This window comes from Medicago sativa, chromosome 7 (genome assembly GCF_051527215.1).
Source record: "Medicago sativa cultivar Bolivia chromosome 7, Bolivia_mono, whole genome shotgun sequence".
Classification (NCBI taxonomy): Eukaryota; Viridiplantae; Streptophyta; class Magnoliopsida; order Fabales; family Fabaceae; genus Medicago; species Medicago sativa.
The window spans coordinates 85,005,742-85,077,830 of NC_140755.1; the positions used below are offsets into that span (position 1 = coordinate 85,005,742).

At 32.3% G+C, this 72,089-nt stretch overlaps 2 protein-coding genes and 3 pseudogenes across 5 annotated transcripts in view; 1 reads left to right on the forward strand and 4 right to left on the reverse strand.

The window, feature by feature from the left end:
• Positions 1-5,476: 5,476 nt before the first annotated feature.
• On the reverse strand, positions 5,477-16,486 carry LOC146909537 (uncharacterized; annotated as a pseudogene). The gene is made up of 7 exons (XR_015018268.1): positions 16,281-16,486; positions 10,673-13,287; positions 9,843-10,592; positions 9,226-9,695; positions 8,096-9,027; positions 7,232-7,998; positions 5,477-5,683 (listed from the first exon to the last, which is right to left on the reverse strand). The product of XR_015018268.1 is annotated as an uncharacterized LOC146909537 (transcript).
• A 1,342-nt stretch (positions 16,487-17,828) lies between these two features.
• On the reverse strand, positions 17,829-34,208 carry LOC146909538 (uncharacterized; annotated as a pseudogene). The gene is made up of 10 exons (XR_015018269.1): positions 34,087-34,208; positions 27,097-29,708; positions 25,896-26,684; positions 25,194-25,760; positions 24,127-25,016; positions 23,283-24,029; positions 21,625-21,732; positions 18,616-18,785; positions 18,111-18,209; positions 17,829-17,992 (listed from the first exon to the last, which is right to left on the reverse strand). The product of XR_015018269.1 is annotated as an uncharacterized LOC146909538 (transcript).
• Positions 34,209-34,905: 697 nt separating this feature from the next.
• Positions 34,906-37,129, reverse strand: LOC146909539 (Nascent polypeptide-associated complex (NAC), alpha subunit family protein). The gene is made up of 4 exons (XM_085724951.1): positions 37,004-37,129; positions 36,346-36,433; positions 35,571-35,701; positions 34,906-35,472 (listed from the first exon to the last, which is right to left on the reverse strand). Exons 1-4 carry the CDS (start codon positions 37,061-37,063, stop codon positions 35,140-35,142), a joined length of 612 nt encoding a protein of 203 aa, XP_085581077.1. The 5' UTR covers positions 37,064-37,129; the 3' UTR covers positions 34,906-35,139.
• A 6,946-nt stretch (positions 37,130-44,075) lies between these two features.
• On the reverse strand, positions 44,076-54,565 carry LOC146909540 (transcription elongation factor SPT6 homolog; annotated as a pseudogene). Its single transcript, XR_015018270.1, has 17 exons — positions 54,445-54,565; positions 54,236-54,346; positions 52,391-52,538; positions 51,893-51,965; positions 51,633-51,783; positions 51,063-51,198; positions 50,740-50,980; positions 50,443-50,649; positions 50,234-50,359; positions 49,753-50,139; positions 49,572-49,676; positions 48,720-49,498; positions 48,110-48,254; positions 46,859-48,033; positions 45,595-45,804; positions 45,026-45,518; positions 44,076-44,776 (listed from the first exon to the last, which is right to left on the reverse strand). The product of XR_015018270.1 is annotated as a transcription elongation factor SPT6 homolog (transcript).
• A 17,111-nt stretch (positions 54,566-71,676) lies between these two features.
• LOC146909541 (uncharacterized) overlaps positions 71,677-72,089 on the forward strand; it is a 5,211-nt gene continuing 4,798 nt past the window's right edge. The window contains exon 1 of the mRNA XM_085724952.1: positions 71,677-72,089. This exon is cut by the window's right edge and continues 38 nt beyond it. Within this exon, the coding sequence (XP_085581078.1) occupies positions 71,899-72,089 (191 nt within the window). The 5' untranslated portion in view covers positions 71,677-71,898.

The window sequence follows — 72,089 nt, forward strand, 5'->3', positions numbered from 1 at the left end:
AATTTCAAGCACGAAAATTAACACACATAATCATCAATTTCATAAGTTGAGCAAATCAAACATGACCCAAAAGCTAAAAAAGTGATTATAGCTTATTATGAGAATCAAACCTATCCTCCTTACCTCAATTTCCTAAAACTTAAGCTAGAACTTCAATCTTCTCTTCTATCATTCCTCCTAGCTTTGCTCCTCTTCTTCCTCTTCTAAGATCTTCTTCTTTCTTCCTCTTTTCATTATCTCTCTATTCTATCTCTTTAGCCACCTCTTGTGAAATTTGTAAAATGAATGCTCAACCCTAATTTCTTACTAGAGTTATCCTTATGTACTCTCACTAATGGGTTAGGTTTCCCTCTCTCTTAATGGGCCAGTTTGTTTTGGGTGATAGGATAAGGAAAGATTGATGAAAGGATAGAAAGTAGATGGATTGATAATCTTTCCATCCTTTAGTTGCATTTTGAGCAAGGAAAGAAAGTTGTTATTTGGTGGGTCCCGCATCCAAAACCTTTCCTCCCCGATCCGCGAAGAAAGTCTCGGGGTGCATATTCACTTCCTCAAAATTACAAAATAACCCTCATCTTTGAAGACTATTTTTATTGCATGTGTACCTTACATCATTTCAAGTGCTTCCCACGTGACATGGCTTCAAGCTCTCATATATATATATATATATATATATATATATATATATATATATATATATATATATATATATATATATATATATATATATATAAAGGGATCACACTATTGTCAATTTTTTTTTTAAATGACATAATTTTATTTTTTTATTCTACGTTTTTATACTAATTTTTAATATAAGGGCCTTTATGTCATTTAATAAAACCATAACTTTCTTTCCTCTCATTTTCTTTTCACTTTCACTAATACCAAACAACTAAAAAATTATCACACTTTCCACTCACTTTCTACTCACTTTCATTCCTCCATCAATCTTTCCTCATACAATCTATCCTTCCTCTTTCTTCTCTCATCCAAACAAAGCCTTAATGAGCCTAGTAACTTTTCTCCACTCATTACAATGTTACTACAAAATTCACTTCATTAAAACCTCCCATTAAATACTCATACACCACCATCTAAAATAATTACCCCAAGTTACTACTAATTCTACTAAAATACTCACCACACCAAAATTATTAAAATATCCTTTACTTTAAAATGACCAAAATATCATTAGTCCTAAAATGACTAAAATACCCTTCTCGTCTAAAAATTCACTAATCATAAATCAAACACACAAACAAACAATTAAAACTATTTCAAGTCATTCAAATGTATGTCAAAATCTAATCTCACCCCAAGATGAACTTGATTTTGATGTAGAATTTTTCTCTTCCTTTGATGACCTATTTATTGAAAGAAAATACTCATTAACAATTTTCATTAGATAAATCTAAGACTGCTCTGGAAAATTTTAAAAAGAAAAAACCTTAAATAAAACAAATTAAATGACCATGACACACACATAAAATGTCATTGAATTTTAATAGAACTTCTACGTTTAGATTTTGAAAATAAGCTGAAATAATTTCTCATGATTACCATGATCAATTTTTCAACCTTTCTGATGTATTTCAAAACTTGATTGCATCCACATATTAACATTGAGTTTTAGCTTTTAAGGTCTTTATTTTTTTGGGTAGTAAATTACTTAACACAAAAGAGACAAACTCAAACATATTGATCATTAAAACTGGACTGAGTTTCTAACTATTTTTGAAGAATTATTAGACACGACAATATTTTTTTGAAAAGCATGAGTGGTTACTGTTAATAGATAAGATTTCTATTTATAAATAGATTATTTGCAATTCAAATTTTCTATTTATAGAATGAAATATTAATCTTTTGACTAAGTGATCTTTGTTCATCCATAGTTTAAAAACAAGGGAAACTAAGATTGAGAAAAAAAAATCTCAAAAACAACTCAAACCACATTACATGAACTTTTTCACAATACCATTTAAACTAGGATTTTTGACGGTGCAAGCAAGGGTGTGAATTGGATTACAGTAATAGTTCCCGTTTATGAATCTTGAGTAGAAATAACTAGTGAATGAGTGAGTGAAAAAAAGAATATAATATGAGAGGTTGGTGAGGTGGTATGGTACCGTACTGAGTGTTGACTATTGAGATTGTTTCAACTTTGACAGTCAAGGGCGTCCTCCTCCTTCACGCGTTAACTCTCTTCCCAATTTCCCTTTTCTTATTTACTTCTTTACTATTTCAAGTTCAAGAACTAACATCGTATATATAAGTATTACTTTTTGACTATATGATTTTTTAATAGGCAACTTTTTTTTTTTTTAATATCTTATAAACTGTTTTAGATTGGGCTAATGCTCATTAGTTTTATGGGTTGGATCACTTCTCATCACTAACGCATACACGGATTATATCATAAACACTCCCTAAATCCACTAAATCAAGACCGTATAAACATGACAACAAAACCCGTCTCTCGTCCACACCGGGCTGCCCCTGCCCCGAATTTAACGGGTAAAAGCCGATTTAACCGAGTGTGTGTGGGGGAGATTAGGGTTTTTAGTACGGGGGCGTCGGATGCCTATACCCGCACCGCACCACCCACGCTCCGCACCCGCATTTTTAAATTTACTTTACTAAATTTTATAATTTTATTTCCATAAACACCAACCTATTTTAATATATTATTACTCTTTAGAAACATGTTTATTATAATTATTTTGCTCTTTTGAAAAAGTTTATTAGATCTTTAATTATTAATATAATTATTGTTTTTTGTTGCTATTAAAAAAATGAAAAATTATACATTTTTTTTAAATATTTAATAAAAAATAGAGTTTTCACGAGGTGGGGACGGGGCCGGAAAACCCGTTCCCATTAGAGGTCAAGTTAAGTGTCCAATTTCTACCCCCAATATAGTTTGGGATAGGGGCGGGTGCGGAAGCGGGGGCGGGGTCGGGGATGCTTAAACCTCGCCCGACCCGCCACGTTGCCATGTCTAGATGACCACATAAGCTAATATGAATCATTTAAATTGGATCCAAGACTAGCTAGTCATGATTTTCTCACAGTGTCCTTTAAGGACAACTACTCCATAAGAGTTTGATAATTAGTAGTAACCCTAATCCTTGACTATAAAGACTAACTCATAGTCTCTTTACACACAATTCGATAGCCTTCTCTAAAGGAAAAAACAAATAAAAATTCTATGCGGTATCAATAGAGAATTCATCTCTTTCACTCGACCTCTCGTTTTTTTAAGGCTAAAGTGCAACTTTGGCCCCCTAAGTATGAAAACTACAATTTTGGCCCCTAAGTTTTAGCCCCATTGCAAATTTGGTCCTTTTGGTCAATTTTGACCGGTCAATGCCCATGTGGCATGCCATGTGGGTAATTATTAAATTAAAAAAAAAATAAAAAAAGCCACTTAATCATTTTTTTAATTAAATAAATAAAAAATCTAATTAAAAATATTTAAAAAATCAGGAAAATTTAAAAAAATGATTTAAAAGAAATAAAATAAAAATAATGAAAAATTCTGAAAAAAATTAAAAAGATTAAAAAATTCTGAAAAAAATAAAATTTCAAATTTTTCTGAAAAAATTAAAATTTTGGAAAAATTCTAATTAAAATTTTAATGAAAAATAAAAATCCTGGAAAATATTTAAAAAAATTTCAAAATTTTCATTGTAATATGCATATTTCGAAATTTTCATTGTAAAATTCCCGGTTTATAAATACACAAAAATTCCCGGAAAAAATACTAATAAAAATTTCAAAATTTTGAAAAATACACAAAAAACCTAAGCTCGGTTTATAAATACACATATTTTTTTCCCTTATTCTCGGTTTATAAATACACAAAAATTTCCGGTTTATAGATACACAAAAATTCCCGTAAATTTTTTTTTGAAATAAATACACCGAAAAACCTAAGCTCGACATATATACTAATGAAAATTTCGAAATTAATTTCAAAAATTTCATTTTTTTAAAAATGATTAATCTTTTTAATTTTTTCGAAAATTTTTAATATTTTTTTCAATTTTTTTATTAATTTTTCATTTTTCCAGAATTTTTTAATCTTTTTTATCTTTTTGTCATAATTTTTCACTTTATTAGATTATTTTATTTTTTTAAATTTTCAAGAATTATTTTATTTTATGTTTCAATTTTGTTTATTAATTTTTCATTTTTCCAGAATTTTTTAATATTTTCAGAATTTTTTAATCTTTTTAATATTTTTCAGAATTTTTCATTATTTTTATTTTATTTCTTTTAAATCATTTTTTTCAATTTTTTTATTAAGTTTTCAATTTTCCTGATTTTTTAAATATTTTTAATTAGATTTTTTATTTATTTAATTAAAAAATGATTAAGTGGCTTTTTTTATTTTTTCAATTAAATAATTACCCATGTGGCATGCCACATGATCATTGACCGGTCAAAATTGACCAAAAGGACCAAATTTGCAATGGGGCTAAAACTTAGGGGGCCAAAATTGTAGTTTTCATACTTAGGGGGCCAAAATCGCAACTTTTTGAAAGATAGGGGGCCAAAGTTGCACTTTAGCTTTTTTTAACTAATCTATCCCTCTTCATGGCACACAAGAGAGAATTCGGATTATTCTAACTCATCTAACCTTTAACTCAAATCAATTGAGTTACTCAATTCTAAGAAGCTAATTATTTGATTAATACAACATTCATAAATTGACAAAAATCATACAAGATTTATGTGGGTCACGCATTGACATGGCGACCAACGAACAGATTAACAAAGAAATTAAATAAACCGATATAAACACGACATTAAAATTAAAATATTTCTACACTTTTGGGGAGCACTAGTTTTGGAGCCACGTATACTCTGATGATGTCTATTTTATTTTTTGGACGTTACCAATCTTGTCATCTTCATTATAAATATTGATTAAGATATGATAAGATGTATTTCACATCCTTAATATCAATTCATTCTAGCTAGCTATTTGTTTTAACGTGGATATGCCTTTGGCTTGACCTATTGATGTATATATGTCTTATTCTTACCAAAGATTGGAATTACTCAACTACACAAGAAAGGGTTGGTTTTAATTTCTTAATTGGATTTGAATCAATACTATCAAGTAAGTACTTTTTCTTAACCTTATCTGTGTGTTGTGTTTGATTGGAAAAAAGTATATCAACCTTTTCATCAGTACTTGGTTTGGTTTATTCAGATAGAGTAATGATATTTTGACAACCATTTGATGACAACTTTTGTGACAACCTTACTTTCCTTTCTTCTCATTAGTCAAAAACAATAGAGAGAAAAAAGAAGAGAGAGGATAAGTACATCATGTGAGTATGGGAGAGAAAGTTGTACAAAAGTTATCATAAAATGGTTGTACAAATATCATTTCTCATTCAGATATATCAATGTTGAATTGTAATCTTATCAATTTACTATATACTACATCAATATATACTTCAGCAATGATTCTTCCTTATTTAAACATATATAGTCAGAAACAATTCTCTATATAAAAAAAAAAAACATCCTTGAATTTGTCAATAACCTCTACTTAAGAGTCACAAACATTCTTTGAATGGATAAAAGTTTTCCAGATTCAATGTCTCAACATATTGCTTATGGCTGAAGCTAGTTCTTGTTCTCTGAGATTTTCATTTTCCATCTACAAGACAGTAATGATAGAGGAAGTTAGAATCAAATTAAAGACACCTTTTATGAAAATCATAATATAGGGATAATGCAATGCAACCTTGCACATGAAAAGATCAAGTATCTAAGATAACTATTTCACAGAAAAATGAGTTTGTAGTCCTGTAATTTATGCAGAAGAGATATCATTCATAGTGCTTAAAGTTTGAGTATATTTTTCAAATTGATCAATACCGTCTCATAGAAGAAAAGTTAACTAACCTCAATGTTTACGCCTATGGCCATTAGTTTATGTAGTAAATGTAATTTCACTTATAACTACTCCTTGAATCCAAAGGTTTTCCATACGTTCCCCCATCCTAAATTTTCATTAATAAGAAAAATGAATAAGGTAAATTAACTAATGATTTAGAAAAGAAAAAATGATGACCTTGCCAAACTTCATTAGTTGTTAGTTACAATAACTATCTTAGAAATATAGTAGTGCACAAATCACTTACACTTTTAAAGCAAAAAGTGTAAAAGATAAGCATAAACTATAAATTATCTTTCTTTCTCTAGTTTGTCATTAAAATTATTAATTTGTATGTCTCACAATTTGTAAATGACTAGTTTGGATACACACTAGAAGAAAAAAAGAAAGATGTGGATTAAGGGGATGGAATTGTGTGAACTCAGTTCGATTGTCACATACTAAAATTTACTAGTATATATGAAAATTGCTAGTATCAAATTTGTCACTACTTTGGTCACAAAATAAAGCCAAATCAATGCCATGTACCTTGATATGTTGTCTTCAGAAGAAAAGGTTTTGTTTGTTGCATCTCCTTTCAAATTCTTAAATGGCATCTTACTTTTAGAATCCCTATCAAGCTAAAATAACCTAAAAACAAATGAAAGACAAACGAAAAAGCCTTACTTCCAGATAGATGTTCAGATAAGTATATGGTTTGATTGACTGCAAAAAGAAGATAGAAATGCAGTCATAACAATCTATATATGTGATTTCAAGATAACAAACTATATGACAATTAAGTTTCATTAGAATTAGAATATTGAAAAGTAAAAAAGAAGAGTATAATGTCTCCTAGGTCCATGAGTAGAATGTTGTGTTTACGATGATTGATTTTGTCGTCCAAAAAGCCTAACGGTGCAGCTTGTTGTCCGCTTGCCTTTTTTCAAGTGTAAATAATAGTTTATATAATATAAATAAATATAAAAAAAAATTATTAATTTTTTAAATGCTTTATATGTTTGATCTTTTATTAATCGAATATGAAATGATCTTGATATCTAATGTCAAATTATAACTTAAACAATAAATTCACGCATTTATGACATCTTAATTAAGGAAGATGGGTTCTCTTCATTGAAAATTCTCTCAAGTTTTCTCCATTTTAAATCTCCACCATTAAAGTACAACAACCACTTTTCTTTATAATTTAATTTTCACTTTATCTCTCATGCTTAATGGTGAGAATTCACCTCAGAAAACTTGAGAGAATTTTTCAATAGAGAGAATCCAAATAAAAAAGAAGGAGAAAGTTGTAGTAATTCATACCTCACACCAACACACAATCATTTATGGTGTTGTTGTATTACCTCGTTAACACCTTCGTCTTTGTCCACTACCACTGGTATATTTTGTACAAAAATTTCATAATAAAGAAGACTTGGAGTGTATAAGATTCCTTCGTACCAAAAGGTCTTCATCTCTGGGCAGTCTGCAATTATTATCATTACACAGTTTGGCATTTCAACATAGCAAGGGAAAGAGCTTTGACTGAAACATTTGAGGCTAGGAAGCTTCTCTAGTCCAATTTGCCACAATTTTGGGAATATGATCTTGTTAGCCTTGTGTTGTTGTGGTTCAACATGATTACAATAATTATTCCCAATTATCTCCTCTATCTTCTCGCATTTAGACACTTCAATCTTCCACAAATTTGGAAGGCTTGTGGCTATTGAAACATCCGGAAACACATATTTCAAATCATTGCACTGCTTTATGATTATATTTTTCAAATTCTGAAAGCCAAGTATTTGACCAGGACTCTTCCAAATGTGTTTCAGTTTTGGCAAAGAGTATAAACCTAAGTCGGATAATCGACACTCCAACATGCTATCATTTGATGCAAATATCTCTTCTAAACACTCACATTCTCCCACTGTGAGATTCTTCAAATGTGAGAATAATTGCATCATGTTGGATGGGATGCAATTTAATAGCTTATGACAGTTTACAATGCCAAGCCTTGTTACTCTTTTGATGTAGCCAAGAAGCTCTTCATCCATATCTCTAAATGTCTCTAATTTTTGCAACTCCACCTACACAAGATACAACATATATAAAATTGACGTAATCTAAATTTTAAAATTAATTGAGTATTTCGAGGTGGAAGACCTCATGTGTATTTGTTTGTACCTTGTATTTCTCTGAATTACGAAGATAATATATTGTCAAATTTAGGTCTCCAAGTGTTTGCATATAATTCCAATCCCACAGAAATTGATCACCTACTGTGGGGCACAGTAGATGATCAAGGTTGGGTGTGTCTACCATAACATTTCCATGGGGAAAGGTTGTCATATTTGGACGCTCATTAGTTGACGACACCATGATATTGTAGTCGTACACTCCTGAATAAAAACACCTGAGCTCTGGTACTTCACGAAGCCTTAATTCCTTTAATTGTGGAAATGAAATCTGCACCTTATCATTATTATTGAATTCCTTGTCCACTTCAACAGTGCATAAAGGGATATCATAGTCATAATCTCCTGAACAAACACATTTCAGCTTAGGAAGAAATTGAAGTGTCAATTCCTCCAACTTAGGAAATAAAGTCTTGACTTTGTTGCCTCCTTTTATAGATTCCCCTTCCATTGTTATTATCTCCTCCATCATTCTACATCTCTTAACTACTATTCTTTGAAGTTTCTCAAGGTTTCTAGCAATAGAGTGGGGGAGCAAACTCTTCAAATTGTGGCACTTAGAGACTTTAATTTCTGTTAGATTATGAAAGCTTACAACCTCTGTGATATTGTGCTTCCATATGCGAGTCAATCTTGGCAAATGTTCCAATGTCAGCTTTTGTAGATGATAATGTGTAGTGACATCCCTTTTTTTATAACTTCTTCAACTGATTCAAACACCTCAACCAATGAATCACAATAACTTACATCGAGTTCCCTCACATGTTGAAGTATTTGTATCTCACTGAATGGTACAAGCATTGATAATCTATGAAATCTTGTGATGTTGATTGTCCCTTCTTCGAAAAAGTATCCAAACATGTCTTTATCACGTAGCTCCGTCCAGTTCAACTTCTCAATCTCGGATCTTTGCAATTCCACCTTCAAAATATTCATTTAATTATTTCCATTATCCCTAACTGTATCGACTAACTTGTATTCCAAAAATAACAAATTAATGGCTTGCTCCTAATCAACTATTAAAATTATTATGTTGAAACTATTTAAGTGTACTGGATATATCTTAAAATTTATGAATATACAATATATGTAATTTAGATACATTAAGACGAGGCTTACAAATGCTTTAAATCTTTGTATATTGGCATTCATGTCATTCTTATGTATGTAGCTGCTCCTCATTGATTTAATTTCCATGCTGATATCCTTAAGCTGAGGTGTACTACAAAATCCTCGTGAAAAAGTTCCATATTGGGACAATCTTGGATGTCCACTTTTTGTAGTGATGGAAAATCAAGATTATAGGGTCCTTTGAAGAAAGCATTAAGGTTTGGAAGGTTTTCAAGAAGCAGATCTTGCAATGCAGGGAACACAATCTTTTCTTCACTTGAATCTGATTCTTCTTGAGATACTATCTCATTTAAGTTTTTGCAATTCAGTATGTGTAGCTTCTCTAGACGCTCAAGATATCTCATAGACGAAAAAGATAACAAGACACTTATTTTGTCACAACTCTTTACATAAAGTTCTTCAAGAAGAGGTGCACCGCCCAATTCTATCTTGGGTTTCCTTTCAGAAACAGAAGGAGCCTAATCATGAAATAAAAGTTGTGTACAATCTAGTTAAAACATATTAAGAAATAATAATCAACAAGTGAACATATGGATAAGTAAATTATACCTAGGAAATATAAAAATAAATGGATAATTAAAAATATATGTGTGACGAACTCGTACCTTGTTGATTTTGTTATTTTTGTTGCTTTGTCGGATCAATTTAGAACACAGCAGCTTACAACCAAAATGAAAATTAGAAGATCTTGGGTTGTTTTCTTCAAAATCGCTAACACCAGTGCCATCGAGATTTGAGTATGATGCAACAAAATGATTGTTTTGCTTTGTATATGCACTTGGCAAAAACAATGTATCTAGCTTTGGACACTCAACAATTACCATCTTTCTTAAGGATGGAAATTCTATCTCGTAAGAATTTGCAGAAAAACATGTTATGCTTGGGAGTTTTGAAAGTGTTAAGGAATCTAATTTTTCAAACGAGATAATCTTTACTTCCTCTTTATTAATATGGCCACCTTCATCATCATCTTCATCATTCGTCACTAAATACTCCATCAACTTACAAGAATTTATCTCCAATTTCTCAATATTGGTGATTGCTCCAATAATAGCTGGAGTAAATACTTGTCTCAGAGAGTCACAATTTGATATTGTCAAAGTTTTCAAATTTTGAAAACCTTGAACACAATGCAGAACTTTACTCCAGACATGTGTTAGTTGATTAAGGCGAGATATCTTGAGTTCTTTCAATTGATGAAATACATGGCCATCTGAATATGAATATCTTTGAGTGTCAAAGACCACATTAATGGAAGAACACTTTTCTAGCAAGATTGTTTCCAATTTTGGGAATTGTTGCATCCAATCAGATGAAAACAACTTCCCATTCATTGATAGTTCACCTTCCTCTACCTGTGCAAAACAATTGACTAGATGATGATGATGATAATAATAATAATAATAATAAAACATAAAAAACATAAATTACTTACTTGATTGAGTTCTTTCAAATTGATAGCATTGTTAAATCCAATAAATATTGGGAGGTCTATTAATTCCAACTTCACCAAATATGAGAAGTCATTCATCAATCCCTTGACTTCATGGTAATTAGGTGTATAACAAATCTCTTTCAAATTCTGAAGATTTTTCAAAGACAATGACCGAATTTGTGGAAAGCCATTGCAATGGACAGTATAATCTATCAGATACTCGAGATCAGAACAAGAGTCAACCCTTAAATCTTTCAAGTATGGAATTGGACAATCAGGTGACATTTGTGGCATAACATTTTTCAAGCCTTTCACCTTTCTTATTGCAAGGATTTCACATTTCTTAATCAATTGTGAGATCATGCTATTAATAGATTGATAATCTATAGCACTGACTTGCAATAAATTTGACTCTAAAGATGCAGAGCGCTGAAAATCACTATAAAGATCCACATAAATCCAAAACTTTTGTAGGTTGTATAAGTTCAAATCCTTGACTGAAATTTCAGTCCCTCTAACTTTCATCTCAACAACCTTTAGCTGATGAGATATCTCTTTTAACTCGTTGATCGCAACTTCATTTACTTTCCAAGGAAAATTGTCCATCCTTAAATAAAGTTCTTCCAACCGAGACAATCTTATCAAGACATTAGTAGAAATGACATTAAGATCATTGCAATTTGTCAAATCCAATAATCTTAGAATGCTTAGGTTTCCTATTTCAATTGGAAGTTCTTTAATATTAGAGTGTGCAAAGCTTAGGACTTCTAGGTGTGTAAGTTCCTTACCAATAATAGATGCATCACCAACATCACAATACTCTACTTGTAGTGTATGGAGGCTAACTGAGGCTTGAGATAGAGATGGAAGTTTTGGAATGTAAACATTTTGCATAGACAAAACTTTGAGTGATTTCATACCTTGGAAGAAATGCTCAGGCCAATGAATTTGTCTCCCTTCTTTTGATCTAACTTGTAGAAGCTGAAGTGTAGGACACTCTAAGTTGTCTTCTAACCATATTGTCTCATCCAAGATAAGTGATAATGCATTGATCTCATTCATTTTCTCTTCTTTTAACCTCTTCATGTCATATTTCACCATAAACCCATGCTCTGTTTTAAATGCAACTAAGATGACAACATCACGTACAATATCGTGCATCTTCACACACCCTGGAACATTGCTATCCAACAACAAGTAGCATCTCTTTAGATCGTCCACCAAACTATGCATTCGATTTCTTGCTTTCCATTGTTCACCAACAACTTTGAACAATCCCATGCCCATTGCAAGACGTAATAAACTCTCAATAGGTATATCAAAGTCTTCTGGAAACAAGCCACAAAGCATAAGGAACTTCTTGTGTTCTGTGCTACCCAAAAATTTGAAACTAAGCTCGATGCGTGAGTAAACGAATTTGTGAACATCTTGGAAAAAAGATGATTGGGAATTTTTTAATTGTTCAAATGCATCCTCCCATGTGCTAAGCTTTTTCTCATTCTTGAGTGCCTTTCCAACAATTACAATAGCAAGAGGCAAGCCTCCACATTCCCTTGATACTTGTTTTGCTATTGGATAAATATCAGGTTCGTATACTACATCACCTGTCATTGCTTGAAATAGATACCAGGCTTCATCATCGAGCAAAATAGAAACATGAAAGTTCTTTTGGCTTCCCATCTTTTGACACTCCTTTTCATATCGTGACGTGAAGATTATTTTACTAAATTTTTGATTATCTTGTGATGGAAGTCCCACCCAATCAAAATTAAGCTCACTCCACACATCATCGAGCACAACTAGGACTTTAATCTTTCCATCATCATCGATTTCCTTCAACCTATGAATTAATTCCCTGCCTCTTCCTTCCACACTTTCACTTTTCAAACTCAAGCCTAAACAATCAGCAATTTGACTTTGGATATACTTGTAATCAGGATTTTGGGATATCACTGCCATCACAACTTTATCAAATAACTTATTTTCTACAGATTTGATGAGTTCTTTTACCAGAGTGGTTTTTCCCACTCCACCCATTCCACATATGCTTATTCTTTTGAACTTATCATCCTTCAGTTTCTCTATGACTCTTTTTATGATTATCTTCCTAGACTCCAAGCTCTTAATATCTTCAGTGAAGGTGGATCCAAGAGTTGGTGGAGCTTTATGGTAGGATATGAGTTGGAATTCATTTTTTTCCTCCTTCAACCTTGTAATATATTCAATGCTTTTAGTGGCTTGCTTTCCCAATGAGTAATTATATGTCAAATTTGGACACTTTCCACCAAAACATTTCTTGTTCATCTTAACTTTGTCTTCGTAGAAACTTTGTAACACATTTTCAAATGTTGCAACGTCGTTGAGCCAGTTTTCTATGTTAGGTTCAATTCCTTCTCTATTCATTCTTTTTGTGTCCACCCATGCTTGTAGTGCTTCTTTGACGCCCTTCAACTTATTGTGTTCTTCCTTCAAGTTGGCAATAATTTTTTTGTGCTGGATCACATATTCAAACTGCTTCACTGTAGACTGCACTGCCAATTCTCCAAGTTTTGAGACAGCTTCTTTTGATAGTTCAGTAAGAAACTCCATCTTTCTTTGCTTTAAGTGGAAGTTCTCTGAATTATGATAGGCAAAACAAACAAGGTACAGAAAAATGTGTTAGATCTACTATATTTTTAGATAATTACAAAGATAAAATTAGTACTATTATAAATAGGCAATTTGCTTGCTAGCAAAATAATAATAAATAAATATATAGGATAAGAAATACAATAATTATAAGTCACCATACTAATTATGTGTAAGAAAATCTTAGTACATACTAATTCTTGTTCTTCTATTATCATCTCAACTCTACGTTGTTGGGTTATAAACAGTTAATTGAACGTTATATAAGAGAGAAGTAAACTCAAAAAAATTCATGATATATCCATAGTTGTTTATTGACAGGATTAGAGTGGTCCATTAATCCTAATCCTAATAAAATGAGTTGGTTGTCACCATTTTATACGTCTGGTGGCTCCACCGGTGGGGGCAGAACCATTCTGTTATTACCATAAAACCCCTTTCGGCAACCGTAACATCGAAAAAACGAAACTGGTGAATTGACTGAAGGACTTGATGTTTGTTTCATAGGGATCAAGTTCTTTGAACCCTATAGGGTAATTTCATAGGTAACTTCCTAAGTGGCTTAGTAGGTAATTCCCTACTGCCGTGGGCTACCATACAACCCTTGACTGTGTCTAACTCTTACGTGAGCATCTTATTGTGTTCCTTGACATGTATTACGATTTATATGTTAATTTCCCTTTGACTTTTGAAATGTTTATGTGTATTCTTGGTGTGTTTTTGATTTTCCTAATTACTAGTATTGATCTCAAAATATGGATGAAAAATGTTTCAATACATGATCATTTTGATTGTACGGTATTTATTTTAGCATTTGAATGAAACATATTTTTATGTCAAAAAAATCATTAATTGACGAAATAAGTTGATTAGCGGTTTATATTTAATCGTGGTTCAACACAACTTTTTGAGACTCGATATTCACTCCATAGACCGATCAAACCTAGAGCCGTTAAAATGGGCCGAGCCCACCGGGCCGCCCCTTGACCCACTATTTTAGTACGGGTCGGACCGTAAAAAAGCATGAAAACAAATGAACCTATCTTTTTGGGCCAGCCCACCGGCCTATATTTTTCAAGGGCCGGGTTGGGCCGGCCAACAAAGCTTGCGGGTTGGCCCATTAAAAATACTAAAAAAATTAGAAAATAATTTTGGTTGACTTCGGTAATGTATATATCTCGAAGTAGAAGATATACTATTGTTTGCAGTACCAAATGTTCAAGAGACTTAGCTCCAAAAGTTGTCAATTTTATAATTTATTTTGTCTTCTATTTTGAGTTGTTGGATTGGTAATTATTTTGTTATGTAAGACCTAACTTGTTATTTTCAATTCCAACATTGCACTTTGTGAGTTGTGATAAATATTATCTTCTTTTGCATGGATGTATTTTGTGGTATTTATCTTTTATGAATATTGATTTAATAGATGTTTTGTGGTATTTATACTCCATGGATGTTTTTGTGGTATTTATCTATTATGGATATTGATTTAATAGGTGTTTTATGTGTCACTTTACTAAGTTTATGAATACATGTAATTTGTGATGTTTCTAAAAAAAAAAAAATAATAATAATACATTTTAAAATAAGGGCTAGGCCGGATCATCGGGCCGTGTAGCCCACTACTAATTGGATTGGGTTCAATTTTGACAGCCCATGAATAAAGTGGGCCGACCCCCTTCAACTCATTTATATGTGCCGGTCCATCGGATCAAGACGGATTGGGTCGGATCGGGCCATTTGACAGTTCTAATCAAACCCGGCGTCCACTAGATTTAGGAAATTTTACCATACACCCTTACATTTATACTTTCACCCCGCAAAACTATCAAAATTCCAATTTTACCCCTGCTTCACCCCCACAAAGTAAAAGTTTTCCAGAGAACTTAAAATTGAGATTTGAATTCATCATCTAATGGATCTAAACTTTATCAAAAAATTGCATCTAAACTTAATAATCAAGTGAACTTGACTAACGTGAGCCATCATATCCATAGATTTTCATTCTCCCACCTCTATTAGATCATTTTTTTTTAATTCAGTTTCTATATTTTAATCCAGATTTTTTTTTATTTTGATTTTTTCCTCTCTACATCTTCCTTCTTCCTATCTTGATTTTTGTAGATCTTGTTTTTGTGTTTATTTTCTGAAAATCTATTTCTCTTTGGTTTCTTTGTTTAAAAATGTGTTTTGGAGATGAAAGAGAATTGAAAAGAGAATAGCCAAAGGGTTGATGAGATGATTTATGTGTTTTCAATGTTTGAAATTTTGGAATTTGAGGTTGTTATTGTTGGAGTTGTTAGATTCGAAGAAGAAGAAGAAAATAATAAAGATGACATAGATTGTGATTTGATAATGAAAGAAAAAACAATGTGAATTGGTTGCAATTGGGAGAACAATTGTTGCAGGAACAAAATGACAATTGCAGAGAGAAAGAGAACAAGATTGATTGAAAAAAAAAAATCAAAATACTAAAATTTGGATTAATGAATCTTTCGCACTGTACACGGTTTTTCGGTTTGCATTTTATCTCCAAGAAATCCAGTTACAATTCTTCTTACCAAAAAACTTATTGTGGGGGTGAAGTCAAATGACAAAAGGATAAAATTGTATTTTTCTAATGGTTTGTAGGGGTAAAGGTACAAGTGCAGGGGTATAGGGTAAAACTTCCCTAGATTTAACACAGTTAAAAAAATTATAGTTATTTATGTATCGATAAAAAATTTCAACTCAAATTAGTTTATGTTTGATAACTGCTTTATTGCATGGCCACCTTAAAACCATAAATATGATCATAACATGTAAATTTATTTATGTATTTTTAAAATTACTACACACATTTAAATATAAACCAAAAAAAATTTAAAGTAAATATAAACACTATAAAAGACATGGAGAGATGGTAACACACAAAAAATTAAAATAAAAAGAAATAAAAAACAGAGAAAAACAAATAGCAAAAATATTTGGAAATACTTACCAGATACTGTCGTATGTCGTAACTTTTGATTGAATAAGAGATGTTGATAAGCGTTCCCAAGAGAAAAATAATATAGTTTAGAATGAAACTAAAACGATTTTTTTTGTTTTTTTTTTTGTGCTTCAGGTCCTCAACAAATTGGGTATGTTTACAAGGAAGACTATTTGAATAGTTTGGAGGTAAATAATGAAATGGAAAAGTGAGGTGAAGGCTAAGAAATTGGAATGTAATTATTATATAAAGAAGGAACAACTTATGGTAGAAGAAAGAATTTGACTTTAACAAAGAGAAGCAACAAAAAATAAAGAAAGGAATTTGTTTTCCTCACATCTGAGGGGAAGAAAGATTCTTAATTCTCAGAATGAATTATCAGTTTCTACAAATATAAGGTATATCTTAATGTCAAGAAAAGTATGTATAAAAAAAAGTAGGCAAATTTATAGATTCTCTATAGCCATTAAAAATGGTATATGCATGAGGAAAGAAAAGAATGAGGCAATTATACTTTATCTACCTTCGATATGATTAAAAATATCACTTGGTTTTTTATGTCGACTCATTGATGTCAACACCATATGCAAGGCTGGTAGAACAAACCATGTCATGAAAACATGTTAACTTAAACATAATCAATATAGATATTTGATGGTTGACAATTATGACTTTCATTATTGGCCTTGCCATTAAATATGAAATGTTAAGGGATTAGTTAGCTCCTTAATGGCATTAACAATGTCTCCATAGAGCTCCATATTGACATATAAGTTAAAGGATTCTCTCACTTTATGTGGGACTCTCCTTTTAGTTGGGCTCTCCCTTTAAGCTTCTAATAGCAGTGTTTTTATGAGAGGACAGATTTCTGGTAAGTAAAGGGCTACCGATGAAAGATTTTGACTGGAAGAAGATTCTGACCAAAGATAAAGTTGAGTGAAGTGTCAGAGGGAATTGTTGTGGCCGAGGATGTCGGCTCTAGAATGGTGGTGCATTGTTAGGAGTCTCACCTAAAAACTACCTTCCCCAGATATAATATAAACTTCACTGCTACATCATGTTTTGAGATGACAAACAAGATTTGAACCGACTAAAAACCAAAAATTCAATTTTCATTTAGCCAAACTCATTGACTAGTATTGTTCAGGGATGATTTTGCAAAGGCTGAATTTTCTGTAAATGTCAATGCTAAACAGGTTATTTATAATCATGTACACGGTGACTTTTCACAAAGTTAATTGATATTACAACGATTGGTATGCTTCTAATAATGTAAATTAATATAATTTACATTGAAATAAATAAGTTCAATAGAATGTTTTATTTTCTCCACATTACTTAATCACAAAAATTTTATCTATTCTCATTAATAACTTAGATCAACAGTTCGAAGCCCTCAAACTTCTACAATTTGATTAGGTCAGTATGTATAGTTCAAAGGTTAATGAAGTTATGATACAACAGTTGGGAACATAGAGTACAATAATTTGTTTGTGCTCTCTGATTGTACAATAACATGTATACAAAAAGTAGCCTTTTATATAAACTATTACAGCCTTGGTATAAAGGATAACTCTTGTGCATTATAAGTTATTACATATTCGTAATAAATAATCAAACTGTTTGTGCTCTCTGATTAGAGGAGTAGTCTAGCATATAAATCTCAAACTATTAGCTCAAATGAATCAGTTCTCTTCAATGAAAGCATTACTCCTTGCAATCTATAATAGTAATGAAAAAGGATGTTAGAATGGAAGAATATGTATGTTATGGAAATCATAGTATAAGGATTTTCCAATGCAACACAAAAAAAAAAAAAAAAAAAAAAAGTATTCTTACCATTATCAAATTTAAGCAGAAGAGATAGTTGATTGAGTTAAGCTAATTTGAATCAGTAGCTTCTTGATGAGTTCTATAGCAAGTCTTTACAACCATGAGCTACAACAGAAAATAACCGGTGAAATAAAGGTCCAAAAGCTCTTCATAGTCAAATTAAAGTAGATACAAAAAGAAATAAAGAGAGAATAAATATTACTTAATCTTCATTTTAACCCAAATTAAAACAAACTAGGAAGTGAATTAATATTACATATTTGATCATTCTAGCCTTTTGCTAGATTCAGGATGAAAGATTGTTATAGAAACTACATATAATGATAGCATCAAATTTATCACAACATGTTCAGGTTCCAAATGCAACAGAAAAGACTTTACTTCAAGATTCCAGATGTTCAGGGAAATAATAATGTATTTGTAATACTGTAATTTATGCAGAAGAGATATCATTCATTTCAGCTAAAATGTATTGAAAAGAATTCTGGAAAGGACTAGTTTTAATACACACCAGTAAAAAAGGAAAAGATTGAGACTTGATAGGATTTCCAAGCAAATGAGGAAGGAGAAAAGATGGCAGATAAAGCAAATGAGTTCATCAAAACTTCAGAATGGGATAAAGCCATGTTAGTTGCAGCTCCTGTGATTTCTTACATCTTACTTTGTTCATGCTAAAACAACCTAAAGAAAAAAACAAACAAACAAACAAAAAGTCGGACTTCCAGATGTTAAAGACTGATATATGAATTATTGCTGTCAAATAGTTACCACAAGATCAGAAAATGAACAGGCTATTGGGGCCAAATAGTTACCATATTACGGATAAAAAGGATAAAAGTTTATGTCACAAATGATACACGTGGAGGAGTATCATAATAAGCAAAAATAAACTTTAGGAAATTCATGCATTATTTATGACTTCATAATCAAGGGAGATGGGCTCATTCTATTGATGGGTTCTTCTCAGAAGCAGATATAATAGAAGAAATAAGGAGACGTAGGTAGAGCAAAGGAGAAAGCGGCAGAGACAGTTGTAATAACTAGTACCTCATTCATTCGATTGTTTTTCCATACGAGCTTCAGTTTTGGAAGAAAAACTTCCTAGATTGATTGTTAGAGTATACAATATCCTAGGCTAGAGCTTACTAAATAAGCATTCAATGTATTAGTTGTAAAACCATTATAAATACAAGGCGCGTGATCTCATTTTAGACACACAATTCATACAAAGCTTTGCATATTTTTACAATGGACATATCTAAACGTCCATATAATGTTTGAGTTTGGAGGTCTCATGTATGCTTGTACCTTGTAATTTCCCTGAATTTTGAACATAATATATTGTCAAATAAAGATCCATAATTGTGTGTATATTAATCAAATCCCAACGTAGTGTAAGAAGGCTGGGTGTGTTTACAACAATATTTCCATATGGAAAGGTTCTCATATTTGGAAACTTTTCAATTGCCAAGAGCATGCCATCAAAATTGTACGTTCCTGAAATAAAACACTCGAGTTTTGGTATTATTTTTTTCTCTATCTCTCTCTTCTTAGGTACTCAATTCCAATACAGAATGTTAAAGATGCTCAGTTATACAAGGCAACCTAGACAAACTATAGGATTGGTACACCAATCTGCGAAGCTGAAAATTCAGCCTTCCTGCAATATGGGCTGCCATCCAGCTCCAAGAGATCATTTTGACGTGTGATTGATTAGTCCTAAATAATTCATCATGACTTCATCAAATATAATTTTATTTCTACTCACCCAAATTCACCAAATTGTGTTAAATGCATCGTGGCATTCTGTTGGATTGGTCCCGGTATGCCCAGCAAATTAAAAAACAGAGTTGAAAAATAGATACTGTGATGATTCATCATCTCGAAAACAGAAAACACAGCTGCTCTCCCTATCTTGATCCACAAAACCTCTCCGCATCAACTCGAATCTCATGGGCAGCCTGTCAAGAAACAGTTTTCATGCAAAAGCTTTAACTTTCGATGGTACCTTGCTGCGCCAAACTCACCTCAAAACAGTACTTTAACTGCTGTTAATTACAGCATTTTGAATCTTCTGCGGCTGCAGATTGTAACCGGACTGGACTATGTATCCCTCTATCGCGTCGCTCTTCCAAATCCACATGTCTTTAGCCCCTCTGATTGGAGCAGTTCCTGCCAACAGGTTCTGCAATTCTGTGTACATACTTTCCTCCCAGATGAACAGTGGCCGTCGCCATTTAACTCCCACCTCCATCTTCCATCGAACCATACTCCTTCAGCTACATGGCAATTTTTTTCTGCTGTCACTGTGTACAGCCGCTGGAGCAGCAGCATAAGTGACTCCGAACCTAACCATATGTCGCTCCAGAAACTGACTTTACACCCGTTTCCCTGTCTTAACTTCACACCTGATGCAAACCAATCCATTCGATTATCAAGTGAATTCCCAAAGGATAGGATATCTCTCCACCATAAGGATTGAGATTTAATTGCTACATCAGAATCTGCATTCATCACTGCTGCCTTTAAATCTCCATACCTGCAAACTAACAAATCATGCCATATACTATTTGAATTAACAAAAAGGCGCTATCTCTATTTCGATAACAGGGCTATGTTAAATGCTTCCCGAGTTCTTAGGTAAGCATACTGTGTCCCATCCTACCCAACAAGCTTTCCTTGAGTCAATCCCGCCACACCATAGAAATCGTCTTTGAATTGAAGCTAACTCCTTTATAACCTTCTTCGGCACTTTGAAAAAAGAGAAGCAGTAAAGTGGGAACCTTACACGTACTGAATCAATTAATGTTACACATCCCCGAAATGATAGGTATTTTACTTTCCATAATGTCAGTTTCTTCTTCAAAGCATCTATCACCACTTTCCAAGTTGAGGCCCTCCTATGATTAGCACCAATTCATAACCCGGAGAATCTAAAGGGTAAGCTTCTGATGATCATAATCTAAAGGATTCTGAAGTTACGATATGTTAGAATAAAATGGTATGTATACATACAGTAGCCTTTGATATAAATTACAGCCTTGGTATAAAGGACAACTCTTGTGCCTCATAAGGTATTACAGATTCTTAATAAATCATGAAACTGTTTTTGCTCTCTAATTAGAGGAGTGGTCTATATATCAATCTCAAACTAATATTTCACACGGGTCAGTGCTCAGATTTGTGTTGGTCACGCATTGATATAGCAACTTGTTTTTGGGAACAAAACAAAGGGTTTGTTTTTATTTCTTAATTGTGTTTGAATCAATACTATCAAGTAATTACTTTTGCTTAACCTTATCTGTGTGTTTGATTGGAAAAAAGTATATCAACCTTTTCATCAGTACTTAGTTTGGTTTATTCAGACAGATCAATGTTGAATTGTAATCTCATAAATTACTATAAACTATATCAAAATAAACTTCAGCAATGGTTCTTTTCTTATTTAAACATATATAGTCAGAAACATTTCTCTATAAAAAAAATTAAAAAAAAATCCTTAAATTTGTCAATATATAACCTCTACATAAATTGAATGAAGTCCTCCAGTTGCAATGCTTTAGCGAAATCTTCAACATGTGGCATTTGGCAAAAGCTAGTTCTTGTGTCGTAGAATCTCATTTTCCATCTATAAGAAGAGTAATGATAGAGGAAATTAGAATCAAAGACGTACACCTGTTTTGAAAATCATAATATTGGGATAATACAATGCAACCTTGCAGTTGAAAAGATCAGGTATCAAAGAGAACTACTTCAAAGAAAATGAGTTTGTAGTTATTTAATTTAAGCAGCAGAGAAATCATTCATATCAACTAAAATATGTTTTCAAAATAATTCAAAGAATGTTTATTGTCATAGTTCTTAAAGGGTGAGTTTCTTTGTCAAATTGATCAATAACATCTCATAGAAGAAAAGCAGTAAATGTAAATTCCAATTTTCAGTGCTCCCTGAATCTGGAGGTTTACCTGATTTCCCATCAATTCGCTGCAATAACTATCTTAGAAATATAATAGCGCAAATTACACTTCTTACAAGTTTCTAAGTTTGAATTAGTCTGTCTCACAATTAGTAAATGACTAGTTTGAACACATACCATAAAAATAAATGTTGATTGAGGAGAGGGAATTGTATGAACTCAGTTCCATGGTCACTTACTAAAATTTTGCTAGTTTAGGATACAGAGAATTTAAAACCATTCAGTTTCATGATGGAAGATTGCAATAGCAATTGAAAACATAGCATCAAATTTTTAAATGGCATCTTACTATTAGAATACCCATCAAGCTAAAATAACCTAAAGAAAATGAAAGACAAATAAAAAATCATTACTTCCAAATGTTCAGGATAAGTATATGGATTGAATGACTGCAAAAAAGGATATGGAAATGCAGTCATAATGGTGATTTCAAGATAACAAACTATATGACTATTAATATGACAGTAATGAGATAATTAAATTTCATTAGAATATTTAAAAGTAAAAAAGAAGAGTATAACAAGGACATGAACAAATGGATGTTTGTACATTTTGCATAAATTTTTAGTATAAAGCAAAGGTACCTAATGCACAATTAGTGTTGGTAGGTGTCTCTAACCTCTGAGGAAAGGATTAAGAAAAGAAAATTATTTGATTTATAAAATAAAATAAAAAACCATAAATTGTTGGTGCTAATGACATGATTTTTTTTTCTTTTCAAAAACCATAAATTGTATGGGTGGGTAGGAGGGAAACAAGCATGTGTGGACTTGATTGGGTTTTTCCACTTGCGTGATTGGGGACTGGGGCTTTTACAATGGGACGTACAACCCTCAAAGCCGCGTCAAGTGGCCAAACATGAGAAACCGTGTTTTGGCAATCAACATGTTTTTATACCATTTGTATTTGACACATTTGGCTTCTTAACAATGGGTCATGCATAACAATGTAATGTCTCCTAGAATATTGTGTCTAAGAGGATTGATTTTGCCAACCAAAAGCTGCTCGATTGGCTTCTATTCCTATGTAATTTTTTTTAAAATTCGATTGAATTGGCATTTCAAAAAAAAATATTAATTTTTCAAATACTATATATGTCTGATTTTTTTTCTTAATATGTGAAATGATCTTCATATCTAAAAAACATTTATGAAAGAATGAGTGAGGAAAGGAAAGAAGGAGAAAGTTGTAATAATTCATACCTCACTCACACCAACACACAATCAAATTGGAGTGTATAAGATTCCTTCGTCTTTGTCAAATTGGGTATTTTCTACAAAAAAATTACAGAGGCGTGGAGTGTGTAATATTCCTTCGTACCAAAAGGTCTTCATCTCTGGGCAGTCTTCAATTATTATCCACCCACAATGTGGCATCTCAACATAGCAAGGGAAAGAGCTTTGACTGAAACATTTGAGGCTAGGAAGCTTTTCTAGTCCAATAGCCTGCAATGATGGGAATCTGATCTTGTTAGCCTTGTGTTGTTGTGTTTCAACATGATTACAATAATTATTCCCAATTATCTCCTCTATCTTCTCGCATTCAGACACTTCAATGAACCACAATTTTGGAAGGCTTGTGGCTATTGAAACATCCGGAAACACATATTTCAAATCATTGCACTGCTTTATGATTATATTTTTCAAATTCTGAAAGCCAAGTATTTGACCAGGACTCTTCCAAATGTGTTTCAGTTTTGGCAAAGAGTATAAACCTAAGTCGGATAATCGACACTCCAACATGCTATCATTTGATTCAAATATCTCTTCTAAACACTCACATTCTCCCACTGTGAGATTCTTCAAATGTGAGAATAATTGCATCATGTTGGATGGGATGCAATTTAATAGCTTATGACAGTTTACAATGCCAAGCCTTGTTACTCTTTTGATGTAGCCAAGAAGCTCTTCATCCATATCTCTAAATGTCTCTAATTTTTGCAACTCCACCTACACAAGATACAACATATATAAAATTGACGTAATCTAAATTTTAAAATTAATTGAGTATTTCGAGGTGGAAGACCTCATGTGTATTTGTTTGTACCTTGTATTTCTCTGAATTATGAAGATAATATATTGTCAAATTTAGGTCTCCAAGTGTTTGCATATAATTCCAATCCCACAGAAATTGATCAAGGTTGGGTGTGTCTACCATAACATTTCCATGGGGAAAGGTTGTCATATTTGAAGGCTCTTTAATTGATGACATCATGATATTGTAGTCATACGCTCCTGAACAAAAACACTTGAGCTCTGGTACTTTACTAAGCACTAATTCCTTTAACTGTGGAAATGAAATCTGAACCTTATCATTATTATTGAATTCCTTGTCCACTTCAAAAGGGATATCATAGTCATAATCTCCTGAACAAACACATTTCAGCTTAGGAAGAGATTCAAGTCTCAATCCCTCCAACTTAGGAAATAATGTCTTGACTTTATTGCCTCCTTCTATATATTCCTCTTCCTTTGTTATTATCTCTTCCATCATTTCACATTCCTCAACTCTTATTATTTGAAGTTGCACGAGGCTTCTAGCCATAGAGTAGGAGAACAAACTCTTCAAATTGTTGCAATAATAAACTTTAATTTCTGTAAGATTCTGAAAGCTTACAAACTCTGCGATATTGTGTTTCCATATGTGACTCAATCTTGGCAAACCAATCAATGTCATAACTTGTAGCTGATAATATGTGGCCACATCCCTTTTTTTGTGACTTCTTCAACTGATTCAAACACCTCAACCAATGAATGACAGTCACATACATAGAGTTTCCTTACATGTTGAAGCGTTTGTATCTCACTGAACGGTACAAGCATTGATAATCTATGAAATCTTGTGATATTGATTGTCCCTTCTTTGAAAAGGTATCCAAACATGTCTTTATCACATAGCTCCGTCCAATTTAACATCTCAGATCTTGGTAATTCCACCTACAAAATTTCATTTAATTATTTAAGTAATGGAAAATCAACTATTAACAGATTAATGGCTTACTCCTAATCAACTATTAAAATCATTAAGTTGAAATTATTCAAGTGTACTAGATGTATCTTAAAATTTATGAATATAAGTGATATGTAATTTAGATACATTAAAACGAGGCTTACACATGATTTAAATCTTTGTATAGTGGCATTCATGCCATTCTTATGTATGTAGCTGCTCCTGAGTGATTCAAACTCTATAATGATATCCTCAAGCTTATGTGTACTACAAAATCCTCTTGTAAAAACTTCCATATTGGGACAATTTTTTATGTCCACTTTTTGCAGTGATGGAAAATCAAGATTACAGGAACCTTGGAAGAAGGCCTTAAGGGTTGGAAGGTTTTCAAGAAGCAGATGTTGCAATGCAGGGAACACAATCTTTTCTCCATTTAACTCTGATTCTTCTTGAGATACTATCTCATTTATGTTTTTGCATTCCAATATGTGTAGCTTCTCTAGATGCTCAAGACATCTCATGGATGAAAAAGATAACAAGACACTTATTGTGTCGCAACTCTTCATGATAAGTGATTTTAAGTATGGGAACAAGTGTCCTTCTATAACAGGCGCGCGTCTTATCCTTGTTTGATCCATCCCTTGCAAACCACAATTCCTTACATTAAGATCTTCAAGAAGAGGTGCAATACCCAACTCTATCTTGGGTTTTGTTTCAGAAACAGAAGGAGCCTAATCATTTAATAAAAGTTGTGTACAGTTTAGTTAGAAATATTATTTAAATATGATAATCAAACATATGGATGAGTAAATTATACCTATGAAATATAAAAATAAACGGTTATATGTGTGGCGAACAACTAGTACGTTGTTGATTTTGTTATTTTTTATTCTTTGTCGGATCAATTTAGAACACAACGGCATACACCCAAAATGAAAATTAGAATATCTGGGGTAGTTGTCTTCAAAATGGCTAACACCAGTGCCATCGATATTTGAACATGATGCAACAAAATTATCGTTTTGCTTTGTATGAGGACTTAGCAAAAACAATATATCTAGCTTTGGACAATCATCAATTACCAACTTTCTTAAGGATGGAAATTCTATCTCGTAAGAACTTGCAGAAACATGTGCTATACTTGGGAGTTGTGAAAGTGTTAAGGAATATAATTTTTCAAACGAGACAATCTTTACTTCCTCTTTATTGATATGGCCACCTTCTTCACCATCTTCTTCCTCAGTCACTAAATACTCCATCAACTTACAAAATTTTATCTCCAATTTTTCAATATTGATGATTGCTCCAATAATAGGTGGAGCAAATACTTGTCTTAGAGAGTGACAAGTTGATATTGTCAAGGTTTTCAAATTTTGAAAACCTTGGACACAATGCATAACTTTACTCCAGACATGTGTTAGTTGATCAAGGCAAAATATCTCCAGTTCCTTCAGTTGAGGAAATACTTGGCCATATAAATATGAATATCTTTCAGTGTCAAAGACCACATTAATGGAAGAACAATTTTCTAGCAAGATTGTTTCCAATTTTGGGAAATGATTCATCCACTCAGATGAAAACAACTTCCCATTCATTGATAGCTCACCTTCCTCTACCTGAGTTAGTTCAGATTGATCACAACTCATTCTTTTTACCTGTACAAAACAAATTGACTTTTTGATGATTGTGTAAATAAAAAATTAGATAAATTAAAACTGGTTCGTGTACAATCCACTAATGCATACTCTCCTCTAAGTAAAATACTATTTTTTTTAGATTTATTGAATAAATGATGCATTCGGTTTATAATATAAACCACATATATCACTTATTCAATTAACCTAAAAGTGGATTTTTTTCTTTCCTTATAATAGTGATTTAATGGAGTATTTAAATTTTAATGAACATATTATGCATTTCAATAAAGTGCTGTTGTTGATGATGATGATGATGATGATGGTAGTAGTAGTAGTAGTAGTAGTAGTAGTAGTAGTAGTAGTAGTAGTAATAATAATAATAATAATAATAATAATAATAATTAACCATCTAAAAATATACATTACTTACTTGATTGAGCTCTTTCAAATTGATAGCTTTGTTAAAACCAATAAATATTGGGAGGTGTCTTAATTTCAACTTCACCAAATATGAGAAGTCAATCATCATTCCTTTGACCTCATGGTGATTAGGTGTATGACATATCTCTTTCAAATTCTGAAGAATTTCCAAAGACAATGATTGAATTTGTGAAAAGCCATTGCAATGAACACTACAATCTATCAGATACTGGAGATCAGGACATGAGTCAACCCTTAAATCTTTCAAGTATGGAATTGGACAATCAGGTGACAGTTGTGCCATAACATTTTTCAAGCCTTTCACCTTTCTTATTGAGAGGATTTCACATTTCTTAATCAATTGTGAGATCATCAATATGCTATCAATAGATTGATAACTTATATCACTAACTTGCAATAAAGTTGACTTCAAATATGAAGATCGGTGAAAATCAGTGTATGGATTCACGTAAACCCAAAATTTTTGCAAGTTTTTGAAGTCCAAATCCTTGACTAAAATTTCATCCCCCTAAATTTTATCTCAACAACCTTTAGCTGATGAGATATTTTTTTCAACTCGTTGAGCGCAACTTCATTTCTTTTCCAAGGAAAATTGTCCATTCTAAAGTAAAGTTCTTCCAACCGAGACAATCTTATCAAGACATCCTCGGAAATTTTATAAAGATCATTGCAATCTGTCAAATCCAATAATCTGAGACTGCCTAGTTTTCCTATTTCAATTGGAAGTTCTTTAATATTAGAGTGTGCAAAACTCAGGACTTCAAGGTGGTTAAGTTCCTTTCCAATTATAGATATATCTCCAACATCACAGTGTTCCACTTGCAACGTGTGGAGATTGAGTGAAGCTTGGGATAGATATGGCAGTTTTGGAATGCACAAATTTTTCATGGATAAAACTTTAAGTGCACTCATGCCTTGGAAGAAAAGTTCAGGCCAAAGCATTGGTTCCTTGCTTTTTGAACTTACTTGTAAAAGTTTAAGCATCGGACAATGTAAGCCATTTTCTAACTCTTTTGTATCATCCAAAATAAGCAATATAGCATTGATCTTGTTCAAATTCTCTTCTTTTAAACTCTTGAAGGTGTATTTCACCATAAATTTATCTTTTTTGTTCTTAAATGCTACTGATATAACAACATTACGCACCATATCATGCATCTTCACACACCCTGGCACATTGCTGTCCAACAATAAAAACTTTCTCCTTAGATCTTCTACCAATGTATGCACTCGATTTCTTGCTTCCCATGAAGCATTGATGTCTTTGAACAGTCCCAAGCCAAAAGCATGATACAATAAACTTTCAATAGGTATGTCAAAGTCTTCTGGAAACAATCCACAAAGCATAAGGAAGATCTTATGCTCTCTGCTGTCCAAAAACTTCAAACTAAGCTCAATGCTGGGGTAGACAAATTTTTCAACGTCCGAGAAGGGAGATGATTGAAAATTTCTTAATTGTCTAAGTGCATCCTCCCATGCCGACTTCCCTTCATTACTTAGTGCTCTTCCAACTGTCACAATTGCAAGAGGCAAGCCACCACATTCCTTTGCAACCTCACTTGCTATTGGATTGATATCATATGTATCTACAATTCCCCCTGACATCTCTCGAAATAGATACCAAGCCTCATCCTCCGACAACACAGAGACTTGAAAATTCACATTGCATCCCATGTTTTTGCACACTTTTTCTTCCCGTGATGTGAGCAATATTTTGCAATATTTCTCATGTGCTGGATAAGGAAGTCCAATACACTCAAAGTCTAGAACATGCCACACATCATCAAGGACAATTAGAACCTTTTTATCTTTTCTCATCAGTCTCTCATGTAATTGCATGGCTCTTCCTTTCTCGCTGACCTTTTTCAATTCCATGCCCAAAACCTCAGCAATTTGAATTTGGATCTTCTCATAATTTATCTGTTGGGAGACCACTGCCATTGCAACTTCATCAAATAGCTTACTTTTTTCTATTATTTTGATGACTTCTTTCACCATTGTGGTTTTTCCTACTCCGCCCATCCCACAAATGCTAATCATTTTGACTTGATCATCCTTGAGTTTCTCTATGACATCTGTTATAATCTTCTCCCTAGACAATAAGCTCTTGATATCTTTTGTAAAGGTAGATCCAAGTGGTAATGGAGCTTTAGGGTGTGAAATAACTTGAAATTTGTCATTTTCCTTCACCTTGCTTGTAATAGATTCAAGGCATTTAGTGGCTTGCTTTCCCAATGAATAATTAAATGCTAAATTTGAACATTGTCCACCAAAACTTTTTTGTTTTTGTTAACTTTATTTTCACTAGAGATCCACTTTTGACACTCATTTTCAATGGTTATCACATCAGAGAGCCATTTTTGCACGGTAGGTTCAATTTCATGTCCCTTTTTACTTTCAATGTTCACCCTTGTTTGCAATGCTTGTTTCATCATTTTCAAGTTCTTGAGTTCTTCCTCCAAATTGGTTGTAATTTTTTTGTGTTGTGTCAAATATTTGAAATGCTTCATGGTTGACTCCACAACCAATTCTCCTAATTTTGTGACAGCTTCCTTTCCCAATTCAGTAAGACAGTCCATCTTCCTTGAAATAAATGTGTTTCTAAAAGAATAATAGTTTATTAGACATCTCACTAGGGCTAGCAAAATGGATGCATATAGATTGACATTGTTTAGATAAAGTAACTATTCTTCAACTTGGTTGAAGTTTTAGAAAAAAATCGACACCAATTTGCTTTATATGAAAACACAGGGACCAAATAAAATAGTTTGTAAAAATTAAGACCGAACCAAATTTAAATATTCACATAGGATTTTAAAAATAGTCCAAACACATTTAAGTGGTCTTTTTGGATGTTTATATTGCTAAAAAAAGTTTGGATGTTTATAATAAGTTAGTCTTTCAAAAAATTTGGTTATAAATTTGTCCTTTTAAGTTTTTTCTTTTGTTAAAAATTGGTTTTTATGCCATAGAATATTTACATTGTTACCCATTTTTTCAACCAATTTCGTCAAAAAGTGTTTATGGATTCATTTAACATTGAGATGGTATGTCTAAAAATGCTTATAACATCAAACATAATTACTTGAGCACATTTTCATCTTCTTGTTTTTAAATTCAAAAATAATTCTCTATATAAATATTTCATTAATTAACAATATTATAAAGCAACTGATCGGTCAATTTTGTATCAAACCAAGATTGAATAATACATCTATGAACCTTAGTTTTGAGAAAGATGATTTCAGATATATCAATATAACATTAAAGCTCTACATAAACACTTTTTAACTAGGTTTTGTGGAAATAGGATAACATTGTAAACAACTTAAAGGACCAATTTGTACCCAAAAACTTAAAAGATTAATTTGTTATAAACATCTAAATTAAAGGACCGCTTATTGTATTTAGCCTTAAAAATAATAGTCATGTGTGTGTCTGTTTGTGAGAGATGGAGGAATCAATCTCAAGAGTTACACCGACTGTGGCCGTTCCTATGAATCCGGAGGATCGGCTCTATAAGTAAAAAGAGGCTCGTAATAAAATAAAAACACATTTTTTTTAAAAGAGCAATGTTCTATTTAAATTATAAATGAAATCAAGAACATAAGAAATAATCATCATTGTAACTAACACAAAAAATATTCATATTCTAATAAATAATATAAAAATACAAGTTCGACGAATACATTTATCAACCTTCCAATCACTAAAACAAGAAGAAGGAAAGTCTGGAACGCGGGTATCGCAGAAATTATGAATAAGGAATTTTTTTTAGTGGGGGTAGTAAATAATACTGGGCTATACAAAATTTTTTTAGGCTCATAGCTTGGATGCCCTGGCCCATTGAAATTTGTTTGACAGTTGCTTTTTGACATTGATAAGTTCCTAATAACACATGAAAATGACAAAATTACCCCAACGGTAGTTAACTACGGTTGAAAAAACTGGCAGAAGCAGCTAACTATCATAGCAGCCACGGTAGTTAACTACCTACCGCTGAATACTTTTTTTCTTCAATTTCTTACGCTACAGAGAACCAAACCCAATGTTCAATTTCCCTGCTACATTCACATATTCACATTCATATTCTTTCCTCTACCTTCTCTTTCTAACCATTCTCTTTCTAATATGCTACAAAAATCATCTTCTTCATCCTTACCTTATTATTATTCTCACTCCACCCATTGTTTGTACTTGTTCTTGTTATTGCTGTTTTTGAACATACCCATAACTTCAATTAAAAAAAAAAAATCCATTTTGTTGAATTGGGTATTTGTTGTTGTTGGTTCTGAAGAAGAAAAAAAATGGTTCTTTTTATTTGTATCCATGGATGCACAAGCAGATTTATCAAGCTACTATGTCATCTCCAACAAATTCATCAAATGGGTCACCCACTGATAACTCTTTTTCATTCCATTTGAATTCAAAACCAGATAAAAATGTTCATGTTAATCTCATAAAACAAGAACAAGATGAAGTTGTTGATGGTGATGGTGAAGAAGAAGGTTAAACAATTGATTTCATGGGTAGGTCTGTTTGTTTCAAGAGGAGATTAGAGGAAGAAACACAAAGGAAATGAGAAGGAATTGAATTGATTGCTTCTGAAAATTTTGTTTGTATGGCTGTGACCTGTGATGGAAGCACTTTGTACTCATTTGATTAACAACTATTCACGGTAGTTAACTACCGTCACGCTTTTAGATAATTTTCTTGTGTCATTGTTAAGTTATGAATGTCGAAAAGCAATTTTCGAGCTGTCTGCTCCCCCAAAGGAACGAGCTCTGACACGACGATTCGCTCATTCGATACCAACTTACCATATGATTGTACACTACTGATTAAACTCATTTTATATAACTTTTATATATATACAAGATTATACATTTAAAAAATAAAATCATATTTTTGTGCAAAAAAATGATAAATTGTAAGTAAGGTTGTTAAAATAAATGATAAAATTGAAAGAAAAATTGCTACACCAAAAATTGTATTCTTCGTATAGATAAATATCGTAAAAATGGACAATAATGTACTCTTGAGTTCAGTTTTTTGTAATTTTTTGTGATTATTTAAGGAAAATCGCATAAATTTTTTTGACCAAAAATTCAACTCGTGTTTTTTTTCGAACGACCCATCTTTAGATGGAGCTTTTCAATCATTTGGTTTAAAGATTAGTTATTTGATTAAGTATAACGATAAATAAATTAAAATAGTTAAAATGAAAGTTAAAATTGAAATAGAAAAGCTAACCCAAAATTTGGTATCCTAGATGTGTGCATCCACAATGTTGTGTGTGAACTCTTTCGTTGGATTTTTCATTAGTGAATTTTAGTTGATTTGGATATTGAGACTTAAAATTTACGTTGAATCGCACTTTTTATCTTCTTATTGAAAAATAAAAATATTTTCGTCTCCCTATTTTCAAAATCGGTTTATTGGTCGCCCTATTTATCTTCTTACTAAATTTTGGTCTTTTCATCTTATTTTTAGATCATTTGTTATGATGTGGTCTATTTAATAGATCAATTGATATGATGTTGTCTATTTATTTATGATGTGCCAGCATTTATAATTTTTTTAGATAAAAGCTCAAATTTTATTAAAAGAAAGAAAAAGTTCAAATAAGTGTTTCATCGTCATAACTCATAAAATGAATATGTCAAATCGTCCGAAATTACCCAAAAATGAGATGAGGACCGAAATTCAGGAAAAAGTTAAATAGGAGGATCAAAAAATCAATTTTAAGATTAGGGGGACCAAAATTTATTTATTTTTTAAAAATAGAGGGATTAATCGTACATTTAAACCAATTTTTTTTTAAAATATTACAAAATTGAAAGAAAAAATGCACGAAAATACAATAATTAAGTGTATTTAGCAACAAAAAAAATGTCTCAAATATAAGTCACTTTACATTACCAATGAATCATTAATGTGAATTTTTCTACTATATTTTTAACTATTTATTACTCTCTCTTCTTTCAATTCTTTAATTTATCTTTCTCACACTATTAATGAAGGATAATTTTGTAAAATAAATCATAATTTCTCTTTCACATGTAAAATTAATTAAATTTCTTAATACGTGTGAAATAATCAAGACAACTTATAATTTTGGATGGATGGAGTAATAATACAACATTCCTTTACAGAAAAAATAAATACAACATTATGATGGTGGTCGGCTACTATCTTTCATTCGACAAAGTTTTGATTGGACACAAGCTTTTGAACACACCTCTTAAACAAAGATACACAAAAATACATTTTATTTAATTATTTAAAAAATAAATATTATTGAATTAATTTCTCTCTCTATCTTTTCTCAATTATGTGTGTCTAAATTTAGTGTCCAACAAGTATTTTCCTATAATTTTTATATATTATCTCTCCCTTTCAAATTCTTCCAATTTGGAGGAAGCAAAAAATGGGTCTAAATACTTTTTATATATCATTTTTACACCCCCTGGTTGATAAAAATACTCTTAATTCTTTGTCTTGTTGTTTTCATCTCATCGTCTGATTCTTTATAGCTATCACAATTCATAGTTATACACTTGTAGAAAATATTGTGCTTCAAACTTTGCATTTGATCAAGCTTTATCATTTTCAATAGATGTTTGAGAGAGAAATATGAAAAAAAGATATTTGCAAAAAAAAAAACAAATTATATCTTCGGATATATTCAGGTTGTAACAAGAAAAAAATATATTTTACATTAGTTTATCTCATTAGTTGTTTACTGCACTTCTTCTTCGTTTTCCTAAAATAATCTACCAAAGGTGTCGATTGAGCTAAAGAGTAGCCCAAGTAGATTAACCAATTACTAAATTTAGCACTCTCTCACTCTTCAACAAAACTAAGACACGTGTGGAAAGTAAATATAAATATAAAAGACACAAGGAAAAATGTTATCATAGCACTTAAACAAAACTTCAAGGGAAAAATAATAACAAAAATAGTTGGAAATACTTACTTGCTTTTGTCTGAATAAGAGATATTGATAAGCTTTTCCAAGAACAGAGTAAAATAGTTTATTTAGATTGAGATTAGTTTTTTTGGTTTAAAAACAGTAAACAATGGAATGGAAAAACATAGGTGAAGAAGACTAAATTGGAATGATAATATATATAATGGTTCTGGGATTCCTCAACCAACAAAGAAGCAACTTATCCAACAAAGAAGCAACTTATGGTCCAAGAAAGAAGGAAAAACAAAAGAATTTGTTCTCTTAACATTTCATAAGACAAAGTTATTCTGAATTCATTCAATTACACAAGCAAGAAATCTTTATGAAACAAAACCAACACACATACCAAAACAATTCTCAGAATTTTCAGTTTTTATAAATATGACATCTGAGATGTATAGATAAGAAACAAGTTGATGAAAGCATCCTTATTAGTTGAAGTCAAGAAAAGTATATAAAATATCAAAAGAAATGGCAAATTTAGAGATTTAAAGATAGATTCTATACAACCTTTAAAAATGAAATGTGTGGAAAGAAAAGAATACAATTCTTTTATCTAAAAAATCAGTTATAGCGGTAACCATCAAACACTAAATCTGTATTATGTGGGCTCTAGATGTTAAAAATACCATTTGAATTATGGGAAGCAAAAAAGAAACTATCAGGGACAAAGCTACACCTTTTTTCGCCAAAGGATTTGAAAACAGGTTTTACCTTAAAAAAATTCTTAATTAAACCAACCTAAGAGTGATAAAGAACAATTTTCACAAATTCACAAGACATAGCCACGCAATGAAGGTAATATAGAACACAGCAAAGGTCTGGTTTATGATCAACTATGATCCGCTGTCATTCTCGGCATTGGAATTAAACATGAACTTTTAGAACAAAAGTCTAGTTTTTTTCTTTTGCAAGTGCGATTACACAGAAAATAGAACAAAGCAAAGGTAAAGATTGAGAAACCACTATTTCAAACCCAACAAGAGCAACAAAAAAAAATGACCAGCAAAGAAAAATAGCTTCACAATCCAAAATCTAAAGTACTACCAATTCTGAGCATTAATTTGTTAGCTCCATAATGGCAGCAACAATGTCTCCATTGGCAGCTTTGAGAGCTTTAACAGCTCTTGATCTTGGCACACCAGCTTGAGTCACCACCAACTCAATATCCTTGGGATCTACACCAGTCTCGTCTACATCCTCATCTTCTGGAGCAATACCAGAGGATTCTGGTTTCGCACCCGCATTGGTCAAATTAGGAGCCTTGAACTGCTCTGCAGCCTGAGTTTGTAGCTGTGAGCTCAAGTCTTCAATCTTAGCTTCCCCGAATATAATGTAGGTGTCAGAAGTTGGACTCTTGAAAACATCTGGTTTTGAGATGACGAACAAGATCTGATGAACAGGTAGAAAGCAAATTTTAAATTTTGACACATTCCAATATTGATACAACAGAAAAAACACTCGACATAAATACAAGCATCAATACTAACATTCTTGCTCTTCTTGATTGTCACACGACTGACGCCAGTAACAGCTTTCATTCCAAGTTTAAGCATTGCCTTGCGACTCTTCTTTTCACTTCTGGTCTGTTTGGACCTACCAGATGCATCACCTTCAAATCCTGCAATAGAAAAAGAAAAAAAAATATTGCATCCATCATTGTAGCCTTAGTTCATGCAAAAAAACAACAGCAGAATTGAAAGTCATGCAGAACAGTGGATCCTGACATTGTACATGTATTTTGGTTGTATTCTGGTACAGACTAATCTGGTCTACAAAGACCACACACAATATTTATGACAGTACCACAATTTGTCGCAGTGGGTTTGACAAAATCACCCGTGATTTTGTTAAACCCTCAACATACACTAAATACAAAATAAAGAACAGCTGAGAAAGAATTTCAGTTTGACTTCTAACGTTGTACTATCAAATGATGCAAAACATCACAGTTGTACTGATAGTGATCTCTGAATCTAAACAATAAAAAAGAATACCAATGATGAACTTTTAAATGAAGATTAATACATTACAACTTTGTGAACTATTATTGTCACTTGTTAAATGAAGACCTCAGATGAAACACCCATTTGAAATTTTGTAGAACAAACAAAGCAAAACTATGCTAATAGACCGTACATTAATTCACTTTGTTGTACTAATTCCTACCAAATTACTCAATGAATGCTATTAAAAAACCTTCACCAAATGCAAAATGAGGCAAGTTACAAGCACAACATTAGTTAATCTTATTTGCAAGTTTACCTTCAGCATTGTCATCGTCCTCATCATCGTCGTCTTCGTCATCCTCATCGTCCTCATCATCGTCATCCTCAACTACAGGCTCATCATGCTGCAAAAAGATACAAATACAGTCAAAAACAGCAAATTATAAAATGCAGCAAAAAAAACTTCAGCCACTACACTTATAAGTTTACAATCAATACTTAGTAACCATAAGAACAAATTCATCTGTAAAAATCAGCTAAATCACGTGCTAACTAAATAACCAATTACAATTTACTACAAGAACAGTGTTTAAATTCCTCTATAGATACACAGATACATGTTTTCATCTGTTTCTAACAATCAAGTTCTTCCATTTTTTTTTCATTGTAACATTTAATTACAAATTAACCATTCAATTTATTCATAAAATCATGACATGGTCATTCAAATCCAAAAACCCAGATTTCAAAAACATGTAAATTAAATAAAAATAATAAAAAATAAATTAACATCTAAAACCCTAAATCATTTCATACACAGTAATCAATAGTCCCTAAAACATTTCATACATAAAGATAAATACCAAAAAATCAAAAACTAAACCAATTACTTGGAAATCAAACTATAATCAACCAAAAACTGAACTAAAAAAATAAAATAATAAATTGGAGGATGAAGAAGAGAAAAGAATTACATGAATCTTCTGTTGTTCGAGATGAGCAGCAAGAAGCTCTTCTTGGGTTTGGGCAGTCATGGTGATTCTGAAAAAGAGAAGTTGATTTTTGGGGAGCGGTGATAGATCCAAACACAACACACAAACAACAACCTCAAAAACCCTAGATGTTTTTATACTATGTTTTCGGGTTGGCCCGGTTTTTAACCCGCTTCTTTCTTCTCCCCCGGTCCTGTTTTTTTCAATGCTATTCTTACGGAAAAGTTCGTTCCAAAAAATATAATAATTTACTCTTTTTTTTGACAAAATATAATAATTTACTTGTCACTCATATCGGAATTATTTTTACGGTCATGTTTTTTTTTTACTCTGTCATATTTATAAAATGTATTTTCAATAAAAGAGTGAGAGATAAAATAACTAAACAATTTGGCTCAAGTGATTAACAAGTTCCACCAAGAATAAATTGTGTAGGAGAACCGAATTCGATTTCTAATGAAACAATCTTCCCGACCAAACTTTAAATTATCATGGCCCTTTTCTGCTAAGAATTGGAGCATTCCCATCCAAAAAAAGCATGCTAAAAAGTGAGTGTTATGACTAATACAACCAATTTTATGTAGTAAATAGGAAAAGAGTGCGTTAAAAAATGAGTGTTATGACTAACTAATACAAGTTAATTTATGTAGCAAAAGTAATGATATTTGTTGGTAACAATTTCTGTGATAACTTTGTTTTCTCTCTCTTGTTATTTGGTCAAAAACAATAGAGGAAGAAAAATAGAAAAACAATAATAACGTAATGTAAATATGAGAAAGAATTGTTCAAAAATTATCACAAAATATTGTACGACTATAATTTCTCACGTAGTAAATACAAAAGGTGGTTAAAGTAGTTAAAGTATAACTTTAACATATATTTGAAAAATGAGATATAATAGAGCGTTAATTAAGTTTTTGGTCCCTATAAATATCTGCAATTTTTTTTTAGTCCCTATAAAAATAAATCACACTTTTTAGTCCCTACAAAATATTCCGTTAGTGTTTTAGTCCCCGTTAAATGAAAATTTGTTTAATTATGCTTAAACTTCTAAATTTTTGAAAGATTTTTTACAAAACATGTTCATAACATCGTAAGACACTCTTTTATTAAATCTTTTAGTTTTTTAACATGTAATGAATTAAATATGAATTTTTCTAAAAGCCAAAATTTTAAGATTATATTAATAAAAATTTGAACCTAATAATAAAATTTTGAGTTACTTTTTTGCCGAGGAACTTTGTATAATGTTCTAAATAAGTATGTAAAATATGTTAAAAATTTAAAAGTATAAACACAATTAAGCAAATTTTAATTTTACAAGGACTAAAAGTATGTGTTTGTCCCTGTTAAATTTAAATTTGTTTAATTATACTTAAACTTATATATTTTTAAATGATTTTTAACAGACATGTTAAGAACGTTATAATAATCTCTTTTATAAAAAATTAGAATTTTTTAACATGTAATGAATTAAATATAATTTTTTTAAAACGTCAAAAAATTAAAGATAAAACTAACGAAAATTTGGACCTAAAAAAAATTTTGACCTAACTTGTCATAGAGGAACGTTTTATAATGTTTTAAACAAGTATGTAAAAAATCATTAAAAAATTCAAAATTTTAAGCATAATTAAACAAATTTGAATTTAACAGGGACTAAAAACACTAACAAGAAAATTTTGTAGGTACTAAAAAGTGTGATTTATTTTTATAAGGACTAAAAACAAAACTGAGATATTTATAGGACCAAAAACTTAATTAACCCTATAATAAACGATATTATGTCTTATGTCTTTTGAATTTGACTGTTTTTTTATTGGTTCTTTAAATTTCATTATTTTTTAGTTGATCTTTTATTGCACTATTGTTATCTATGTTACATTTTATGATCATGCGAATCACAATTTATATTCCACAATTAGAGATGAGCAAAATTTAGTTATTCATCATGTTACATGTTAGAAAGTTGGGCAAAATTTAGTTATTCATCATGTTACATGTTAGAAAGTTGGTAGGGATATTGCATTTTATATGTAGGGGTTGGGGTTCGAACCCCGAACACTCCACTTCTCTACAATTATATTGTGTGAGCTTTAGCCACTAAACTACTTGACCAAAATAAAAAATAAATAAAAATATGAATGATTAAATGTTTTGGGTTCATGAATTTAAACATTTGCTCCAACATTACCGTGAAAAGTATTTTTTTTTTTTTGGTTACAGTGAAAAGTATGGATAGTTTTAAGGATTTTCGTTTATGTTAACTATTAATTGATTTTTGGATAGTATTAGTGGTGAACGATGACAATTTGTATCATAATATATTGCCAAAATTAACTGATAAAAAAGACGGTATAAGAAATGAAAAAGTGAAGAATGAATGAAAATGTTGAAGGATAGAAGACTATTTACGGGCATAAAATATTCCTATGTTGTAACTACGGTCAAAGTATACATTTAAAGCGTTTAAAATTCACTAAACACAACACAAAACCGAGAAACATTGCTTGTAACACCACAGTCCACATTTTGAGAGGGTTCAAATTACATAATTCAATTCATTCTCAAAATATTTTGGATTATATAATTTGAATCATCTTCGTACTATGTTAAAATTTGAAGTTTGTAGGATTTGGCACGGTTCATAACACATAAAATTTAATTTCAACAACATACATTAAAAATAACAATTTTATCAACATAATAAATGAAACTATGTAATTCAATAGTGTAAAACAACATATTAAAACACACACAAAAGATCATAGATCGACCAAACTTAAATATTTATCTGGTTTATCAATGCATGTCTTGATTTATCATGTTGTAGTTGTTCATGAGCTTCATTTAGATGAGCTAGACGCTTCCATCGAGTCGGTCGATGGACGACAATACTCAACATTGTTCACCCTCCTTGTGTCTTACCGGTTCCAAGGCGGTGATTTGGTTCAAATTGCCGATACATCAACCCGTACAAGGTGACATCAATCCGAGCCCATAGAAGATTGGGGTTTTTCCCGTTGTAGTAAAATGTGGCTAACTTGGTGTTCAAATTTATTGGTTAAATGATCATGGTTCTTTGGTGTGTTTTACAACAAATGAACCAAACACATCAATTTATAGAAGTTTTTGTGTGATGTGGACCATACAAAAATCGTGTACTTGAGAGGTTCAAATTAAACAATCGAAATGTCCCAAACCATACAAAGTACGAGTTTTAACACGTTTTGAACCGATTTGGATTATATAATTTGGACGATTATGGGTATGTTTCGAGATTATATAATTTGAACTAGTTCGGAATGTGGAAGTTGGCTTGGCCGCAAGACCGGCTCATTGAATGTGTGTTTATTGGGTTGGTTAGCAAGACTTGACCCCGTTTTTGACTCTCCCTTGACCAACTCGTTACACTCTATATTGTATTTTCCTTCTATAAATACCTATCAATTCTTCACAAATTCTCATTCTATCTCACATTATCTCCTTCTTTTTTATAGTAGTGTAAAAGTGTTCATGATGTCAACGTTCCAACGTTGGTCTTTCGTACAAAAGGCTCCTCTCATATTTTAAGGATAATATGAATGGTCAAAGGGCAATGTCTCGTATTATTTTTACCCATCCTCGCCCGTTTGAAGGATGTGCAAGAACATTGGCGGAGCCGCATTAGGGCTCCGGCATGGCCCACCCAGCCCAAAAAATTTAAAAAAAATTATGAGAAAAATTACTAAAATATCCTTGAATTTTAAATAAAATTACCATGTGCGCACTCTCTTCTCCATCTCAATAAATATTACTATCACACTATCAGTCACTCGAATTGTGTAGATAATTATTTTGAATTTTTAGGTATGTGATTTAAATATTATGTGATTTAATATTTATGTACATATAATATATTCCTAAAAAAATGTACATATAATATAGTTTATTTTAGTGGTCCACCCAAACATTTTTTGACTCTGCCACTGTGCGAGAGGGTTGACAAATTTTTCCTCATTCTCCCTCCATCTTCTTGTACCACAGATTTCGTTTTACCCCTCCTCTACCTTATGAGAATGTGTCTAATAATTTAGTGTAATAAACATTGTTATAATGTAAATGTATTATGAAGTTATTGATCAATTAATAAAAGTGTTAAATTGCTGAGAATTTGTATCATGCCTCTATACTTATTTTTATCTTTTTTTATTTTTAATTATGTCATCTTAATATTTTTCATTTTCTAGTTTTCTTATTCACAGTTGGTGCGTTTTTCTTATTCACCATTATATGCTTTTTCTAGTTTGTTGGCCACCAAATGCTCACACAACCTATAGTCTGCTCTTTCATTACTTTTAGAACTTGATTTTGATGGGAAATCACAAAGTTACATTTAAGAGAGTAGTTTCTTTTTTAGGTTGTCTTATTAATATCTCACATCAATTCTAGTCAACTTCACAAGTCATATAGGTCTGTCTTGCCTTACAAGTTACAATTATCCTTCTCATACTATTTGGCTGCTTCGCCTGAGATTTTGCCCTAACCAATAATTATCAGCCCTGATCTATAAATTGAATTATATGTAGGTTAGAATATGGATGTCATTTCAGACTTTCCCGACATTGTGAAATACACTCTCGGTCACTATTATAAGCAAAAAATAATATTGTAGATTCATTCATTTAATGATGTATGTGGTCTTTAATAAAGACCACATACATCATTAAATGAATGAATCTAAAATGTTGATTTTTGCTTATAATAGTGACCGGAGGGTGTAAACTACAATGCTGATGGATGTCTACATTGAGAGTGTAACAAGTAATGTTATGACCATAGTTCATTGTTTCATTTGTTTTTGTATATATAATGAGAATATTTAAGATCATAGTTCATTGGTTCATGTCTATAACATTTTAAAATAATGATAGACACATTTATGCAGTACTTGCTAACATGGATTCCAATGTATCCATCAGCTTGTGTCAAACTAACTAATTTTATTGTGTACACAATTTCTTATGATCCTTACACTTTGATATGTATATATTGGTTGATGCTCACAGTTGAGGGATGATGCTATTGATCCAAAGCGGCACTACAAAAAGAGTGGTTCAAAATCAAAGGCTCTTCCAAAGGACTTTCAGGCAAGTTCAGAGCTATCGAACGTCCCATCAAGATATGATTTCTGTTCAACATCCTTTAACCTTTTTGTTGTGATTTGAATATGATCAGGTGGGAACAGTTGTAGGTTCTCCACTGGACTACTACTCAGGTAGATTAACAAAGAATGAGAGGAAAGAATCAATTGCAAATGAATTGCTTTCTGATCAAAACCTTTCAGCTTACAGGTAAGATAGGCATTGGAAAACATATTTGTTTGATTAAGTTTGAAAGTTTCGAGAAATTGAAGAGCACAGGCGACCAGCTGGGAATGAAAAGTGGAAGATCCAAGGTAAGAGTACTCGTAAGCGTGCAAAAGAAAGGCGGAAGTACTGAATTTCAAACACCTTTTCGAGCTAATCCCTGGAAATTTGAGTTCATTACATTCAATCTTGTTCACATGCCCAAAAATTAAAGCTATGAAACAGGTTACAGTTATTGAGTTCATGTAAAAAAACTAAAGAACCTACTGGTTGTTATATTTTGTAGGTTTATATAAAGTCTGATCAATTTTAGAGTCTTATTTATTGTATTATGGAAATTCATTTTCATTTTTTCTTGTGATATCCATTTGTCATCAACCATCAAACTTCTCCTTGAGCAGAATATAACCTTCTAAGTTACAATTAACTATTGGTTCTTCATAATTATTCCACTACATGTGTGTCTCCAATAAGAATAATAATTTAACTTCATGTTCTCCTTTACTGGGAACCTTTCCCATCCTTTATTTTGAAGTAGCAGCATTTCAATGCTTAGACTATAACATTATGTTTCCAAAACCTTTGAAATCATCATTACAAAACCACCATCAATATGTTTTGTTAAAAATTTTTATAGCACTTTGTACATGTACACAATTGGGAATATCAGTCAAAATCCATTCAATCTTTATGGATTCATTTTTATGTGAAAAAAAGTAAAATAAACAAACTATTAGCCCCCTTATGGATGCTCTAACTGGTGTAAAATTCAGTGATGGCAAAAATAGTTTTTCTTCACAAGGGATTGAAGGAAAAAATTATCTAAGATTCATATGACTTCTTCAACCCCTTCCCTCCTCAACCCATTGACATTAAGATACAATTTTGTTTAGACTTGTTCTCGATATGATCGCGACCTACACTACGTGCCTATTTAGGCTTTTTAATGACGGTATGTCATTTGTCTTTGTAATAGTATTATTTTTTAAAGAATCTTTGTAATATTTTCTGTTTAATCATGGAATCTTTTGTTTTAATATGGTCACTGATCTATTTTATTTAGTTTATGTATTGTAATGGACTTCTGTTTTCGTATAAACTATTTAATATAATCACCTTTCAAACTAACTTTTCACATATATAAATAAAAATGTAGTGAAATAACGTAATATGTTGTTTGGTTTATGAATATTTTTTTAAAATATCAAATATTTATAAATTACAATGAAAAAAATAATGCGTACTAATTATAAAGTGTGTAGATACATCTTATTCAGACAACCCTACTAATACAATTTAAAATAAAATAAGTAAATTATAAAGCATAAATGTTCATTTCCATTCCTTAGATCTTAGATGATCAGTTTTAAATGAAAAAATTTATATCAAAATCAATAGAAGCTTAATCAATTTGATTTGATTCAAACATGAGAAAAATACTAAACAATTTAATTAATTTGAATGAAAATTTTGGTTCATCAAATTATTAATTTGGTTAATACATCCGCCAACAAAATATTGATTGTACCTCTAAAGCAAAAAGAATCCACATTATGAATACAAGTTCACAAGATATTTATCACGGCTAAACAGCGGTTGTACCTATAACGTGGTGACGAGGAAGAAGCTTATGACGATTTAATTGTAATTTTCAATTAACTCTTTCATTATAAAATGTGAGTAAAAACTACAGTAATAACATCTCATTAAGAAAAGTCAGTCATATCATATATGAACCATCATTGTACAGCCACATCAGCTTTTTTTTTTGGCAGAGAACTAACGCTAGGGACCGAAAGAGATAATTCCTGATTTGCGTAAATAAAAGAAACAATGGATTAAAACCATAATTGAGAATATTGGCAAGGACCAACAGGATAACAAAACCATCCCCCCCCCCCCCCCCCCCCCCCCCCCCCCCCTCTTTTTTATAATATACTCTTCTCTATTCGGTAGTCAAATCTACGTGGACGGTCCACCATCTCGAGCCACCACGGTCAGTTTCCGGACCATCCAATGTCGGCAGCTTTCTTTGATCCACTTCCCCAGCCAGAGTTTCCATGTTCAGCGCCAGTACTAGCTCCACCACCCCACCCATTACCTCCACCCCAGCCACTTTTGTCACCTGTATTAGCTCCACCTCCCCAGCCACTTTTGTCACCCGTACTAACTCCACCTCCCCAACCACTGCCTCCACCCCAACCACCAGGAAATGCTTCCCTTCCAGGGGAATTTTGAACCTTAGCCCCTGGAAAGTTGCTTAAACTATCATCTTTATCTTTTGTAGAAGCAGATCCCCATCCAGACGCACCATCCTGCCTTTCATTGTTGTGTCCTCTATTGTTATAAGAACCACGACCACGCCCTCTTCCACCACCATACGGACGAGGCACTCCACTAGGTCGTCCTATAAAAAGAGTAAAAGTTTTGATTAAAATAAAAAAGAATCCAAAAAATGACAAGTGGAAGCAATTAGTTGGATGACAGTTGAACTGCAAACAAGGAGAATAGGTAGAAATAGAACAAACAAAATGCACGGAAGAGGAAGCATTCACTTCACGCAGCAAAGTTGCAAAAGCACATACTATGTGCAGTGGTTCTTCACCAATAATGCACTAAAACATAAAAATAGAACTGAATTTAAAATCTCGTATACCTGTTCTAGAACCAGGAGTAGAAGATCGATCCCTATCATTCAAGTGACCCCTCCAACCACCATCACCATTTGAACCACCCCAACCACCCACAGAAGCCGCTGATGAGCCACCGGTTGCAGGACTTCGCATTGGTACCATTGCAGCTACAGATCTAATGGAAGGCGCGGAATCATTTTGAGGGTCATCAATGTGTCTTTGAAAATATGCCACAAGCCGGTCGATATCCTCAAACATCTTTTTCCGGAACCTGAATCCTTTAGGATAAAGACCAATGTACTCATGGTGTGGATTTGTACTTCTTATATAAGTCAGTATAAATGTACCAGGATGTTCATGAGAGATCCCAAAGCTATAAACGATACGCATGGGATATTCGGCCTTTTCAATCTTCAGAAATTCATCAACTTCTGTTTTTGTACCCGTCCTGAACTTGCGATAATTTAACATTGTTTTTAAGTGAGTCACCAACGGATCAACATATCGGTCCATAACCTAATCAATATGAATAGAAAAGAGTAAATCATAGTGTCACAATAAAGGTATCCCGAAAGGTAGGGGAGAACCTTACCTCATCTAAATCCTCAAAAGTGTCCTCTCCAATTTTTAGTGTCTTTCCAATTCGAAGTAAGCTTGTAATGTCCTTGTGTTCCTTCCCACCTTCAACTAAATCCTTGTGGGCATATACTCCATCATGAATTTTAAGAGTCAAAGTAAGGTAGGAAGGACCACGGGAACTAGGACGGAAAATACTTTCACCAGGATCTTTGTCCGACAAGAACTGCATTAAGACAGAGATATAGTTAAGCATGCGCATGATCAATCATTGAACAAAAAATCCAACTTATCCATTTACCTTGTAACTAGTACATGTTGCTTAGAAGATAGTGTTTGAGAGATCAAATCCTAGAATTTATAAATGTTTTTCCTAAATTTTATTAGTTTTTTTTATCACCTATATTCATTTATATATTAATAATAGCTCTCACACCAAGAACATACACCCGCTTTAGGAACTAGAACTACAAATGATGTGTATTCAAATCTATGACATGTATGTTTGGTTTCACAGTTTGGCAAACCACCGCGATTTTGTCATGCCCACCGTGATTTCAAACAAGCACGGCATCTAATTACCAATATTCAAGAGAAGAAAAATCATCACTTCAGTAAATATTGCACGTGTTCTTCAATACAGACAAAAAATAAGTGATAATAATAGCAAGAAATGCAAAGCTAGCAATTACTCTTTTCAACAGACTTCATATTATTGGGTAAAATCAATGTAGGTTTCTAACCAAATATGCACCAAGTCTGACCAAATAGGGAGCAGTACCTCTCTTATTAAATGTGACGCATAAGAATTCCTAGTGAAAGAAACATGTCTTAAAAATGTATTGCTAGCATTCCTAATAGAAAAATAATTACTAAGGAGACGACAGGGAAGGCCTCTTGTTAACTTGCAGAGTCATGTATCAATAATGGCAACGACCTTGGGTGGCATATGTATTCATCTTCCTTAAAATTCCATAAATCTATTGAAATTGGCTACATCCAAAGTCCAAACCAATATTACTGAAATTACCAATCTGTTGCAAGTATCCAAAGAATATTACAATACAAAAAGGTGACTCTACCCATTCAAGACTAGGAGTCAACTATCAGTCAAATAAACTTTTTGTAACCGAAGATACAGTGCAATCTTGCACGACAGGATGAAATGTGTATACACAGAATTAAGAAAATTCACAATAATGGAAAATATAATGATTCTAAAAATAAAAAAAAAGGTCAATACAACACAAGATATGACATAAAGTTATTAAAAAGCAAACCTCCATCGCTTCATCTGCAGTTATATTCTGAAAGTGTGGATGAACAATCATCCTTTGCTTGAAATGCTTCTTTGCACGCTCCTTTTCTTTCCGAGTTTTGTCTTGCTCACTTGGTAAGCAGCTTTGGTCTTCATGGTAATAGGGATCAAGATCCTGGTTGTTCTGTAACCGATCACTTCTCATTTCACTATCTTTACAAACAAGGAAGACTTGATACCTGTTCTTCTGAATTGACTTGATTTTACAAGTGAGCATATCACCTTCATGTAGCCTATCAGATAATTCAATTATATCTCGCCAGTCATCTGTATAATCTTCTTTCATAAGGATTCCGGTCATTCCCGATTCAAGCCCGCATATTGCTTTCTGGGCTTGCACTCTGCGAACTGTAACTTGGACTATTTTACCTTCAGCAAGAGTCTCTTCAGTCTCACCTGAAATCATATAGAATTCCTCATCCTGACTTGGTTCTTCATATTGCTTACGCCAATCCTGAAAACCTTGAATCAATTCTCTTTTTATATCGTAGAAAGTTTCAATTTTGTCTTGACGTTTGTTGTCATTAGCATATTCCACAACATCCAGGTTTTTCAAATAACTAGGTCGATCTCTGACATGTTCTATGGCCATCTCCAGTGCATCATCGTCATCATTTGCATCAGCCGTGCCATCTTCCTCATACACAGCTCTGGCCAACTCCTGTGCAAGAATATATGATTCTGGATGAATTCGTGTATCATCCAGCAAATCAATAAATTGGCTGCTGCTAGCAGCCAATCCACTTCGCCGGACACGCAAGAAACCAACGGCATTGACAAACACCTTTTTACCAAGTGCATGCTCAGTCAAAAAGTCCTTCCGAGTAAAAATTGAGCCAGCTCTAACCAGAGATCTCTGCAAGGATGCAGCCTTCCGCGGACCAAGCCCCGAAATAAATTGCAATGGAGCAAATAACCATTCATGACTTATTGCTAAGTTAATGTCTAAACCAGCCTGATTGGTCACATCTACCAGAACCTGCTCAATCATCCCAAGTTTATCATCCGGGTTGAGAAAATTCTCCAAAGGGCTCAGTTTCCATGATAAAATTTCCTTTCTAGGTCCACATAATGTCGTGACCATTGCCAATGGGTTCTGGAGATATCGACCAAGAGCAACAGCCCGCCTCACTATACCTGTCCAAGCAACAAAAATAGGATTAGTTACAGGATTCATTGAAGAAGGGCAGCATACACCCAACACAATATTTACCTAGCTGCTGCGAAGGAAGCTGTTCAGAGGAAATTCGAGAATTTTCATAAAGACGAGGCAGAGCTTCATCTCCATACACAATGCTGAGCCCATCCATTTCATGGCCAACATCTCTAGGATTTTCCTCGACCATCTTATAAATAACCTAACAGAGAGCAAACCAAGAGATGAGACCCACAATACAAAAACAGCAGAAATCCATCTCAAGTTACCCAGCAAAGGTAAAACATGTACTGATTTCATTCATCAGATAAACTTATACCAATTCCTACTGACCCAAAAAATCATTTTAAAATTTAATGTAGAAGTATATCTGGTCGTGTATGATGTTTCACCAATTTGGATGTAGAAACAGAGTGGTTGGGAATATTTAGGTTAGTTAAGTTTGGTAATTAAGACCGAGTGAAACATAGATTGAAGGGAACAGAACGTAATGAATATGAAAATGGGAATAAGACTGACAACTTATCAATATAATTTCCGTGTTTGGTAAGGTGACTGAAATTGGAACACAAATAAACGGAAATAAGCATTCCTAACAATGTTAGTACAGGTATTGCATCACAAAATTCTCCAAAATATAGATGTGAACATAAAACCAAGATATGACCTCATATATATCTTCCTTCAAACGAGTGCAAGACAAGTTAGCTGCTCCTAAAACAATAACATGCGGTTGGTGATCTGTCATAAACTTCAGCACACGTTCCTGGTCATTCTTCTTCCTTTGTTGGTCATTGGCATTCTGCGACCTTAAAGTAAGTGACCCAGTGTATAGCACATCTTGCACTTCTCCTGATGAATCTAACATAACAAAAGTTGTTTGTGGATTTCCAGGACCCCAAGAGCAGGCCATAACCCTAGGCGCAGCCTCATCATCCGAGCTGAGATCATTTTCCTTCTGTTGATAAGGCCCCACAGAAACCTTATTCCACAAGGCCTTCCCATACTCCATAAGTACCCAAAGCTTTGCTTTGCTTGCTAATACGCCTCTTGCTTCTTTTTCCATTGATGGTAAAAGAAATCGAAAAATGCATCATGCAGTATCAGCTTCCTCTGTTCATTCCACAGTTGAGCAGATCTGCTAACACTATCACTAATATAAAGCTCATTGAATTGGTCTATTAACTTATTAAGATACTCTTCAGGAAGCTTAATAGTAACTTGAATGAGTTTTTCCTCTTCTGCCTTCTGTATTAGGAACCATTGGGCATCCTCAAATTTAGACAAAGGCTTCTCTCGCAGCCACTTCACCCCAGAAAACTGATGGAACGAATCTATGGTCATATTTCCATCAGCAGTAGGAGAGGTTGACACCACAGCATGGTCAATGAAGTGGCTACGAACATATTTCTTTATACTAGGCTCACAACTTATCTCAACAGCTGCCTGGAACAAAATAACCATATGATCAAACAAAGGACACATTTTAATGATTATGAACAAAGTTACAGATACATACCATGTGCCTAGCACATTTAAGTACTTCTTCAGGGGTATCGTACATAGCACATGTGAAGTTAGAAGCCACCTCTTCTGGTGTTTCCTTTGGATCTTCCAACTCTTGCTGTAGAAGGAAAGACAAAACAAAACCTTTAGTTGATGGTCAAAAAAAGAGCAGTATGAAATTCAAGCATACTTACCATCTGAACTAGAGATAGACATAATCCGAGTTGCTCAGAACTACACCCAAACCTGCTTGCAACCTCCCACAGACCCGCCTTACTGAAAGTGCTATACATTGACTTCCTTTTCGGCCTTTTGTACTGTCCTTCATCAACACCAGCTTCACCAGGTGGGAAATGTACATTGAACTTGGAGTCAACATCGTCAACCTCCCTCTCTGATTCTGCCTCCTTCAGTGATCTCATAACTGATTCAAACAATTGCCTATTCAAGTTTAGTCTCGTTTCATCGTATACACGACGAGACTCTTCTTCAAACCGTTTGTTGTAGTATGACTGGAGGGCACTCTTCCGCTTCTGAAGAAGCAACCACTTCCTGTCCAAGTCATGTAGAGCCCAAAGTATCTAAAGAATGCACAGGCGATAAAATTGGAGAGTTTTTAGATGTTATAGGTATCAAACAATATATTAACAGACACAAAAATAAATCATAATAGACCTTGTGCCATTTTAGAATAGGTGTCTTGTTGCTCTTATCCCAATTCTCATCACCGGCTTCAGGTCGCTCTAGGTCTTTCAATAAGCTTAAACACTCCTCCTTCCGATACATGGCAATAAAAGGAATCTAAAAAACAGAAAACTACATATTAGGAAAATAAGGGTAATGTAAACTACAGATGCAAATCTCAGGGATCAGATAATACTGACATCTAATTTTTGCTCGTGGTGCAGTTCCAAAAATCTGACAATATCATCCTGGTCAATTGGTAGCTCCTGCTCTTTATTTTGGGAACTTGAATTTTTCTTGCGAATCCAAGGGACGGCCCCATGTTTAAGTTGTTTAACTATCCACTGAGTCTCTTCATCTATACTAATTGGATCCGTTGAAGGAGCACCAGTACTCTCCTCTGATATCTACAAGGAAAAAAAATAGCTCATCATAATATAAGAATGCACCTAGTTAACTCGGAAATTTCATCTTATTCCACAGAAATCTCATAAGACCTGTATTCTCTCTGGAATATCGAGCTCCCTAATCATGTCATCCTTCTCTGTCATGTATTTCTCAGAAAGAATAATAGGCTCAAATTCATCTTCAAGCCTAGTCTCCCTATTATCGTTCTGTTCTCGACTTCGATTACGAGCATCGAGAAACTCCTCGACATCGCCAAATAATGCCTGAGCTTCTTGTAAAGCATTGGATTGTGCCGGCTTAAACCTTCTTGTACCCTTCAGCTTCTTAGTCCTGCATGGATTTGCAGTAACAGAACATCAGATCAAATAATAAGATTCTTAATGATAAAGAATAAAGTGTGCATTTTAAATACCTCAGAGGGATTCCGTTCTCATCAAGTTCTTCTTCATCCACAATGAAGTCAGCCATTTCATCTTCTTCCCCGATGTCGGCATCCTCCTCCTCTTCCCCTTGCTCCTCCTCTTCAGCAATGTCTTCAAGATGGGTTTCTGAAAAGCATGTTCGTTTTTTGGTTTAGTTTTCAGCATACAATTTGACCAATGCATTTCAAAATATAAATTTAATACTGATTTTGTTTAAGTAATTTCGTATTCAAAAGTTATACTACATATTCAAAACATTAGATTTCATCAACCCAACCGTTGAATTGAAATTTCTTATTGCGTGCATCAACTCTACAAATTTTAATAATATTTCAAAACTAATTGATACTTCATCTAATAACTTCAAATAGAGGTATAATAAGCTTTTTAAAAATACGAAATGAGCGTATTAAAATGACCGTTTAATCTCAGCCGTATATTTTGATCTAATGGCTGATAAGAGTCTGTCACTCTCCGATAAAAATAGCATTCTCACCAATATGATCCCTATTAAATTATGTTAATAAAAACCAAAAACACAAACCATGACTGGCACATACCTTCACCGTCAAATAAAGTGTATTCAAGCTGCTTCTCATTGGCAATTCGCCCACCTTTACCACTTCCAAAAAACTCGTCATCGTCAGATTGTCTAGAGTGCCCCTCCTCAGTGCCCCTACCTTTTTTCAGTCGCTTGAACTTTTTATTTTCCTGATAAATTCAGGAAAATTATTTTCAATAAAATGTGTATAAAGCAAAGTAGTAGCAACCTAATGGCCAACATTAATAAAAGATGAAAATATATACAAAAGTTAAAAACCTTCCGACGGTGAATATTGATATTATTGTCCTCCAGCAACTCGTAATCATCCTCATCAAGGACATACTCCTCCCTAAAATAGCAGGAATAAATTTGATAAAAATTAAGATGAAGATTTTACCATCATGCATGTATTACAATTTTAAACAAAAAGTACATAAGAAAATATACATCCAACTTTCTTCAATTATGTGTCCATCTTGACGGGGAGAAAAAGAACAAGGGCAGATGCCAGACCATGTGCATTGCTACCAACATGTATGGCATGCTTTTTTAAATAGCAGGACAGAAATTTATAAATAATACAAAAAAACACTTCAAAAAATTTAGAAGAGAAAAAGTTATCAGCTTCATGATGCAGGAGAGATTACCAAATATGTATTACACACACAACTTATCTGGATTAATTGAAAAACTATCTACATATTTTCAAGCATTGTTCTTTGTTTTCTGAACATATGTTTATTAACATCAACCATAAGCAGAAGTGAAAAGGACACATAAAGGATAGAGTATCAACTTTTTTTCCTCTTTTTCTTCTTCCGACGCTCTTCATCACTCTCTGCTCTTTCTTCATCATCCTGCTCCTCTTCTTCCTCTATGTCATCAACTATAAATCCATCCTTTTCATATTCATCCTGCCCTTCTGAAATGAGGGGGTAAAGAAAAAGAATATCAGCACAATAAGATAGCATCAAATAAACCCCATGCAGAGATAATCCTATGCCCAAGACTAGCTCCACAGTCGACATCATCATCTGGAATAAAAAATTCATATAACAGCAAAAACAACATGAAATATATTAAGCACCAGAATCAGGAAAACAAAAAACAAAGGCAAAAGAATGCAAACTCTATACCAACAATCACATTGCAGAGCAATAGGGACCAAACAGTAAAACTCCACCATCATTTAAACTAGCTAACTAAAACCAATCTCGAAAATAAGCCCCGTTATTTCCGTATGGAACCACCAAACCGGAACCTTCAGACTATCAACCTCAGTTCATCTGAGTATTTCCCCCAGCTTAGACACAACTCCTACTTTGATTACAGTGAGAGAAGCCCAAAAGTAATTGCTATTACTACATCACATCTTATACAACAGAAATGTATCAGATAAGGATCTATACTTTTCCAGCCAAAGCATAGTCACAGGCTATCTATATATATAAATTCACACCACCGTTTGCCACATACTGAACTAATCTTTGCACGGTATATAAAACTTATTAGGTTTCACCTTTTATAGCCAGATATAACAAATCGCATCCTAAGAAAAATCCAACATGGTCATATCCATGTTGATATATTTTCAGCTTTCTTCATAATACAAAGACCATCAGAATTCAGAGTTGCAAATTAGTTTTTCGTTTCCAAATTTAGGGCCCGTTTGTTTGGGATTTTTTGAAAAATAAATCTATTTTTAGCCTCAAAATGAAAAGCCATTCCTAGTAGCTTTACCGGAATCTATTTTTTTTCTAAAAACAACGAAATCAAGTGTAAGAGCTTCAAAGCTATTTCCGTTGATTTTTATCAACGGAAATAGCTTCAAATTTTTTAAAAATCTCTAAAATAATCTCTAGATTCTTTTAACCCAAAATCCATTTATTCTAAACCTGAAACAAACGCGCCCTTAAACCATCAATCTAATAAAAACCACTTTCCAACACTTACCACAAGCCATAGTTCATAGTATACCAACATCAAATAATTAAAAGTCGAATCCCTAAAGTTCTTAAGACTCTTGATAAGAGTTTATAAAGAGGAGGCACTCCTCGCCTTATGAACCGGTTTTGTAAGGATGAGTTAGGCCCCAAATTTCAACAGTTCTTTATACAAAGACCATCAAAATTGCAAATTTATTTTCGTTTCCAAACATACACCATCAATCTAACGAAACAACTTTCTAGCACCTACCACAAGCCATATTTTACACCAAAACCAAACAATGCAACAAAAGAAAACACTAGTACCGCCACCACCAAGAACAAAAGGTAAGAAAAGAACCCAAAAACTGAGACTGTTATTGGTAATGCAAAGACCATCAGAATTAATATTTCTAATTTTCAGTTTCTGACCATCAAAATTGAAAAGAAAAAAAAATCATTTCCAAACTTAAACCATGAATCTAACAAAAACAACTTTCCAGAACCTACCAAAAGCCATATTTCACACCAAAATCAAACAATGCAGCGTAAGAAAACCCTAATAATCTCAAAATTCCCCAAAACACCGCCACCACTAAGAACAAAAAATAACAAAAAAACTAAAGAAAAAAACTAAAACATCGAAAAATTCATAAACTCGAACTCAATCAAATTCAAAGCAGTTCATTCATACCTTCTTCTTCCTCCTCGTCATCATCATCATCAACAACACCACGACCATCATCTTCCTCCAATTCTTCACCATCAATCGGCTCTCTCTCATCCATACCGTATTCAACCTCATCTGCACCCATACAACATCCCAAAATTAAAAAATTAGGGTTTGTACGAAAACCTAGAATCACATCGAAGAAGCAAATTGGAGGAATTTCTAGGGTTTACCTTCGTCATCGGAGATTACACCTTTCGCCATATCGATAGAGAAATCGAACGCGCGATGCAGATATCGAGAGAAGAATGAATCGAGCGATTAAGTTATAATAAGCAAGTGAAGAAGAACAATGTATCGCAAGAAGGTGTTGTGGTGAATATATAAATTTCTACTGATTTTTTTATTTCTAGTTGTTTCCTCTCTTCTTCTTTTTTCTTCTATAGTGGACTGTCTGCCAAAAGAAAAATAAAAAACTTTTTTATCAAATGTATAGATTTTATATTATGTTATCTTAAAATTATAAATGTGGTTATAGTTTAAATTTGATATGGAAAAAAATATCATCTTAATGTTGTTAATTTTGTATATATTTTGAAATATCTAAACATTGCACATAACGATTAAAGTATTTGGATTTATACTTATACTAATTATTCGTAGTATAAGATGTACTCATTGTTAAACTTAGCATATGTAATATTTATGCAAAAATACGTCGACGTCTTGTATATTATTATTTGTTGACATAATATATTTTATTAATCATAAAAACTAAAAAGATTATTTTTTATATAATAGTCGTTGTCGGATGTATACCCATAGCTTTGTGAATGCAAACGTTAAATTTTTTATGGGTGTGTCTAAATATAGTTTGGGCTACGTAAACGTCGATTGTTATTTGTTTTTATTTTTTACAAAACCAATGGTCTAATGTAAATTTGTATTTTGGGGTAACAACGATGTAAAAAAAGTTATGCGTCTTGTTATACCCGAAAAGTGCATCAATTAAAAGTCAATGGCAGGGAGGATCTGCTTATATAGAAATTGCATGTCCCGTAATGACCAATACGTAGACATGACAACGGGGCGGACGGGGGCGGGTTTGAGAATCCCCGTCCCCGCCCCCGCTTCCATGCACCCGTACCCGCCCCCGTCCCCAAACCATATCGGGGGTAAAAAATGAACATCCAACCCCGCCTCAACTCCGGCTCCGCCCCCACCCGCGAAAACTTTATTTTTTATAAAATATTTAAAAAATGCATATTTTTTCATTTTTTCATAGCAACAAAAACACAATAATTATATTAATAATTATTTATCTAATAAACTTTTTTCAAAAGAGCAAAATAATTATAATAAATATGTTTCTAAAGAGTAATATTATATTAAAATAGGTTGGTACTTATGGAAATAAGATTATAAAATTTAAGAAAGAAAGTTTTAAAAAACGGGTGCGGGGCGGGGGGTGGGTGCGGGCGGGAGTAAGCATACCCCGCACCCGCCCCCGTACTAAAACTCCAAATTTCCCCCACACCCGTACCCGCACCCGGTTAAATCGGCTTTTTCCCGTTAAATTCGGGGCGGGGGAGGCCGGTCTTGCGGGGGCGGGGTTTGTTGCCATGTCTACCAATACGCCTTACAAAGAAATTAAAAAAGAAAAACGACTTCCAAACAATACGTAACTTTAGTTTTTTAAATTATAGCAACAACAATTCTAAAACATAGTCAATGATCATACTTTTTGAAAAACTTCACGATACACAACATTTTTGGTTTCCTTGCAAACATTATTATCTTCATCCAAGATGAGCGGCTTCAAACCTTTTCTAGAAGTAACTTGAGAGACAACGACATAGAGTTGTCCATGCGTGAACACGGGCTTAGGAAGATAAACTCCCACTCGAGATAAAGATTGACCCCGACTTTTATTTATTGTCATCGCAAAACAAAGCGTCAATGAAAATTGCATGCGTACGAATTTGAAGGGTAGTTACGGATCACTCGGAATAAGATTCATCCCGGGAATGAATACCCCCGGTACCTCGCCCTTTCTCCTATAATTACAAGTAGCAACTACCGTGCTCTTCCCTAGATGTGTAACTGTCGGCCTCGTACCATTACACGGTCCATTGGCACGATCGATGTTTCTCATCGGTATAGCCGGACATCCCACCCTTAGTTTCAACCGGTGATTTGGAATTCCGTAACTCTTAATACCATTAAGAAATTCCGTTGTGAAATACTCGCTTTGGACATCATAATTTTCACACGATCGACAAACGAATCGAGCTTAAATACTCTTTCTCTTCACTTGGAATCGGCGACATCATATATTCGTTAACATGTTCAACCGAATCAAGCGTTGGTGCGAGTATTCCCCTTTCTTGGAAAAATAGAGTCACCAATGTTATCATTCAAATCGTGATACACAAAGTTTATATAATTGACATCAACGGATTTGTTGTGTCCGATATGAGCAAATATTCAGAATTTCTACCTTCATTTCACCATTCTCATCCGAAGCGTCATTGTCGTCTCCGGTTGAGTATCCACTTGCCAAAATTAGGAATTTCTTCTGCTCTGCTCTGCAGTACCAAAGATGCACCCAATCTCATATTAACAGTAAGCCTCAACAAATTACAATAAGCCCATATCTTTGATGAATTGATTGAGGCATCAACAATATCCTGCCTCGTTCCTTTTCGGACAACGTACAATATCTGCTGAAATCACCATCTAAAACTACCGTCATTCCACCAAAAGGTCTAAACTCGTTTAGGGGATCATTCTTGGACATCACACATTGATCGGCCAACTACCTCAAAGCACCATCGGTGCATCATTGGAGTCTCATCCCAAATTATAAACTTTGCGGCGCACACCAGGTCGGCCCTAGGACTATCCTTTTCCATAGTAAGCGATGATGCCTCATTAATCTCAATAGCGACCGTCGGCGTCGAGTGCGCGGTTCTTCCACTGGTAATAGAAAAGTCGCTATACCGCCGGATGCAACATTCAATACAATTAACCCCTTCGATCTAACAAGATTCGACAATGTTTTCCATATAAAGGTTTTTCCGGTACCACCGTAACCATATAAGAAAAAGAAACCACCGTCGTCGAACCAACGGACTCCATGATCTTGTCATGCACACATCTTTGTTCATCAATCAACATCGGCGTGTGTCTTATCCGGTTCATCTTTGTTGTCATTTAGCTCATCAACGATAAGCTTGTTTGTGAAAGTTGGCATGTCCGCCGCATTTGGCTGGGCATAGATTTGAAGTCAATAAGAGACCGTCCGTTTTCTGAAGCAGCATTTCAATTTCAATCAAACACGGCTTCTTCAAGTCATCGTCACCGATACGCAGATCCTGCATATTAAATGTAAAGTCCCGAAATTAATATTAACACCTTTGCATGCATATGTGTGCACGTTGAAGAGAAAGATAAAATATTAGTTTTATATGAGAATTCTTTATATTTAAACATATCGGCTTAAAAATGTAGAAAATGTTGAATGGTATCGTAAAGTTAGTAACTCTTGGTTTGTTCTTTACTATAATTGCCTCGTCCATGTCATTTGTACCACTGATGCTAAACTCGTCATCCCGGAATTCCAAGCGGTATTTCGACTTGTGTTGCTTCAAAAACAACAACAAAGGAGTACACAAAGAGAAGTGCGGTGGAGACAACACTAACAAAGCATATCTCGGTGGAGACATGTTTTTGCTTTGAAGTTTTATGTTACCTCTTAATGCATTTTAAGTGCGGCTTTTCCTTTTAAAGTTGCATAATGACACGCCATTTGTTCTAATTCTCATCAATGACAATTGCAACATGTTACGGCCTTAAAAAAAATATATCATTATGTCTTGAAACATGTCTATTTTCACTTCGTCTTTGTTATAAAAACTAAAAATGATAGTAAGAGAATATATGCAATGCAACGGAAAAAATGATATTAAAGTTACGACTCAATTCTTAATCGAAAAAGCTTCTTTCAAAGTTAACTCAAACTAAAAAAATAAGCTTATTTGTAAAGGATTTCCCAAGCCATTATCTAATTAACACGAAAATAAATAGATATATAAATCTACAAAAAGATGTCATGAATGCTCACTAATCTAGATAACGTGAAAAATTAATCAATTAAAGAACAGTTTTGTGGCGTTGATAGTAGGTCATGCATTAACCTTATGTTGTTTGCATTATTTGTGGGTGTGTTAGTGTCGATTCTGCGCCGCTATTACGTGATGTAGCCGTTGACCGGAGGCTTTTGTGTGTGCATAATTGTTGTTGCGTCCGCTTGGCTTTTCTCGTTTTTTAGTTGCGGGTATTTCAGCCTGTTGTAGTGCAGCTGCGATTTTTTAGAGGATCTTTGTGGGCATTAGGTTGTGAGACAGGGGTACTCTCGTGTAGGCGGCACCACGGTTTGTCGTGGTACTTTGCCGGGTTTGGTCTTTGATTAAGGCAACCTAGTGTACACCTCGGTCTCATGATTATTGCACCCGACCCTTGTATATGAATTTACCATCCGCATATATCTCCCTTAGATCATACCCCTATTCAAGCCTTCAAAACACTCCCTACATTCACATTTAGGTTCCCTCGTAGAAAAATATTTTCTCCTAGTGGTATATTTAGAATTAAGCCTCCTAAATCATCCCAAAATTTACTTTTAAAGTTTTTTTAACCACTGCCCCGGGGTGCATAAGCACTAATGATATTAAAGATGTATTGTTCCACTATAACTTTTAGGAATATGATATGATCTTCTATCCTTTTCACATCTATAATATCCTTCTTTCATTCCTCATCAACAATAATGTCTATCCTATTTGTCGATCTAACTTATAACACTAAAGACGTATTGTTACACTATAAATTGTATAACTATGATATGATGTCCTATCCTCTTTACATATACAACATCCTTCTTTGATTCCGTATTCACTATAATGTCTACCTCATTTCTCGTTCTAACTTTATTAGTGTACCAATTCTAAAACCTTGAACTATCTAATTCTTTCGCCCTTTCATCCACCCACATAATTTCATGATATTAAAGATGTATTGTTCCACTACACTTTTTAGGAATATGATCTCCTATCCTTTTCACATCTATAATATCCTTCTTTCATTCCTCACCAACAATAATGTCTACCCTATTTTTCTCGTCTAACTTGTAACACTAAAGACGTCTTGTTACACCGTAAATTGTATAGATATGATATGATGTCCTATCCTTTTTACATATACAATATCCTTCTTTGATTCTGTATTCATTATAATGTCTACCTCATTTCTCGATCTAACTTTGTTAGTGTACCAATTCTTAAACCTTGAACTATCTAATTTTTTCGCCCTTTAATCCAACCACTTATTTTCCTATATGCACGTACAATAATCTTCCTTCTAGTCATAGCACCAACTATTTCAATATATTTTTCTATAAGAGTGTCTATATTCCATGTTCCAAAACTGATCATACTCTCTTGTACTAACTTCTTTATCCACACATCATTTTTAGAGGTCCATATTACACCTCAAAATGAATGTGATACAAATAACATACATTTTGCCCAAACCATGGGTCGTTTATGCGTATGATGGTTTACCGAAAATTATCATTGATAGTTGAAAGACCAATTTTAAAAGGTTATATTGTGGTAGCAAAATATTTGCATTGATTTTGCTAGGCTGTATTTTTTATTCATTGTTTGAAAAATGGAATATGTTATTTAGTATATCAATAATATTAATGGGATTTATACCGTCTTCAATAATTTTTATTTTTAAACCAAAAGTGGGCAATTAGAGTATCACCTCACCAAAATATATTAAATAAAAAATATATACAATAGAAAAAGAGGAGAGACCAAACCAAAACTCTCGTAAATTTAAGAATCTAAAGTTTGATAAACCAAACTCTTTTCCAACAGAATACTCACTAATTTGGGCGAGAGATGCTATTGCAAAGTTAGTATAATCATTAAGAGTCGACCTAAATTTGCTAAAGCATATAAGCAAAAATTTAATTCTCTATAAATATAAGAAAATATAACTTTCATAAGCATATATGTTCCAAATTTGTTAAACACTCATACAAACTTCTATAAGTAGCTAGCATTTCTCTTTATATATGTTTATATTTGGGTTTCTTAATTAAGATTTCTTTTGTCAAAAAAAATTAAGATTTCTAAAACTTTTTTATATATACATTCAAAAAAACTTTTTTATATATGTTTAAAATTATATTTGTATAAAATTTGTTAAACACTCGTATGAACTTCTTATCGAAGTCAAATATCTCAAAATTCAATAATTTTTTATATACACTTAAAATTATGTCTCTGTATAAAATTTATTTAATAAAACACTGATAAAAATGTCTCAAGTAAGTCGAATATACGTAAAGATTAAAACCAGTTTATATGTGATTAATGCATTAAAATCACGTGATTCTCCTTTATTTCTCCATTAAATATCTAAGGTATTTTATTAATGATATTAAATCGATTTAAACAAAATTAAATCATTTAAATAATGTGACTCTCATTACCCGTATAGGAGTAAAGTAGTCATTAAGGAGAATATCTTCATTAATATTAAAATGTGATTAATGATTTAGAAATTTTTTAAAATGTGATTCTCATTAACGAAATATATATATATATATATATATATATATATATATATATATATATATATATATATATATATAAACACAGCCCTCTCATTAAGGAGAATATCTTCATTAATATTAAAATGTGATTAATGATTTAGAAATTTTTTATTACATTAATATCATTTGTTTTTTTTATGGTCCTTTTGAATATTTGTATTTCTTCATCGGTTTGAAAACAAATCTTTATTGTTTGATGGTGAACAACGAAGACCATATATAGAACTTGAGATTCTTAAAATGCTTTTCCAAAGAATAAATATTTACACCAACAACACAACACGATAAGAAAGTGGTACACACCATATTATTGTAGCCAATATACATATGATTTACTAATAAATCCTTGAATGTCTACACATGACAATTGTCCACAAGTTCATTATGAATATTTCTAAAAAAATAATCATTATAAGCAGTGGTAGATGTGAATCCTTTAGTTATTTTCGTTTTCTTATTAAAAAAATTGATAAAATTTGTCATTTATTATTCTTAATGATTATCGAAAAATAATAATTATTCTTGCTTTTTTTTAGGCATTTTATACTTACTTGTATAAAACTTATAAATATTACCATGTATTGGACCATGTGAGATTGAATCCGTAATCCTTATTTGTAAATGATAAAAAGCGAATTACTCCTTTGATATTATACCAAAAATATAATATCTATTGAGTATATGTGTCTCGCAATTAAATGCTCAAAAGTGATATTATACCAAAAATATAATATCTATTGAGTATATATGTCTGCAATTAAATGCTCAAAAGATCTCGCTCATAGCAATTATGTTTTGTCTTAAGCCAATAGCTTCTTTTGTTTAATGAGTCAATTGATTTTTGAAATTATTGTGAGACCATTATTGGTTAAATTTTACTTAGACTCAGGTCAAACTCCATACTATCATAGACCTTCCATAGAAACTGGAGGGACAGCACAAAAAATCATTATCATTCAAAATTATTATTTGAGAGTTTAGATTATCGGAAATTAAGAAAGTAACTTTTTTTTACATATATTACTTCAAAAAACCTTTTTAACATATATATAATTTGTTTTTTTATCATGATGGCCTACTATATTTATCTCTTTTTTTTAGGGATATTATATTCATCTTTTTAGGTGTTAGTATTTATCGTATATTTAATTTTAGCAACATTGTTCTCGGTAAAGGGATGAAGATAATAGGAAAAAAAAAGTCATATATATGATACAACACTCATCAAAGAAATTAAATCAATAAAAAAGGATAGTGTCCACTCTAATTTCCTAATTACACAAAGCAAGTTAACAACAACTATCTATAATATTCAATATGATTTTAATCAATATTAAAATCATAACATAGTCGATGAGCAAAAGAAACATTGCTATTTGAAATGTAAAATATGATCAACAATACAAATCGTAGCTCTAAAATTAAGTGCATGAATAGTTTTAAAAAAAAGTAGTCATCGTGTGCATCATATTTCATCAAATTCGTTCTTCGAGATCCACATTTTGAACACCTAAAGAGAAGGTGAAATAGGTTTCCATATGCCGAATTTCCATATGTTCAGTGAAAGAAAGAAAATTAGAGTGAAATAAGTTTAATTGTTGTACCCGTGGAAAATATAAAAAATAGAATCAATTTTTGGAGACAGATTTATGAAAATAAGAAAAAAATCAATACATTGAAAGATGGATTTCGAAAACTATTTTAAAATTCTTGTATGAAATTAGAGATGATCTGAAAAATGGTGTGGAAAACATGAGCTTCAAAAGCAATATTTATAGCCAAAAAACACGAAATAACCACAAAAATTATTCCATTGATTAATGGATGCAATAATTGGGAATAAGTTATACATTAATTTTTGAAACAAACTCATACACATACTCATGATATATTAGTCTTTTTTTTTTTTTTTTTTCCTTCAAAAAAAAAAAAAATAAATAAAGATTTTTTATTTACGTATCGTTTTTTAACCCCGTGTCGATCTAGATTTAATCTTATAATTTAAATGTGTTAAAAATTATTTAATTAAATATGTACAATTTTTTTTTGAAGAATGCACAATTATTTTTTATAAAGCGCATATTTTTTTTCCACATCAAGAGTACACAATAAAAACAAATTATTTTTTTATAAAATATATAAATACTTGTAAAAACAAAGTAGAGTCTTGGAATAACGTATGTTCCATGATGTATGTTTTTTTTTTTGTTGAGAGAGTGATTTATGCTTTTTTGTTAAGACTTTTTTTACTATAGCCATATTTACGGTTGTTTTTTTAACTAAAATTGAAATCAATCTTTATGCAATTAATTATCATCAAAGTCTTAATCAATTATTATTAACGCCCATAAAATGTCATTTTTTTTTAAAATTTAAATGTGTATAAAATATAAATTTCTAATATCAAAATAAAAACATTATTTTTTCATACTGAACACTTTTTTAAAAAAATTCTTGGAAAATATAATGGAGTGGGGATATTTTTTTTTTAAGAATAAAAATAGAAGTTTAAATACTCCTCCAAAATTTTCGGTTCATTAGAGTAATTTCATATGTAAATTTTTGGCTGTCATTCTGGTACATTAAATACTCCTCGAATTTTAGCAAATAACATTTTGATGTGTATATGAAATAAAATATTAAATGCACCTTTCAATATAAGGTTGTCACGTGTACTATCAAAGTAAAACGTGTGAATTGAAATTCTTATGAATGAAAATAAAAACTAATATAAAATATTAAAAAAAAATGATTTGAAAAATCAAATTATATTTGAACCGTGTTAATAACAAAATGTAGAGATACACGTATGTAATATTTTTTTGCATTATTCCTGCGATATTTTTTTTAATAGAAGAGATACACATTGAGTGAATGATGTTGGGAATTTTTTTAATAACATTGGCAATTTATTGATATAATCTCGTTTGGCCATTATGATTTTAGAGGAAATGTGTTGAAATAATTTTTTTATCTATTAAGCAATTCCGATTTTTTTTGGTTTAATGCTTATTTTTTTTAGAGCAGGTCCACTAAATAGAATCAACTGAAATCATATTTTTGATATTCTCTAATGATACGTTTTCAATTCAAATTAAATACCTCCAATTCCAATCTTTTTCTGTCCTAAAATAAAGTATCCGATTTTCTTTTTCTTTCATAAAACAAACATTGAACAATTGAACGAAATTCATTAAAAAAAATTTGGTGAAATCGTTCAACGGTTTTTGCGATTTTAGAGGAAAGGTCTTGAAATATTATTTTTTTAGCTATTAAGCAATTCCTAATTTTTTTTTTGGTTTAAGGCTTACTTTATTTTTTTAGGAAAGGTTCAACGTTTATTTTAGGAAGACCATTAAATAGAATCAATTTATATTATTGCCAAAAAAAAGAGGAATCAATTTACGTTAAAAAAAAAAAGAGGAACCAATTTAATAGCATTTAATATTTTTCTTTTTGTATTTCAACCAAAATTAAATTACATGATTCTACCAAAAATAGAAATATCTAATAAGAAAAACATGGGGTTTACGTCCTCTTTTTTTTTTTTTTTTGCGGTAATCGGCGTTTTATTAAAAAATTTAATTGTGGTGGAATTTATCCTTTGACAAAAATAACTTATACTTTTTAGTCTAGTAAATATTTGTATCATACATGACCTTAACAAAATAACCAAATATTATTTTTGGGTACCAAGTAAAATGTATCTAGTTAAATTATATAACAAATTAATGGTTACTACCAAATCTAATTAAATTATTTTAAAAAGTTACACTTTTATCAAATCATTTTTTTTGACAAATCAAATCATATTTTTATTATTTGACATATATCAATTATTTCATCTCTTTGATATTTAAATAATTATTTCATTAATCGTATTTTAATTAGATATTACTTGTTTTATTTTAATATCTGAATTCAAATATATTAATTTAAATTATTTGATTATTCAAAAAAAGCATATTAGAATTTGAAATTGTAAAACTTCCTTTTGTATTTGTATTTCTAAAATACGAAACGTTTAGCGTAAAGAAAAAACATTTAATTATTTTTACAAATATAAAGCATACGTTTTCACAAAATAAATCAACAATAATTTGGAATTCGTATTTTTTGAATGAATAGGAAATGTTTGATTTGAAATTTGAAGCATATTAGAATTTGAAATTGTAAAACTTCCTTTTATACATAAACAATAAATACAAATTTGTGAGGATGAATGTGGTGAGAGTATTTTGTGTGGATGAATGTGGTGAGAGTATTTGAAAAAGAATAGAATGAGAGTGCCACGTGTCATAAGAATAGGAGGAGAAAAACATTTCCATAAAGGGCTATGGAATCGGCCGTAAATTTATATTATATAGATTGTATTACATTTTAATGTTCTCTTTTTGAACAAGTTCACCTCTCTAATATCTTTCATGACATGTCATTAATTAATAAACACTTTAAATTACTACCGTTGATTTAATAATTTAACTACTTAATTTTTTATTAATTTAGTTATAACATTTTAAATATTGCGATATGATTCATTTATTTTAAGGATTAATTTTTAATCACTAGATTGCTTGACAAAATAATTTGTTTATTTTTTTCTTAAAATGTGTCAAAATTAATAAAGAGAATAATTTGTTTTTCCATGAAAATGTTAGAAACTAATCTCAATATTATTTCTATCATAATCTAAATTAGGATACAATCAATGTAGTTTTATCATTCTTTTTAGTGTTAAATTGGTAGTTTCTAGCTCGTTAAACTAGTTTTATTTGGTTGAAAATCTATTCTTCAACGTGACCTAAGATTGATACTCAGCCTCACCATAAAGGAAAAAATGGTTACTAATTTATGTTTAAAATTATAATTAAATTATTTCTTTAGTCCAATAATTATATCACGTTATATTTTTAGTCTTTATAAAATATATTGTTTGCTTTTAATCTTTGCAAATTTAGGGGAAAAAAATTGTTCTTCACTAAACCAATTCTCAACTTTTTGTTTTAAATACAAGTCATCTTAAATACTCCCTCCGTTTTGAATATTATAAATATTCATTTTTAAGTTCGTTGAATAAACAATGTATCTGAATTATACTACGGACCAACAAATAAGGAAAGATAAACAAGTTAAGAGACCAAACTGAACCGTGATTGAGGTAAGAGATCAAATTGAACTTTGATTAAAAGATCAAATTAACTAGCTTTAAAGTTAAATGACCAAACTAAACTTTTAAAGCAGTTAAGGGCTCAAACGTGTATTTAAACCAATTTAAAATAAAATTGAAAATATTCCTGTAAATTTTGATATCATTTTGATGGATAAACAATTGTAATTATTACTTTTAATATAAGTTAGACGTTATTTTTTGAATTGAGAATAAAAGAATCCTCTTTGCACGATCAAGTAAAAAGTTTAATAATAGACATTGATGGAAAAAAATAGAGTTAGTCAAATGTTAAGATAAACAATAGAGTTAGTCAAATGTTAAGATAAACATGAACGAAAAAGGATTAAGAAAAACAACTATATAGGCTCTGTTTGGTAAACCCAAAAAAGAGCTTTTAGCTCTTAGCTTTTAGCTTATAAGCTCATTTGACAAAAAAAGCTGTGTTTGGTAACACTTTAGCTCTGTTTGGTACAACGAGCTTATAGCTTATTTCAGAGCTTATAAGCTATTTTTCGAAGCTACTTCAAGTAGCTTTTGAGCTTATAGCTTTTAGCTTCTCATTTTTTCTTCCATATTTACCCTTATTATTCAAAGCAAAAGCTATCACTAATTTTACCAAACACTTCAACTAGCTTATCGCCTAAAAGCTATCACTAACTTATCGCTAAAAGCTATCACTAGCTTATCGGCTAAAAGCTATCAGCTAATTTTACCAAACAGAGCCATAGGCTCGTTTGGTAAACCCAAAAAAGAGCTTTTAGCTCTTAGCTTTAGCTTATAAGCTCATTTGACAAAAAAAAGCTCGTTTGGTAACACAAAAGCTTTGTTTGGTACAACGAGCTTATAGCTTATTTCAGAGCTTATAAGCTATTTTTCGAAGCTACTTCAAGTAGCTTTTGAGCTTATAGCTTTTAGCTTCTCATTTTTTCTTCCATATTTACCCTTATTATTCAAAGCAAAAGCTATCGCCTAATTTTACCAAACACTTCAACTAGCTTATCGGCTAAAAGCTATCGCCTAACTTATCGCTAAAAGCTATCACTAGCTTATCGCCTAAAAGCTATCGGCTAGCTTATCGCCTATCGTCTAATTTTACCAAACAGAGCCATAGGCTCTGTTTGGTAAACCCAAAAAAGAGCTTTTAGCTCTTAGCTTTTAGCTTATAAGCTCATTTGACAAAAAAAGCTCGTTTGGTAACACAAAAGCTTTGTTTGGTACAACGAGCTTATAGCTTATTTCAGAGCTTATAAGCTATTTTTCGAAGCTACTTCAAGTAGCTTTTGAGCTTATAGCTTTTAGCTTCTCATTTTTTCTTCCATATTTACCCTTATTATTCAAAGCAAAAGCTATCACTAATTTTACCAAACACTTCAACTAGCTTATCGGCTAAAAGCTATCACTAGCTTATCGACTAGCTTATCGGCTTTCAACTAATTTTACCAAACGGAGATTGACACACAAAAATTAAGATAAACTTAATTTAATTTATGCACAATTTCTCACAATCTACTATATTTTTAACAAAAAACAAACTTTCTACGTAAACTAAAAAATACAAGAGATAGATCGTAACGTAGATGCCGTATGTAAATTTTAAACAATCTTACCGACTTGATGGTTGTTGAGACATTATTCATTACGGCTACTCCAAATATATTATTGTTGTATAAAAAGTGCAAGTTAAAAAGTTTTACATTGCTTAGAAAAGTGGAGGTTGTACACTTTTTTAGTGAGATGATCTATAAATATAATGCTTGCGATTTTGGGTAAAGATATGGTCGCCAACTCACTTGTGTGATTGTTTTTTGTCGAACATGGATGGTCCTTGTGTTCTCCTTGTGACCCACAAGGATATCATAGTCAACGGTTTGACGAAGGGTTTGACGAACTCCCTCTGTCAAAAGTCTTCATGACCAAGAATGTTTACAAGGTGTGTTTCGTTGTTGCGGTGGGTGTCAACGGTGGTACAAGTATGCACAACCGTATGCAAATAAATTAAAGGTTCTGCTAAAATGAGAGCATAGAATGGATGAACTCGTACTTGATGAGAGATTCTTGTATTGCAAGTGTGAATTAGAAATCACATGTTGCTTGGAGAAATGAAGGTTGGACATTTTATAGATGAGATGACTCATAAATCAAATGACTTAAAATGTAAGGTAGAGAATAATGATCATTCAAAAAAGAAAAGAAATGGGAATCATGAATCATAAAGATAATGATCATTCAATGAATATTTGTATGCTAAAAAACATATGGTGTATAGTTTCATAGAACATTCACATGCCAAACTTTCATCTAATCCAATATGTAAAATAACAAGCATTCAAAAGGATGAGTAACGCTTGGGAAGAAATGAGAAACAAAGGTATGAAAAAAATTATATCAACTGAAACCCAAAACAAGTAAATAACGTATTTCATTTTTAAACAGAAATTTTTTTTAGCTAGACATGAAAATTGCAATAACAACTAAAGAAAAACAGAAACTATGAAGAGGCAAATATGATTTGAGCTTCCAAGGCCACCTATTTGATAATGTCATGATGCTTTTACAATGTTCATTTCTTTTCCTAGACGTCACGTAACAATTCCTCTTCAATTGGTCTTGAAAATTATAATTTAAAAAATAACATAACATGAAATTTGGACTGTGTCATTGACGATCTCCATCGATCTAATGTTGCAGACCAACGTTGAGGCATCGCCAATAGTAGCTTAGTGGTGGTTTGCACCACCAAGCAATGACTTTCAGATGACAATTGTTGTAGTGTATAAGTCGCCCAACAGTTGGCATAAAATTATCTAGCGGTGAAGAGATATGTCATCCAATGATGGTAAAGTCAAAATGGATCCAAAAATTTGCGTCAAATTTATACCATCATAAAAAAGAAAGTTATCAATCTAACAATTACAACCCTTTTTACACAAAGTTACTTATTTGGGTTACTCAATCAATGTTTTTAGGACATTCATTAATATTATTCTTAGTTTTATAGCTTGTTTTAAGGTTATGAATACAATAATATCGTATAAATGAGGTCACATTTCATAAATAACTAAGTATTAGTTCAAAAACACGATAAGCAAGTGGGGTCAGTTGACTCCACTACCCTCACATTGCATCGATAAAGTGAAAAAGGTCATTAGATCAACATCATCACCGACAAAATAACAATCAATAATTAACATTTGTTATTTAAAAAACATAAAAACACCTCTTTTTAAATGGCAAATTTTAAATATATAAGAAAAAGGGCAATGAATGTACACAGATATATGGAACACTAATGGTGACCAAAAGATCTCCCACAAAAACCAAAAAAGGAAAACACCCACAAAACCACCCAAAAGCATAAAACACTTACACTCCAAAAATGAGAACACAAAAAGACTCCCTCCCTCCAAATTTTTCTCCCTCTAGTTAATGTTAGTATTGTTGGTTTTCATACTAAGATTGAGGGTTGAGATTTTGACCTCTTTATCACGTCATTTCTTAACTCTTTTACAAAGAATTACCAAGTCATCTTATGACAGATCATTTTACGTTATTTTCAACATATTTCTCAACCATTTTAGTAATGATTTGACCCAAACAATAGGAGTTTTTAGAACATTTGCTTATGGTTTGAGGGGCATTTTGTAATGCTTTTACATCGAGTCATGTAATTATAGTTCTTCCCTAAACCAGATAATTCTTAGGTGTTTTTGATGCATTTAATTGAAAAATCATGTAATTCGGCAAAGCAAGACATTTCTTGAAGAATTCGAAGATGTAGAATGAAGATTAAAGAGGTCTCGAAGACATTACAAGTTGGGGAAATTCTATCTCAAGTCTTAAAACAAGTTCGGATGAAGAAAACACTAAAAGAGACAGAGAAAAGACGGAAGAAGAAAATAAACTTAAAACAAGTGCCACACATTCCCGTGTGTTGCTTGCACGCTCCCCCGACGTGCAAATCTATATTAGAAAGCACTATCACCCCAATGTGCGCTCCCACTTAGACCAAATCGGTTGAGATTGTTTGCAATCTCCATTGTTCGTATATTTCGGGAGTCAACAATTGTATTTAACTCTGTTGATTTTAACCGAAAACTACCTCAACAATTGAAAAAAGAAAGAAAAGAAGTCAAAAGAAAACAAAAAGCAAGAGAAATTAAAAAGTTGTCAAGAGTAGTAAATCAAAAGAGTCGTCGATGAGTTGTTTGTAAAAATTAACGAGAGCGTGGAACGTAAATAGTTTTACATAATAAATGAATTATCTCACGCATAACCTTTTTGAAATTTAAGTTTTACATATCAAATTTTTGTAATTTTTTCTACTAGATTATTAAAGAAATTTAAGTTTAAAATTGTGCATTGGCATACGTGACGGAGTCAACTAGGTCGAAGTAATATGAGACGGAGGAGTATGTCGTAAAATCTTTAGTTAGTTACTATTTTCTAATGCTAAGTTATATCGTAAAATCTTTAGTTAGTTATTATTTTCTAAGCCTCTACCCCTCTTTTACATTAAAAAATCTCAATTTTCCATAGAATTTTGCTTTCCACCCAAGACATTTTGCTCGCGCCTGTAACCATGCCAAAATTGCCCTTGCGCATGTTAAGTAACGCAGCCGTACGTTAACTCACGCCGCGCAAGTTAAGTGACGCCGCGCAAGTTAACTCACGCCGCAAAGGTCGATGCAAGCTTTTTTCGTGGACGAGAATCACACATGCGTTGGTTGTTGTATTTGAGGCATAAAAGGTCGGTTTGTTCGAGCATTTACAAGATGGTCTCAACATGTTGGTGCATGAGGGAGGAGTTGTTACGCCGTTGAATGCCATGAATTGGGTGCAAAAAATGGGATTGCTACGTGTGAAGTTTCTAAGTGACTCGTAGGTTCTCATAGAAGTTGTGTGTGGTAATAGAGAAGGTTTGATGAATTTAATGTCATTGTTGACAACATTAGGCGTATTAGCCTATACAAAATGGATGCATAGACTCTACAAAATTGTAGTGCGTAAGTTAACTCGCGCAAGTGTAAAACATTGCGTGAGTTAACTCACGTAGTGTTTTTATACTATACGTGACTATGCGTTAGTTAACTCACGCAAGGTTTTACGCTCGCGCATCTTAATTGACGCAACCTTACTTAACCAACGCATAGTTTTACACTTGCATTAGTTAACTTGCACAAGGGTAAATTTGGAACGAGTTTGCAGGGCGCGAGCAAAACGTGCGGGGTGGAGGGCAAAATTCTTTTCCTTATTACTATCACTTTACCCTGCACAGCAAGATAAAGAAAGAAGAAAACGTGGTGCCTATCAACTTAGCAAAAGAGTCAAACCCATCAAACCTTACCTCACCACCCCACAAATACTTTCTTCCACATGACACCATACAATACAACACATAGTCCTTTTTTTCAATTTAATTTCCACACCTTAGTGCTATATGCTAGTGGACACTTTCACAATTAATAATAACCCTTAAAAAAATACACATTTTCTTCATCTTTACCACCATTTCAAAAAAATAAAAATAAAAAAATGAATAAAAGTACTATCTCTCCAAAAAGAAAATGACACTTGTTATTAATCTTGTTGAGCACAACTTACTTCACATTCACTATCTCTTCCTTTCCTCTTTCAAACCCTAAAACATTCTTCAAATTTTTCTTAAAAGATTCTCAAAATAAAATTTAAAAAAAAAGAAAAAATTTATCTCTTTTTTTTTTTAGCAACACTTTCTAAGAGTGTTGTTAAATGGGTACCCCAAACACTTCCTTAGATAATGGAAACTGAAGAATTTTATCATTCAGCATTGTTGTTGTTGTTCAACCAATGGGAAAAGCCGAAGAAGAACAACACCTGCCACGTGGCGTAACATCTTCGGATCCACCACAAAACACGGAAACACAGTGTCGGTGCAGTTCTTCTCAGATTCGGAAACTCCTTGGTTTCAGATGCATTCTCGTTTTCATCTTCTCTCTTGCTTTGTTCCTCTCTGCTTTGTTTTGGTTACCCCCTTTTGT

What these genes read in the sequence shown, in the direction of transcription:
- LOC146909539 (XM_085724951.1), bottom strand. Translation starts at nt 37,063, where the DNA reads ATGACTGCCCAAACCCAAGAAGAGCTTCTTGCTGCTCATCTCGAACAA. An exon ending in GGACGATGACAATGCTGAAG is followed by an intron (nt 35,702 to 36,345) that starts GTAAACTTGCAA and finishes TTTCTATTGCAG; the next exon opens with GATTTGAAGGTGATGCATCT. An exon ending in CAATCAAGAAGAGCAAGAAT is followed by an intron (nt 35,473 to 35,570) that starts GTTAGTATTGAT and finishes CCTGTTCATCAG; the next exon opens with ATCTTGTTCGTCATCTCAAA.